At 38.4% G+C, this 69,481-nt stretch overlaps 7 protein-coding genes across 14 annotated transcripts; 4 read left to right on the forward strand and 3 right to left on the reverse strand.

The window, feature by feature from the left end:
- The first annotated feature begins 10,974 nt into the window (after positions 1–10,974).
- On the forward strand, positions 10,975–19,503 carry slc16a1a (solute carrier family 16 member 1a). The gene is made up of 5 exons (XM_039796292.1): positions 10,975–11,336; positions 14,302–14,555; positions 17,173–17,359; positions 17,586–18,359; positions 18,493–19,503. Exons 2-5 carry the CDS (start codon positions 14,355–14,357, stop codon positions 18,726–18,728), a joined length of 1,398 nt encoding a protein of 465 aa, XP_039652226.1. The 5' UTR covers positions 10,975–11,336; positions 14,302–14,354; the 3' UTR covers positions 18,729–19,503.
- Positions 19,504–21,898: 2,395 nt separating this feature from the next.
- Positions 21,899–30,936, forward strand: sycp1 (synaptonemal complex protein 1). Of its 4 annotated transcripts, none has more exons than XM_039799208.1 (35): positions 21,899–21,973; positions 22,851–22,980; positions 23,172–23,256; positions 23,381–23,439; positions 23,554–23,718; positions 23,848–23,915; positions 24,011–24,084; positions 24,191–24,249; positions 24,385–24,451; positions 24,657–24,730; positions 24,817–24,925; positions 25,828–25,922; positions 26,015–26,199; positions 26,294–26,361; positions 26,440–26,501; positions 26,635–26,751; positions 26,867–26,971; positions 27,134–27,237; positions 27,330–27,447; positions 27,575–27,645; positions 27,729–27,810; positions 27,963–28,025; positions 28,108–28,170; positions 28,258–28,320; positions 28,426–28,542; positions 28,631–28,741; positions 28,848–28,940; positions 29,045–29,119; positions 29,215–29,301; positions 29,395–29,541; positions 30,045–30,104; positions 30,247–30,318; positions 30,408–30,515; positions 30,628–30,693; positions 30,796–30,936. In XM_039799208.1, the coding sequence occupies exons 2-35, from the start codon at positions 22,852–22,854 to the stop codon at positions 30,934–30,936; spliced, it is 3,162 nt and encodes a 1,053-aa protein (XP_039655142.1). In that variant the 5' UTR covers positions 21,899–21,973; position 22,851. The 4 variants fall into 4 exon arrangements, with proteins under 4 accessions (XP_039655142.1, XP_039655144.1, XP_039655141.1 ...); XM_039799210.1 differs by lacking the exon at positions 21,899–21,973 and adding an exon at positions 22,142–22,161; XM_039799207.1 differs by lacking the exon at positions 21,899–21,973 and adding an exon at positions 22,170–22,310.
- On the reverse strand, positions 30,101–32,963 carry si:ch211-105j21.9 (sialomucin core protein 24-like). Of its 4 annotated transcripts, none has more exons than XM_039799213.1 (4): positions 32,858–32,963; positions 32,049–32,547; positions 31,801–31,953; positions 30,101–31,720 (listed from the first exon to the last, which is right to left on the reverse strand). In XM_039799213.1, exons 2-4 carry the CDS (start codon positions 32,539–32,541, stop codon positions 31,593–31,595), a joined length of 774 nt encoding a protein of 257 aa, XP_039655147.1. In that variant the 5' UTR covers positions 32,542–32,547; positions 32,858–32,963; the 3' UTR covers positions 30,101–31,592. The 4 variants fall into 4 exon arrangements, with proteins under 4 accessions (XP_039655147.1, XP_039655148.1, XP_039655145.1 ...); XM_039799214.1 differs by having other exon boundaries at positions 32,049–32,552; positions 32,858–32,959; XM_039799211.1 differs by having other exon boundaries at positions 32,743–32,859.
- Positions 32,964–35,929: 2,966 nt separating this feature from the next.
- On the reverse strand, positions 35,930–43,251 carry slc5a8l (solute carrier family 5 member 8, like). Its single transcript, XM_039797468.1, has 15 exons — positions 42,257–43,251; positions 41,763–41,828; positions 41,456–41,507; positions 41,124–41,191; positions 40,640–40,794; positions 40,195–40,335; positions 39,976–40,105; positions 39,782–39,870; positions 39,302–39,414; positions 38,413–38,480; positions 38,221–38,307; positions 37,920–38,107; positions 36,595–36,704; positions 36,409–36,494; positions 35,930–36,318 (listed from the first exon to the last, which is right to left on the reverse strand). The coding sequence occupies exons 1-15, from the start codon at positions 42,608–42,610 to the stop codon at positions 36,205–36,207; spliced, it is 1,821 nt and encodes a 606-aa protein (XP_039653402.1). The 5' UTR covers positions 42,611–43,251; the 3' UTR covers positions 35,930–36,204.
- Positions 43,252–45,772: 2,521 nt separating this feature from the next.
- tshba (thyroid stimulating hormone subunit beta a) lies at positions 45,773–47,568 on the forward strand. Its single transcript, XM_039797472.1, has 3 exons — positions 45,773–45,810; positions 45,918–46,116; positions 46,922–47,568. The coding sequence occupies exons 2-3, from the start codon at positions 45,955–45,957 to the stop codon at positions 47,198–47,200; spliced, it is 441 nt and encodes a 146-aa protein (XP_039653406.1). The 5' UTR covers positions 45,773–45,810; positions 45,918–45,954; the 3' UTR covers positions 47,201–47,568.
- Positions 47,569–51,358: 3,790 nt separating this feature from the next.
- Positions 51,359–56,950, forward strand: slc25a55a (solute carrier family 25 member 55a). 2 transcript variants are annotated; one of them, XM_039797469.1, is made up of 10 exons: positions 51,359–51,478; positions 52,217–52,323; positions 52,906–53,031; positions 53,302–53,357; positions 54,651–54,741; positions 54,846–54,964; positions 55,071–55,266; positions 55,371–55,525; positions 55,633–55,708; positions 55,803–56,950. In XM_039797469.1, the coding sequence occupies exons 2-10, from the start codon at positions 52,304–52,306 to the stop codon at positions 55,960–55,962; spliced, it is 999 nt and encodes a 332-aa protein (XP_039653403.1). In that variant the 5' UTR covers positions 51,359–51,478; positions 52,217–52,303; the 3' UTR covers positions 55,963–56,950. The 2 variants fall into 2 exon arrangements, with proteins under 2 accessions (XP_039653403.1, XP_039653404.1); XM_039797470.1 differs by lacking the exons at positions 51,359–51,478; positions 52,217–52,323 and having other exon boundaries at positions 52,946–53,031; positions 53,813–54,741.
- Positions 56,951–57,511: 561 nt separating this feature from the next.
- tspan2a (tetraspanin 2a) lies at positions 57,512–68,674 on the reverse strand. The gene is made up of 9 exons (XM_039797471.1): positions 68,452–68,674; positions 64,843–64,945; positions 59,929–60,026; positions 59,271–59,345; positions 59,076–59,171; positions 58,911–58,982; positions 58,643–58,726; positions 58,409–58,477; positions 57,512–58,329 (listed from the first exon to the last, which is right to left on the reverse strand). The coding sequence occupies exons 1-8, from the start codon at positions 68,518–68,520 to the stop codon at positions 58,412–58,414; spliced, it is 663 nt and encodes a 220-aa protein (XP_039653405.1). The 5' UTR covers positions 68,521–68,674; the 3' UTR covers positions 57,512–58,329; positions 58,409–58,411.
- Positions 68,675–69,481: the final 807 nt, after the last annotated feature.

Raw genomic sequence — 69,481 nt, forward strand, 5'->3', positions numbered from 1 at the left:
CGGGGAGTGCTGTTGGTTTTTATTTGCAGCACAGGGTCTCTCTCTGGGTCTCCTGCGTAACGATGTTGAAAACTATGCATACCTGCGCCACACTGTGATGCCCTGTGTCTAACCATGTGAGTGGAAAGTGCAGCTACTTTGCAATAAGCAATTCTAAGTCAATTTTCCTAACTTCCTCAAGCAGGAAATGAGCAGAGTCCAGATAAGATGCAAAAGTGCATTGTCGACTGTGTAGTATATCTGCGTTATGATGGCAATACAGTGAAAATCCTGTATATATATACCGGTAAGCAGGGAACCGACTGTAACTCGAATCACATTGCATAAATATTCTCCCGTGATCTCTATGGTAATGTGCCCGTCTCATCCGACCATTTCTGTCTCTGATTGGGTTTTGTTGTGCTTTCATTAGGCATTAGCCAGTATATATATACTTCAGTCTTCAAGCTGACAAAGATATATAGTCATGAATTCATGGATAAATGGATTTACTAAACACGGAAGAAATGCTTGTGATGTAGCCGTGGCATTGCAATGACACTAATGGATGCAGTTAAAAGCAACACCTAACTGGAGTGAATGAGTCATTGACCCAAGCAGTCACACAATGATGAGATTTGAATTATCATAAGATAGAAAGGGGTTTAAAACGGTACAGCGTTTGGATCGGCACTTCACCCCTAAATTAGCTGCTGAATAATGTAAAACGTTCTCAACTCTTTCTTTTTTTGCCACACTAGTGGCAGTACTCTAGGGATGATAAGGATTGCCATGAAATTCAGCTTAGGCATTCATGGTTCCCAGAGGATGAATCCCAATAAGTTTGATTCCCTTAGCTTTCATCTACTGTAACGCCACCAACAGGTTGACATATCTGTTTTTTTAGTGACAAGTGAGTAACAACTATTGGATGGATTGCCGTGATATTTGATTCACACATTTGGGTTCCCCTCAGCATGATTTCATGTACAATATATAATGTCCACAACTTGTGCAGGGGAATGGCAAGAACACAAATTAACACATGCAGATATACATGGTATAAACACAGTACAAAAGAAGAATGCTATTGGCCAGTTGATATGTATTTTAAAAGGTGATATATCTCAAAACCATAACCTATTTTAAGGAATGGCTTGTTAAAACTAGAAACATCTCCTTTAGCCGCTTGCGTTGGGATTTAATTAAGGGAATTAAGGGCCAGCTACACCCTCAAACCCATCTATAAGCAGGTGGGGCTGAAAGTTAAAGTTAAAATTACATTTAATGTAGAATTTTGTCATTGTATAGCCTTTTGAGGCCTCCAGTTTCAATATGGTGCAAAATAAACTTTGTCCACAAGATGTCTCTACTTACATATAATTAAGTGTAAGTCTCATAATTTGGCTTTACAATGATAATTTTAGTTTAGAAACTCTCTTTCTGCAAAGTAGTCCATTCAGTTTGAAACAATTTGCATGTGGATGTCCTATATAAGTCACCATCTTCATTATATTGACTTGAACTGCAGAGCGTTTGAACCGGGCTCAGTCTGTTGGTCACGCAGGAGGAAAACATAATGAAGGGGGATTCAAATGTTATGCTGAAGTTATGTGCTCATTCCAGCCTCCACTGGAGTCTGAGCCAAAGAGTCCCGTGGTGTAACAGTGCTCTTGTCTCTCAAATTTTATCACTCAATAGACCTGCCATCTGGCCAGTCTCAGAGGTGCACAGAGGCAGTGATCCAAAATAGAAGCAGCAATAGAAAAGGTCAGACACAGTGTAAAGGCATCTGTAAAATTACTCTCTCTTGGCATTGCACCGTAACACTGACAGATTTAGTACAGATCTTTGATGTCTTTTCAATACAGAGGAGGAATATGCTTTAGTCACAAATGAGGGTGTTCATTTTTATCGCTGGTAATAATATGTCTGCATCCTCTAGATAAATAACCTGTTCCATGTCCTTAATATGTAAAATAATTGAAAGGAATATAGTGAAATTGCCTCTTAAAAAAGATTTGATTTGGACCAGAGCCAGGATGGCAAGGCCACAGATAGCAGGAGATAAATCTGCTGATGCATGTTTTCCTGCATCACAAATCCTCATGATTACCCTAGTCTTCTGTGTTTTGTGTGAATGATTTGCTGGGGCTTGATCAGCAGCTCAGTCATTCAAAAATGGATCCATCCTAACCTCTCCCCATGAAGGCACGCTCGGGCTTGAAAACTCTGATCTATGGTACTGCAGCAGGAATTGACCCTCATCGGATAAACCACTCCAAATTGCCTCCCTGATATATGGCTGGCCCTTGTTACGGCTCTCCCCCCTGTCAATTTTCCCCATTCCCCTCAAGGTCAGCTCTCCGTGCTGTTGGACAAAGTAGCAGAATAGCTCTCCTCTTACTGCCTGCCTACCTCACATCCAGCTCTCCAGCGCTTGTGCCTTTACCCCTCTGCCCGTGTGCTCCAAACAGCTGAACATTTCAGATACCTTAATGACTACAGCCACCTTCCTGCAGCACCACTGGGGGGTTAGAGGAACATGTTGACAACACATGATGGCTTCAAATCAAGGGGACATAGGGTTTAGAAATACTATTAAAGCCGAAAGGCATTCCACTAGACTCTAGAATGCATATAATGCCACATATGTTTTGATTGTAACCACAAGTCACACAAACAAATCACAAAGTTTTAGTATTTCATGTGTCAGTGTAGTCTACAGGGCTGCAGCTATAGTGATTGCAGAACCAATATGACACCTTTGTGCATACCTGCATGTATTGAATTAAACAAGGGTGTGTTTTATTGCTTATGAGTTAGTTTGTAAGAGGGAGAATGTGTTATTTCTTATTCTGTTGTGTCAAAATGATTTTTGATAGAATGTGTTGTCGTTATTGTTCACAGATAAAAGCCCATCATTTCACTGCGGTTTAAAAAAGGAACAGGAAACAAAGCTCAAAATAGACTTTGTTGTCCTCTCCCACTTGTTCAGTCTACACCATGGGCCATCTATTGCAGGGATCCATGCCTCATTTCCTAAAATGTTCCATCAGACAATAGGACCCTTGTTATGACGGAACATGCCCCGCCATAGGTATTTTATCTGTTTAAACAGGAACTGCAGGAGTGTTTGATACGTGACACATCTCCACTAGGCTGTGTGTTACCCACAATGATAAACGTATTCTAACTTATCTTAACCTTTTTATAAAAATATATCCAAATAAATCGTTGTGCTTTGTGTGGGGTGTGTGTTTTAGATAAGATTCATCTGTAATGATCCCCATAGAAAAAGTGTGTTCTTAGAGCTACATGAAATCAGTTATTGATAAGACTGGAGCAAGAACAGAGAAGATAAAACAACAGATTAAACCAGCTTGTACAAAAGATAAATGTTCTTTGTTGCAGATTTAGATAGATAGATAGAAAAAGGAAATTCTTATTTATGTAAGAATTGCTTTTAATCTAAGGTACACTTTTTTGTGTTTTTGACCAATAGTAGCACTAAGGAGCAACGTTTTTATGAGTGGATTGAATTGTGCATGCATATGAGGACTGTACGAGGATGACGTTATAAACATTCCTGCCGCTGGTTTAATATTACGGAGGTAAACGGACAATTAAAAATAGGACAAAATAGTCTTTTGCCAATGTTTTCTGGGGAAGAAACTGTAAAACATTTCTTAGGCTTTAAGGATGCATACAGTGTGTTTTGGTGCGAAACACTGAATGTAACCATAACTTGTGCAAACTCCACAGGACACCTTAAATTTGGATTTTGTGTTTATAGCGTGCATCGTCAGATTGCGTATTAGAGTTTTTTTTCGATTGCTAAACGACAGTGGGCACAACTGGAGTCACATGTGCAAAACTCTAACTACAGTCTCCACAGCAGCAGTTCATGCGGACCAAACTCTAGTTCATTTTTCATTGCTTGAACACAGTTTTCAAAACTCTACACACTTATCCCATGACTTTAACCACAACGTGCACAACACTGTAGATTTACAGCACTTTGTTCAGATCCTACAGTTTTTTACAATCACTTTGGCACTAATTTCAGAACCTTGACGTCATTTTTCAAAACTCTAGACACAAAACTCACAACCAATGATCAAAATGCACATTTTTCAAAACTCTAACACTTTTTTCAGTTGCTTGGATACAATACACATAAACCAAAGATCATCTGTTCAATTATGACACAACTTAACATCAAAGTACTACTTTTTCAAAAAGCAATTCACACATTACATTTCAGATGATTGTCTCTTCATTTCATTACAATCATCTAACTATCAATTGATACAACTGCTCAAAATGATAATTAACTGTTGCATTACTCTTAATGACAAAAACTGTAACACACTGCTGTCAAAACTGTTAACCACACATTCAAAACAGAATAGATTTATGGTGCCTATCAAACACTGCTGATTGCAATTTAAGCTGAAAGCCTAAGCAGGTGTCTTGTTTTACAGTTTTTTACAATCACTTGCTACTAATTTCAGAACCTTGACGTCATTTTTCAAAACTCTAGACAGAAAACTCAAAACGGTCATCACTTGTAACACAGGCTGTCCAATGTTCAAAACACTGCATTGTGCATTCATATCTTTAAAGAAATCTTGCACTTACACAATCACTGGTTCAAAAAACTAATTTATTGTGAAATACCATTGAAACGTTACTTTAGATCACCCACACACAAGCTACCCATAGTTTCACTGGGTCATCGTTCTTACAATCATTAAATATTGTAGTACAAAATAGGTGATACATGTTTCATTATGGTACTAGATGTAAATAAATCCCTGTAAAAGTACTGCAGTAGTAAAGAGAATACTAAAGACAGTGGAATCATTGAACAAAATTTGAAATGTATTGATGAAAAACAATACAGTACAATCACAACATAGGTTTATTTGAATCAAAGCAAAAATAAATAGCTAGGAAATAAAAAAGAAAAGACAGTACTGTAAAACATCAAATGCAGTGTTCCTCAACTTGCTTGTACTTTACAAGATTACTGTAGTCTACATCTTCATCAACTCTGTCTTGGTGATTTGGCCACAGGTTCTCATCTACATCGCAATGGATGTTTTCATTAGCCAAACATCTTAGAAAAAACCTTCAGGCATGGCGAACAATGTGATACGAGTATATATCTATATATATATCTATACATACAGTACTTTATATATAAAGTATATATACTGTAAAGTATATATCTCAATCATCAGTAACGAGTTGTGCAGCAATGTGTTAGCATCTGAACAAAGTGCTGTAAATCTACAGTGTTGTGCACGTTGTGGTTAAAGTCATGGGATAAGTGTGTAGAGTTTTGAAAACTGTGTTCAAGCAATGAAAAATGAACTAGAGTTTGGTCCGCATAAACTGCTGCTGTGGAGACTGTAGTTAGAGTTTTGCACATGTGACTCCAGTTGTGCCCACTGTCGTTTAGCAATCGAAAAAAATGGTAAAAGTATTGAAAAAATTGTCATAGTGATAGTTTAAAAACTGTAATTTATGGAATTACTGGAAAAAACTAAAGGTACATAACAGTAACAAAGAATAGTGTGACTAATCCTGCCTCTCTCCAGCATCATGCGGAAAAAAATGTAATCACATTCTTTGTTACTGTTATGTACCTTTAGTTTTTTTTCCAGTAATTCCATAAATTACTAGAGACAAAATCCTATATTGAAGCAAACTGCTAATTTCCATTCCCTCTTGCAAAATCTATATCTTTTCCTTAAAGAAACTATTGAGTAGTGTGAAGTCACTCAAATTGTTCAAACTGTAAAGATGAGAAAGTTTGTAATTTCTGTAGTGGTGTTTGATGCTAGTGTTTTTACTCTGTGTGTTGTGAGTGACAGTGTGTGTTACCTCAGTGAGGATTGTGCGTAGTGTTTGGCTGCACTGAGCCTGTTTTGAGACGTGTGTGAAGAGTTGTGTTGCTTTGAATGAGTTTTGCAGGTGATGTGAACTGTTTAGCTCAGGTGACTATTGGTAATGCAGGCTGTAGTTTGAGTTTTGCACTTGTGACCACTGTCATTTAGCAATTGAAAAAAAACTGTAAGATGGAAATATCCTAATATACTTTACGTTCATAAAAACATAGCAGCACCTACTGTAAATGAGTGCATGTGCTTGGTTCTGCACAACTTCTAGTGGGAGGTTGAAGCCTTTATGGCAGGAAGTATTGTGTAACTGGATATCCGACAGCACAAAGGAGTGTTTGTAGTGCTCCATAAGAGAAAAAAAATGTATACACTGGAAGGGGAGGAGGATTCTAAACAAACCAAAGATCAAAACAAAGCTTGTGTGACCGAGGTATTTATCAAAAGCTGCTCTAGAGTTGTAGTTTCCGATCCTTTCACTGGCCACCTTCTGTGGCGCCCATTGCTGTGTATCACTGCAAACCAGCGTGATAACATTGAAATGTGCTCTGACAAGCAAGCATTCAAATACTTCCCCCTAAAAGCTTTGTAATATAATAAAATAAATCCTTGCCTGATGCCAAAGCCCTGGCACAGACCTGTATGCTGGTCATGTTAGGATGCAGTCACCCTGGTGTTTAGTCGCACAACACGGTACAAGTTATAAAGATTACATTTTGTAATGGCATTAATGCACTCAGGTGTATCTAGAAAATAACTGTGATGTAGCTGTTGTCATTATCCAGGATGCCCTTTCTCCTAAATGTTGACAAAGGTGGCTGCTATGATACATGATCAGGTTATCTGACTATTATAATTCTGAAATTGCCATGGACACAAAGGCTTTAATCTAAACATGAAATTTGAATTTGATATATACATATTTAGGAATCAGGTTTTTCAGAGTTATTGTCAGTATTATTTTTACTACTATTACATTGAGGAATGTTGACAACTAACCCCGAATCTCCTGAAGCTCATTCTGAATGAATTGGAGTCGGGTAGTCAGAAACACGACTCCAAATGAATTCTCACGTTGCTCCGTAACCGCTTTATTTAGGCAACTGTTTGCTAACAAGTTTACCATATCAACTTAAAATGGGTCAATGAAATGTTCACTGGTCTTTTTCACTGCATGGAGGGAAAATTAAATTAATGCAGGTTTAAATTTTACATAATGTTCATCTGTTGAGTTTGACCAAACGTAAACAGAAATTTGCCCCCTGGATTATCTATTTTTGTACCTGTATAGGTATCTACTTAAGGGGCAACCAGCCAGTATATTCAGAAATTTCCTTAAATCAGGAAATATCTAAATATTTAAACAATACCTGACAAAGCAGGTAGTTGCTACTTTTTGGTACTTGACAGCTTTCGATCAGTCAGTACTTAAAAAGTAGGGTTAGTTCGATACCCAGCCATAATTCTGTATATGGCTCAAGTTCTGGTCCCCAGAGATTAAATAGATTTCATTTGTAGAGTCAAAAAGGCAGATTGTATCCCAATGTAATGAGTGTATTGCAATTTGTAAGGATCTAAAAAGTGCATTACATCCTTTTAGTAAATTTACTAAATATTATATATATATAATTATTATTATTTAGTAAAATACTAATGTACCCTGAACTGCTATCATCAGAGGTGTCAAAAGCATTCACATTCATTACCCAAGTAGAAGTATAGATACTAGGGTTTGAAAAGACTTCTGTAGAAGTTGAAGTATCAACTCAAGTTTTTTACTCAAGTAAAAGTGTAAAAGTACTGGTTTCAAAACTACTTAAAGTATAAAAGTAAAAGTAATGTAAGGGGAAAAAATGTAATAACAATAACTTATAACAATAACTTATTTCAGGCTGAGTCTGTGTTGTTTTTCAGACAACAGCAGCTACAGTCTGGTATTACAGTCCTCTCCAGTGAAATACAGACACACTTTTACACCGTTTAGCTGTCAGCATTTTAACTGTGTTTACTCCAGCTGCTAGCTAACGGTAGGCTAACGTTACCTGCTGCCAAGTGTAGCGTTAACTAGCGTCCCGTGCGGCGATGCTCCTGTTTCCTCTAATGTCCGTTTTTGGAGCATCAGAGAGAAGCGCAGGCATTTAAGTGGCACCTAAATAAGGCACCGAAATCCGCGTTGTTATTCAGTCCGGTAGATAACGGTCATTAAGGCTCCGGTGCCGTATTAGCACCGGGTCTGTGCAGGTGCGATGGATTGCGTACAAACCAATAGGGTGTCGGAATGGTATATGTTTATACTTCTCATCCAACCACAATCAAATTCGCTCTATTCGGATGGCGCGATGGATAGGGTTTTTTTTAAATCTAAGGAGTAGAAAGTACAGATAATTGTGTGAAAATGTAAAGAGTAGAAGTAAAAAGTCTGCTGTAAAATAATTACTCCAGTAAAGTATAGATACCCAAAATGTCTACTTAAGTAAGGTAACTAAGTATTTGTACTTTGTTACTTGACACCTCTGGCTATCTTGAGCAAATGATGCATTGCTGTCGAAGCCGGAGCTGGACAGACCTTCAGTCACTTTCAGGCTCAGTGTCTCGGTGACTCTCTTGCCTGCCATTGTTCCACAATAGAATATGTTCGCCAAAAACGGCTTTTCTGTCCTGAGAGGGGCAGAGAGAAACACGTACACACAGTTTATGTGAATGTGTGTTTGAGCTGGAAGTGCAGTAAAGCCTTTTTATATACTGTGCAGGTGAAAGCTTGCATGTCACTGCAGCTTCTAACTGGAATGGATATATTCCTACTTGTATGTGTGAGCTAATTGGCTTTTGCGAAACTGTGCACTCACCCTGACCCTTAATGAAGACCCTGCTCTCTCTCGGTTCAGCAAGCCAGAATTTACATTACTTTCGTCTGCACCACCATGCCTGGGCATTGGGCAAAAGGTAATTGCTGACATTTGACCTGGGAGTGTCAGTTCTGTGCGCCCCGGTGCAATTACATTCAGTCCAGTCGAAGCTGGAGGTATTGTAATGTTTATTTGGTTCCTGGTTACACTGCTGGTGTTGTTATTGTAAAATGACCAACTTTATGGCCTCATGTTCTTATTATATGGAAGGTCAGATTTATTTTGTAATATCTGGATTAAAGAAGAGGTACATGCTGTACACTTGATGAGGTGGGTTATACAGTACAGCAAAGCATTGTGTTTGAGATCAAGGCAGCTCCCAGTAGTAAACAAAGAACACTGGTGTATGTTGACTGTGAATGTCCTAGTTTGATTGAGAATGTATAGCAGTTACTATAGTGTATTATACTGTATAGGAGCTGTGTTCTACATAGCTGCGCTAAGCGATTTTAATCCTTCTGACAATGCCGTAAGGTCATTTACAGCAGTGGCTCCTAACCACCGAGCTGCAGACTGGACCAGACCACATTTGCTCCCAGGCAGAGAGAAAATGTTAAGAGAAAAGCTTAGTGATAATACTTCAACTTTGTAGGCTTCTGTATGCATGTTATGAATGAATGAATGAATGAATGAATAAATAAACATTCGTCATTGCCTGTCATACCCACAACTGCAAGATACTCATAAAGTACGTCATCAGTACATTCAGTGGTGGAAGAAGTATTCAGATTGTTTACTTAAGTAAAAGTACTAATACCCCATGTAGAAACACTCACAAGTTAAGGCCCTGCATCATACGGAAAATGTACTTAAAGTATTAAAAGTAAAGGTACTTAATGCCAGAAAAATCCTCACATTTTAGAAACTGGAAACAAAGTGTTTGATCGGCTAATCATTTCAGCTGTACTTGTAGGTCTATATATAGTTGAGTAGTTTACTTTATAATGAAATATTATGTTTTATACACTACATCTGTTTTGTGTTAAAAAATCTTAATTTGTAAAGTAACTAAAACTGTCAGATTAATGTAGTGGAATAAAAAGTATATTTCCCTCTGAAATGTAGTGGAGTAAAAATACAAAGTGGCATGAAAAGAAAAGACTCAAGTAAAGTACAAGTACCTCAAATTTGTACTGAAGTACAGTACTTGAGTAAATGTACATGGTTATATTCCACCACTGAGTACATTAGGTCATTACCCACAATACCTCACTCAATCTGTGTCCGCTGCATTCCTCAACCAGGTAGCTAACATTAGCAAATTGCACTTAGTTGTTTGCTAATGTTAGCTACCTGGTTGAGGAAAGCACTCTTAGTCTAAGAGTCTACAGCATCCTAGTGGCTATGTGAGGCTCAGTGGTGCTTTGAACTCAATGCTTATAGAAAAAATAGCAATGTGAAAGCATGGCCTAAAAGTAAGGATGCAGTTTGAGATTTTACAAAGAGTGTTTAGAATTTATATACAATAAAATCAAAGTTTGTGGAAAATTGCAGATTGCGTGAATAAATGCCTGTAAGCGCGCGAGTGCAAATATGAATGTTTTTGTCCCAAATCCATTTCCATTCTTCACACTCTCGCACTTGTGAATAAATGCCAACCCATGAGAAAATATTTAATAGTAGGTGGTGCTCTACTGTTTCCTCGGTTTGAAAAGCAATAAAAGTCCTTATTTGAGTGGAATAAAAAATTAGGGGAAAAACATAAAACAACGTAACAAAGAGAAATAATGTTTCAAGGCTGTCAAGAATTTGAAGGTACTTCACAAGTACCCACTGTTTCAATAACCTCCTGTACTTGAGCCCCGTGTCCTTCCTTTCCCAAGCCCTGATACAAACTCAATAGCACCTCAGGGAGTTGAGGGAGAAAGGCTCAACCAGATCCGACCCCTGAAGTGTTCAGAAATCTTTCTTCCAGGTGAATGAACAATGTCAACGACAATGTCTGTTGTGTATGTGAAACCGGATTTCTTATAGCTGCAATATTCAATTGAATAGCAACGTTAAATCAGCTAATGCAGGAAATCAGCGTCTCAGAAAGCATCTTATCTCTTGGAGTGCAGACATTATTCGATATCCTCTCAGGTCACACGTACTATGGGGCCGTGCAGCAAATAACTCTGACCTTGTGTGTGAGTTCAGCACATGACAGAGGGGTGGAGAATGCATTGTTGGGACACGGCACTAAGCCTCCCACAGCCAATAAGAACTTGACTGACTTCAACATTTAGCACCATACTATCCAGATTGCCCAGCTGTTTTGATCTGGGCACTGGATGACCTGAACTTTTCAGCTTCACTTTACTCACTTTTGATGAAGTCTGAGGCTGAGGTGCCACTGGCAACTTTTGGACTGTCACAGTGGATATAGACCCACAGATAACGTCTGGAGTATCTGTGAAACATATGTAGTGATTTCTTTATTTTTTTACATATTGAGAGATGCTCAGTCCCATTCAATGATGTCTGCTGCGTGTTAAGGTGCCTCCGAGACTGCTGTTTATCTGCAGAGCTCATCTGTCCCTGTTCGAGAGCGCCTGCTAAGGTAAGACACATGACACACAGACACAATGCACATTAAGTAGGCTCTTGTCAGCTTGTTATTCATGAAATATATATTGCTTTGTCAGTTATAACAATACTTATAATGTGAGTTTGTGATTTCCCTGAGCAAATATTTAACAAGAAATTCTCATCTATAATTAATCCGACAAATTCACTACAGTAGATTTAATAAGTGGTATTAGATAGAGGCCCAGAGCATGGATGCAGGGAGAATGACTGAAAATTAGCTAGAAGCGCAACAATTTAGCCAAAGATCTAAAATTCATTCAACATTATTCCGTAATTTATTATTAATGTCCAACAACAGGGTTTCATCGCTGTGCATACCAAGCTCAGTGTCTCGACCGAGCTCTGACTAAGTGACCCATGTTAGTCAAAATAATTCCAATGAAGATTGTTTCCTTTTTCAAGCAATGACAGTTGTCTCTACTCAATGTCCGCTGATGAACCCACCCTACTTTAGCTGGTATTTGTGTCTTGTCAAATGGCACTTTGACTGCTTTATTTAGACCTCTACAATGTGACTAGGGTTAGCGTTGATGCCTCTGCCCATTTGTCTACTTATTTCATTCTCCTATTCCTGGTTTAAATGAATTGACTGCAGTTTCACTGAATTGTTTGATTATTTTCTCTCCATTTTAGAGCCAAGCGATCAATCCTTAGCTTGAAACTATCCGTTTTATTCATTATTTTGCCGGTTTTGCCATTTTATCTGGAGTCCTATCTGTCTTAACTCCTTCCCCCATTCATCATCTAAAGTCAACCACTGAATTTTTCATTCTTTAAAAACACAACGCTGTCTCTGCTGCCAGTTAAGAACATTTCAGCATACTGTCCTATTTGAGAGGCCGCCTGGATGTGTGGTGACTTTTTTCTGATCTTTCAACTGACCTTTCTTGTAATTGTGGTGCCTGTTTGTGTGATAGGATTGAATGTGATAGGATTGAAAGAACATCTATCCCTATTCAATTTATCAAAAGTGACAACAATTTCATAACTGTTATAATAAACCACCATAAGACAAAAATCACATTCATACTTTAATCTAGCCTATGTTACACAACAAAGATATAACGTATCACCACAAACTAAATATTTCCACAAACAAAAATAGAAGTTCCTCTGTTATTCAAGAAGTATAAACTGACAGAGGAATGTTTGGGCTTTACGCTAGGAGGAGATTGAGGCACGACAGCTAATAGGTGTATTAGCTGCTTGCTAAATATCACCAATTAGCTAATGCTGTCACCAGAATAGACAGTGGTGATATGTTACAACCTAATCATTTGAAATGAAAGCATTTAACATCATTAGGGATGTCAAATGTACAGATTGACTGTTGTTGTATCTCTTACTTTTTAACTAAGGACTCAGGCTAGTTGTTTCTTCCTGTCTCCAGTCATTATGCTATGGACCATTTTTAAATCCATAAAATCATTTTTAAATCAATATTTTGTGTCCAATTATTGATTTCTTTAGTAATTAGCTTGCTTCTTACATAAGCAGGATAATGTAGAGTGAGCGAATCATTATTACGAATTTAATCCCCACAACCCTGAATAATGACCCGCTCACTCTACATTATCCCTTACATGTTATCTATATGCAAATTCAATTTTTTACTCCCAAGTGGTTCCTATCTAATTATTCTAAGTGACCCTTAATGTCTGTATGGATAAATAAAACACACGTTCTTATTTCACCTCCATTACCTATTGCATCTGTAGAATAATGCAGGAGACACATTTACAGCTGCATAGCAGCAGCCAAAATCCCAGCTCAATAACAAAAGTTCTTTAACACATTAAATATTCACTACTCGCTGCAGACAACTGGCTTATCCAATAACTTTTCAGAGCACTGAACCAATTCATCAACCAAATCAAGTCCTCCTTGGCTGAAAAACACTATATCATCACCCACTCCTGAGCATAGCCCTGAGCTATTGAACAGTGTGAATGCAACCAGTGTTCATGGTCTGATCGATGTTTTCTCTGGATAGTCTCCCCTGTGTGAACAATACAGTAAGTTGTTTGACTCTGCAGATGGAGACTCTTATTCATCACCTCTAAAGTGAGACTGTGGGAGATCAACAGGTGGGAGCTCAGTGAATACTTGCAAAGCAAGGCCAAAAACGCCATCCTTAATCTTAAACTCTTTTATCGAGTTGGGGAAATATCTTTAGACATATCTGATCTCTTTCCAAATATGCATGCGGTATCAGCAAAGCTGAGGGACTCAGAGGTACTTATAAGTCAGTATATAGTGCATGTAGCCAACTGTTTTCAGTACATGTTGAGGGGGGGATTTTACAGTGAAACAAGTAAGATCAGTCAGGTAGTACTGAATATGATAGACTTTTTTTTTTTTTTAAATTGACAATAATTTGGAGGCCCCCCTGCAGTGACTCTGAGGATCCCCTAGGGGTCCCAGACCCCCTGTTGAAGATCTCTGATCTACAGTACAAGCTTGACCTCTGTGAGTTGACTCTGAAAGCAGTTACGAGATCTCAGAGAACTAAGTGACAACAATGTTCTAAAGGTTTAATAAGACGAATATACATACAATACATGAATATACATTTTTTTGTAACAGTCGCTCCAGTCATTTCAGTGACATAATAGTAGATGGATTAGAAAGGGGCACCAGAGGAAAGTAGGGTAGTTTCATGCGGATACATCTTTAGGGTGCAAAACAGTTTAACAATTTATGATACCAATTTATGATATCAGTTAAAACAGATGAGAGAGGCTTTGTTCAGCGTTTTCACGAATGGAATGGAACAGATTCATTCAGTTACATTGTTGCTGACGTTTTCCATTCACAGAGTGGATATGAAAATAGTCAGAGATGTTGATGTCAAATGTTTCAAAGCTGAGGACAAAACATCAAGTTTACGTAACTAAAGTTATGCTGTTTGCTTGTTTTTGTTTTCTTCTGAACAGGTCCTTGTATCTGTAAAACGTGCTGAAATTGAAGAGGAGTTTGGTGAGTGAAAATGGCGCCCGCCGTCGGTGGTCCTCAAGGCTACACACCACCTGAGGGTGGCTGGGGATGGATGGTGGTAGTTGGGGCCTTCATCTCGATTGGCTTCTCCTACGCGTTTCCCAAGTCCATCACTGTCTTCTTTAAAGAGATTGAGGTGATCTTCGATGTGACCAGCAGCCAGGTGTCCTGGATCTCTTCCATCATGTTACGCGTACATATACAGTGAAAGTGAGCTTAAAAAACAACCCAACAAACAACGTTAAATTTACACTTAGCACACGAAGTTGTACATAGATGGCATCGGTTTGCTTGCTAAAAGTTGCGTACAAAAGATTTGAAAGATTTTCCTGGCGTAAAAGCCAATCCATTGCTCTCAAATACAGATTTGATTTGTAGCCTTTCAGCCTCCGTCTGTCCACAACGAGGCCACAGATTGTCAGAGTTATAGTGCGGCTTGAATCAAAGATTTCATACTGACATAAAACAATACTGTAACTCCTCTATTTCAGTTTATAAAAGTGCGCAACATTGTCTGTCTCTGGAGCACATGAATATGTTTCCGTGTATACCTACTTATCGTTTTCCCCTTGTGTTTTGAGAGTGGGAGACCCCCCGGGGTTTGGTTGTGTTCCTGCACTGATGAGATGAATGAGGCGCTGGGTGATGTCACACAGGTCTGGCCAGTCAGGTGATGATAAGGCTCCATTCATGTGCGCGATATTCAACACGGAGAGAACAGAGTTCAAAGGAGCTCTCCTCCTCCCTCAAGACCGTCTGCTCTGAAATCGAAACACTGCAGTTCTCTTTACTCAAACGTGTGATGAACTGGAGAAATGATGACTCAGGCATCTTTTTCTAATCTCAGGGAAGTTTTGGGAAAGTTGCTTTACTGTGTCAGACTAATTTGATGTGGAAAGTATTACACTGCATGAAACTACGTTACATCAAATTTTCTATTCTGAGTGTAAAATATACTGTATTTACAAGATCTGCAGGCAATACAATAAAAGTCGACAAAGCATGTTATAGCTAGGCTAGCATTGCATCTATTACATTCCGTGCATAGTATTGAAGATAGAGCTGGGCAATATATTGATATTGTGATATGAGACTAGATATCGTCTTAGAGTTTGGATATCGTAATATGGCATAAGTGGTGTCTTTTCCTGGTTTTAAAGGCTGCATTACAGTAAAGTGATGTCATTTTCTGAACTTACCAGACTGCTGTAACTGTTCTATTATTTGCCTTTACCCACTTAGTCATTATATCCACATTACTGATGATTATTTATCAAAAATCTCATTGTGTAAATATTTTGTGAAAGCACCAATAGTCAACACTACAATATCGTTGCGGTATTGATATCGAGGTATTTGGTCAAAAATATCATGATATTTGATTTTCTCCATATCGCCCAGCCCTGATTGAAGATATCACTAAACTTATCTTTGTGTATTATATTGTTGCTACATGACCTCTTTACAAGCAAGTTGCCAGATGTCTGCTATTAACTTCCAACAGTATTACATGTCAAAGGCGACCGAGTTACAAAAGAGGTACGCCAAAGAAATCAATGCAACACATCCCTGCATTGGTTAAAGGTCACTGAGTTATACTGTGAGAACAGCTGATTGTTCTTCATTTGTCTTTCACTTTTTCATTTTACAGCATGTTGTTTCATATTTTTATCAGCATTTACACCTTTTTTATGAGTCACAGTGGACTCAATATGCATATTTAGGTTTAACATTATTAATTAATGCAGAAGTTGGGATGTAAATATACACAGAAGAAAGCAAGCTATGCATGGTAATTGAAAGTAAGCAAGGAAATGTTTGTCACCGCTGTGAGTAGATGACAGCTGAGTCTGTTACCGTATGTTAAACATTCTGGGCACATCAGCAGGAGAAGTTCATTAACAACCTACTGTTGCATACCTCTGTATTCCTTCCATTTTTGATTCATTACATTCATAATATTCTACATTGGTTTGTCGCCAACCTTTTTATCCTAAGCAACTCTCCCTGCAAGGTGGAAGGAAAGAACTCATTGTCAGTGTGGAGACTGCCTGCATTACAATTTAAAAACCCTTTGTCTTGCACCGTGCCGGCAAATGAGTCTGGACAACCTCTAAACAAAAACTGTCAGTTTCTATTTAGGTTCATTGGGTAGTGCAGGGATTTGGCAGGAAGGCAGAAGTGTCTTCCATGTGGGTCCTCATACTCATTTAGGCTGGTTGTTATAAGCCATAGATGGAGATGGTGTTTTGGGACCTGAACCATCGGTGCATTTTAGTCATTTGTTTACAAGTCATACTGATTATCTTGAATTGATGTTGAATCCAAGGTGCATGCATATTAATAAGTTGATTTACTGTTACCTCATTCTGTCACTCTTTCTTTGGAACTAATGTACCAGGTGCCAAAATTGCAAACATTGTACTTAAGAAAATACCAGTTGTCATTTTAACCCCATACACACACCAGTCCCTTCAACCCACCCCCCCAACATTCAACCACTTGTCTGAACTGAGGTACTTCCAATAATCATTTCAAATGTTTTTAGAGCCCATTTAAGAATAATCCACCAACAAAGTATTCCTCTGTCAATTTTTATGAATCTCTGAACCAAATAAATGCTTATTTCATTACAGCTTTCATTGTTTTCCTGACACATCTCCTTATTAACAGCATGAGAACACATCTACTGCAGTGCAGCACTGACAAAAAAGATTGCAGAAGTTGTTGAGTTTGCTGAGCTACAACTGTGGTACTGGAGCCCTCTGGTGGTTACATTTAGACCTGCGCATTGATGATTTGATTTTCAGCTTCTGACGTCTGTGTTTGTGCATTGTTTTTTCTGCTCTTCAGGTCCCATCAGCAGCATCCTGGTTAATAAATATGGGAGTCGTCCTGTTATGATGGCGGGGGGATGCCTGTCTGGATTGGGCCTCATTGCTTCCTCTTTCTGCAATTCTGTTCAGGCACTGTACTTTTGTATTGGTGTGGTGGGAGGTACCTACTTTTAACTTTCTATATTTTAAACTTTGGTCATGAGTCACTTTCTTTTTATTTATTTCATTTACTGTGCACTGTTGCCACCTAGTGTTCTTCAAAAATAAAACACCAAGAAATACTTTGAATCTCCAAACACTGCTTAATGCTCAGGTCTGTCTTTTTCAACTCCTATATTTAGATGTCAAATACACTTAAAAACATTTTTTTTAATTGATTCTTTTAGGTTTGGGATTGGCCTTCAACCTCAACCCTGCCCTCACTATGATTGGAAAGTACTTCTACAAAAGGCGGCCTATTGCTAATGGAATTGCCATGGCTGGCAGCCCTGTTGTTCTCTGCACCATGGCTCCTATAAACACCTGGCTTTTTGAGAAGTTTGGCTGGAGAGGAAGTTTCTTGATCCTGGGTGGCCTGCTCTTTAATTGCTGTGTTGCCGGTTCCCTCATGCGACCTATAGGACCAAAACCAAAACCTGCAGAGAAGGCTACAGGGAGGAGGACTGTCACACAGACCATCAACAGCTTCATTGACCTCTCTTTGTTCAAACACCGTGGCTTTGTACTATATATCGTGGGCAATATTATCATGTTTTTTGGTCTCTTTGCGCCACTTGTGTTCCTCAGTAATTTTGCAAAGAGTAAAGACATCCCTAAAGAGAAGGCAGCTTTCTTACTGTCTGTGCTGGCTATTGTGGACATGGTTGCCCGGCCCTCAATGGGCATTGTGGCTAACACTAAGTGGGTCCGGCCCAGAATACAGTACTTCTTTGCTGCGTCTGTGCTGTACAACGGTGTTTGCCATGTTCTAGCACCAATATCAGTAGACTACAAAGGCTTTGTGATTTATGCCATCTTCTTTGGGTTTGCTTTTGGCTGGCTGAGCGCAGTGCTGTTTGAGACCTTGATGGACCTGGTGGGAGCCCAGCGCTTCTCCAGTGCTGTTGGGCTGGTCACTATCGTGGAGTGTGGTCCTGTACTGTTAGGACCCCCTTTGCTTGGTGAGTACACTGCCATCAATACTGTATGTTCCCCGTCACCAATATTACAGTATTTTATTTCTGTGTCGTTTAACACAGCTTAATGTAAACAGTGAGTAAAAACTAAGCAATGTTATTCTTTTTCTCTTGACAGGGAAGTTCAAAGACATCTATCATGATTACAAGTACACGTACCAGGGCTGCGGGATCCTCCTCATTATCTCCAGTTTCATCCTGTTTGCAGGGATGGGACTCAACTATCGACTGCTGGCCAAAGAGAAAAAAGAGGAGGAGAGGATGTCCAGGGTGGGAGGTAGAGAACAAAAGTTCAACAGGGACAATGCTGCTAAGGAGGTGGCAGAGGCTGGAAACACAGAAGACACTGTCTGATATTCTGTACCATGTCATGTTACATTTTTGGTCAATTTAATCTTGTTTGTGAGTGAAACAAGGCAGCAGATAAACATTATTTTGAGTCATTTTCTGTTTCATAATGAATAGTTTTTTAAGACCATTACAGAAAGCATCACCTGCAATTTAATGCAACATATTTACACACCTAAAGGCCTTTAAACTCTAATGAACAAGCCACATAAAATACCTCTAATAGTCTTTTAGGGACTGTTATACCGGATGTGTTTGGTAGACTATTCAAGTTTGCTTAGCCTTATGTCACTTATATTGTTGGGAGATGATGGTATTTCTTTAATCTCAGATGGTATCACTATATTTTTGCAGAATTTTACCTTCTAAAATGGACCATCAGATAATTAGTTATTTTTCAGTCGGGAAGTGCTCTATATTTTAAAAGGGATGGCAAACATTCTCTGTTGAAGTGCATAATTATAGTATTCACCACATCATGCTTGCCATGCCATCATTCAAATACATTTATAAAGACTTTTTTTCCTGTTTACAAGGCCTGCTGTCTGTGCAGTTTTGAAAGGTTTGAAAACATCCTTAGTGCGACTCTCACTTTATATATTCCACAAATATATTCTTACTAATTCTCTATTTCTATTTTAAACATGTTTTGCTTGGTCCAACTCTGAGGGCATTTAACATTGTTGCATAACTTTATGTATTCACATGATAGTAAAATGTGCTACTGACTGCAAGTTACTGACACGTCAGAAAATCAAATAAACTGTCATTTGACAAGAATACAAAAGTCGTCTGTGTTCTATGTTTCTCATAAATCTGAGATCAGAAAAATGTTAGTTCTTTAGAGATGCACTGACTCTATTTTTCTTAATTTTCTGTTGTCATTTACCTTTAAGTATACACTATAGGTGGATAAGTACATTATTAGATTTACTGTACAGTAATTTGTGACACTTATAAGTGTATATTTATATTAATAATAATAATAATAATGTATTTTATTTATAGGCGCCTTTCTAAACATTCAAGGTCAACTTACAAAATCAGCAATAAAACACTCAATCCATTAAACAAGCAATCAGAGAAACAGGCAATAAAATATCATGATAACACTATTAATAAAAGAACAAGAAAAAGGGTGGGGTCATTACAGTCAAAGCAAAAATGAAAAAAAAGAAAAACAATTAAAGAGAGTAAGCCTGTCTGAAAAGATGAGTTTTTAGGTAAGATATTATAAAACACATGCCTCCACAGCATTATGCAATTTTATCAAATCATGCTCTTGCTATTGTATTTAGCAAAACAAAAAAATAAAGTGGGCTTAATAGAATATTGGCTAATCTCTGACATTTTTCACTGGTTGAACTGCAAAATTGATAATGTATTAATAGTTTCAAAGATACAAATCAGTAGGCTACAACAATTATACTGCACTTCTTATAACCCGTTATAAGTGAGTCAAAGTTTCACTTGGTGGCAAAAGTGTACTTATGAATTAGGAAGTAGCTTTCAGCACAAATCAAGTCTTTCTAATGCTGCATAAATTAATTTAAGAAAATGTAGAATACAGATGAGTGTATCCCTTGCCTAAAAAGAACTAAGTTCCAATAATGACAAAGTCGGAAAAAACGCCTTCCTATTCCATTGTTAAACGTGACAATTTTGGTTGTTAATGTAGTAGCCCCTTTTGGACCTGGATCTGACTGATCGGATGACAAATGTACAGCTATAAGTAGGCCTACAGGTAAAAACGTTCTCAAGACGCATTGAGGACGCATTGAGAGCCAATCAATCAGACCACACGGAGGTGGTCTAGGCCATATGTCCACATTCTTAAAGTGCTAACGACAGGCATGTGTCCTCGGCCAAATGAGCAACTACACTCATTCAATGTATTTCTCATGTCACAGAAACCACTGAGAGTGAGTTATGTGTCTTGGATGCTATTTTCATACTGTGTTGTGTCGCTGTTTTTTTCCAGTGCTGCCTGCTCTTATATCCTGGCTGTCTGCTCTGTGCAGTAGGCTACTGCAGTTGCCTGGAAAAGGCAGCCACCAGTATACAATATAACCTTATTTTTAGTTTCATAAAATTTCCCGAATTTACTATGCTACTTGTAGGAAAATATACTAAAAAGACGTGATCGTTTGATTTCTGGAAGAAGGAGAGGCTGGGGTCGAATTGAAAGTTAAGCAAGAGGTTTAATGAACAACACGATGAAAACAACAATCAAAACACAATCAGACATAAAACATGAAACACTGCCAGCAGCAGACTGCAAAACATGCTTCCCCTGTCGGGTCACAGTTAGCAGCCATGCGACATGACAAAACAATACACTGTAAACAGCGGACTGCAGAACCTTGTTCCCTTGTCGGGTCCCAGGTCCGCAGTCCTGAGATCACATCTGTTTCCGAATTATATTCCTGTCTATCAGGTTAAGGACACACCTCTGATGTCAGGTTCACTCCAGGTCACAGACAAAGGTCGTTTATCATGGTAGTGCCAATTCTACAGAGATACACATTTTCTTTGTTCTAATCAGTCTGGCTTAGCAGGGAGTGGCTCCCAAAGTTGTTTAAACAATAAGTCTCCTAGAGCATCTACTTTCATGCTAAATAACAGACATAACCTAATTAATTCTTTAGAAACTAGGTTGGAGTGAGGCAGTCAAATGCTGATTAGTGTGGTGTGATGCAAGCGGTATTGATTCAGTGTTCATTTAACTAAAAGTATATTTTTATCAGACATCATCAATGGTTTAACTTTTTATAACCTAACATACTACAGGCGTTCATGCTCTTACGGCGCAACTCATTTTGTTATTTAGTTTCGCATTGCCAGACCTATATCCACTAGTTGGCTAAGCAGGTGAGCCGGAGTGGTCAAAGGTGGCTGTAACGTTTTTTTTTTCTATAACTAAACAACAAAAAGTCCCCTGTTATTTTCTTATTTAAGCTTTTACTATGCAACAAAATCAGGTAATTTGGGACCAACCAATGGGATTAATTTCCCGTTGCATATAGCTATTCTAATTCATGATTATGATCCTCTGAGCCTCACATATTTATTTTGGGCTTGGTCTGGCAGAGGCATACATGTCTTAAAACGTGTAAGATTAAAAAAAATAGAATAAACAAACAGAATATGCTTTTTACTCCCACAACCATCTGTGGGCAGTTGGGGCTTGAAAAATTACCATGTAGCCAACTAATATGTGTCAGAAATTCAACGTTTACAGGCCATCCCACGTAAATAATATCTTGATTTGTTACGATAAACATGTAAGGCTACATAGGCCTTTCAATTTAAAAACTATGAATATATAACTTGAAGTTCCTAGAGTTTGCTGTGACCGCCGGGCGGCAAGTACCGCTTTTAAAAACGCTTGCTTTTTCGGGAAACGCTCTAGGCGTTTGTCGGGCGATGCCTCGCGATGGTGTGAAACCATATTTTGCGTCACATAAACATAACAGGATAATTCTTGCACGCGCCCCCATACGGTCTTCAAAATAAAACCGTTTACCGTTAACTAGCTAAAGTTAACGTTTAGATGTTCTAACTTCAATTTAGCATTCCCAACGATAGGTAGGTAACTACCCGGCCGTTGTTTGCCAAAATAATATCCAGACAACGTTAAATGGTTTGCCTGGCAACTATTTTGTTATTGGTTCGTATGAATTAACTAGCTAGCTAGCTACTAAAGATTAGTAAAATGGTTAGGTTAGTTTAGCTACGTTAGTTAGTTACGTTAGCTACCTAGCTACATAAGCTACCGTCAAGTGACGCCGGTTAACTTCATAGCTAGCTAGCTAAACTGAATTTCTAGTAACAAGCTAGCTAATTAACATTAGCTTAGCTAGTTGACGTAACGGGTTAAGGTAACAGGTAACGTATTAGCTAGCTATGGCAAATTGAATAATGTGAAGGTTGTTTGACATTAACGTTATCTCCTACGCTAGCTAGCTACATTAGCTAGTCCGACAAAAGTCTAAATTGCCCGTTAACGTTAACTTAGCTAGCTACCCGTTGAAGCGTAATAAACTGTACTTTAGCTACGTTATCGTTAGCTAGATAACATTAATATAGCTAATTTTACGTTAAACAGTGTGTATGTGGTCATTTCAGGATGGAGAGAGATCGGGGTTTTAACTTCAAACTGCTGGTACCTCCCAGGGTCAATAACGGACAAGTATCGGCTGTTCGACCTCAGGAAATCGTTGAGAACTGTGGTGATTTCATGAGTACAGTGCTGCAGGTAATGTATTTAACGTTAGCCAATAGTTAACCACCAGTAAATCTTAATGAATAAAATCAAGGCTGATGCTAGCTCAGCACTGACACAGTCTGTCAGCACAATAATACGCCAACCATTAATGAAAGGAAGCAGCAGAGGTAGTAATCATTAATTCACATGATGACTAAGCATAACTGCTGTTTTCCCCCTAGGGTTACAGTAAAGGCTTTGAAAAAGAGCAGAGCATGCCTTTCCCCAATACAAGTATGGTTGCACCAACTAAACCAACCAGACAAGGTATTTATTATCTTTAGTATAACAACACAGGCTAAAATTTCAGCACAAAAAGTTGGCAAGTATCATAAACCTTAATATATATAATAATACATTTATAAATAAATACATTTTCTCTCCTATAAAGACTTACCAAGATACCAAGATACCAAGATGAAAGTCGTGCCACCAATGGAAAAAGGCGAGGTATTATTTTCATTGTACAAAACTTTGATGCATGAATAGGATACATTTGGCCTTTGTAATGTGTTTATTCAAAAGTATGTCAACCTACTTCCCATCATTGTGAATATTCCTCAGAATAATTGCAAACCTGGACAGCTTTATTCCAAGCTGTTTGAAGAAGTTGAGAAAATTAAGTGCTGGAAGGTCAAAGTTGACTGTGAGACTGTGCAAAAGGATAGGAGACTCCAAGAAAACAAAAGGACAATTGAAACTCAGCGCAAAGCCATTCAAGAATTGCAGGTGTGGGCCTCAGTGACATGTTTTATTTATGTCTTTCTATCTCACTATTATTCTTGATAATAGATGAACAGCGTACTCCAACACCCTTTAATGTCTATAGTGGTATGTATTGTCTGTGTGTCTTTACAGTTTGGAAATGAAAGTCTCAGTGTGAAGCTGGAAGAACAGATCAGTGAAAATGAGGATTTGAGGAACAAGTATGGGTTGTTTGGAAATAAGACACACTAGACATGCTCTGTAAACGCCAAATCAACATGACAATCTAATTTTAAATGTATAAAATGTTTTACAGAAACAACGCAACAAGGAACTTGTGTAATATACTCAAAGATACTTTTCAGCGGTCAGCTGAGAAAATGCATTTATGTAAGTAAAAAGTGCTTCACATTTTTCTGCCTCAGTATGTGTCTTAAACTGTTGAAGATAAGGACACGTTGCTGCATATTTTGTAACAAGTCTTTACTTTTTCTAGTTGAATCTGAAAGAGAAGAAACACATCACCTCTTTATGGAAAATAGTGGGAGTATTCAGGTAAAACACCTCCAAATCAGTATCATAATGAAATGCTTTTTTCTTTTAATTAATTATACTTTGTTGGAAAGAAGTCAATAAAACCGTAGGACATTAAGTGCGATGGTCAGTTTACATGTAACATTTTTCCTGTAGAAACTGATTGCAGCATTTGAAAGCCTTCGTGTTCGCGCAGAAGCTGATCAGCAAGAGATGCAGAAAGGTTTTTTGTTTTGTTTTTTTACTATTACTGTAGCCTTTTCACTACATTAACTCCAAATCATAACATATTTAATTATCCAAATCATAAGATATTTAATTATCCTTATTATAAGACTTAAATTGACAAAGGATGAATTATTAGTATGTTAACAAGCAAGAGAACACGTCCACTAGCAAGAAAAATTAAACATTACATTTTTTTCCAGTCAAAGAGGACGTGCTGCAATTTGAAGATCTAAAAGGAAAATATGATCAAGAATATAAAATGAAAGAGAAAGAGGTTAGTAAAAATGTAGTTCTGTTTAGATCAGTTCATTTGGGAACTTTTGAAACAAACCTCTTAAGGATTGACGCTCACATTCACAGGTTGCAGAGCTTCAAACTAAAATTAAGGATAAGGAAAATGAATTACAAAAACTCCTGCTTGACCTCAGTGAAACCCAGAAGCACTGCAAACAACTTCAAGAGGCAACAAGTAAGATCATGATTAGATTTTAAGATAAGGTGCTCATAGCTGTATATTTTTAGATTCAGAATTTTGTGAAAGATAAGTTTTGATAAACTTTGTATTGTACATTCCCAGAATATAATTCACAACAGAGAGAATGCAAATGTTCGTTAAAGAGAATGCAAATGTTCATTGTTTATTAGGTTAAGTCAAAAAAAAAAGTTACCGTAATAATCAAATTCTCATCTGGTAAGCTATATGATTGAATGAAGGTAACAGTGTGAGCCTATAGCTGGCTACACATGATAAGCGATTTGCTCTCTGCGCACCGCTAGGTAGGGCGCAGAGCAAAGCGCAGAGAGCAAAGCGCAGCGCAGGTAAACGTCATCAAGGGTGGCAAGGAGGCTATTTCCCGTTGCGAGCTAACGATGTTATCTCATTGGTTGTGCTTTCGAAAGGTCAGCGGCAACTATTTCAAAGTTGAAATAATTTGAATTTTGAGCGCAGGGCAAAGCGGCAAATCCGAGCGGTGTGCGACGCCAGGGGTAGCGCAGCACATAGTTGGGTGGCACCGCTCTCCCCATAGGAAATCAATGGAACGGCCGGCGCAAAGCGTTTTTGCCGCCTATCATGTGTAGGCAGCTTTAGACTAGGTTCTGTAGGTTTTGGCTTATATGTTACAGCAGCTCTGACTGCGACTTTAACAAACAGTTGAATACCTGAACTTGTATTACTAATGTTATCATGGCTCTCATTTCTTGTGTGTGAAGTTTCTCAGTATTTTGCTCTAACTGCTTATGAAAATGAGACTAAAAGTGGAAAATTAGGCCTTACATATGTGTTACTATAGTATTAGTACACTTGAAGGTACACTTAAGAAGGATACCAAAGATGATTTGGTGATGATTAAATATTTACTTACTTTATAGAGGAACAATATGAACTTCTCAAAAGCTCAAAAAGTGAACAAGAATCCCTTCTCCAAAAACTGCACACTGCAGAGCAGCACTGTAAAGAAACTGAGGTGAGTGTGTTGAGATTCTTGTCATTTTCAGTGAATCTGGGCTCTGTGTCGTGCATTGTCTGCTTTGATTAAAAATGTTTTCTATCCCTCAGAAAAATTGTGAAGCTGCTGCTGCATTACTGGAACAAAGAAAAGAAGAATATGCAGAGATGATTCAAAACAAAGACTTAAGTTTGCAGGAGCTCAGGAGAGTTACAAATCAACAAGCAGATAAGTTGGAGCAAATTCAGACAACCTCTCAAGAGCTACAGAATTCCCTAGCCTCAGAGATACAGAGGTATAATTATCTCCTTAAAATTTAAAGCATTTTCCATTTACAAAATATTGTTTTTTCTCATGCTGTTTTTTTCCTGTTATAATCCATTTTCAAGGACCAAGGAACTTGAGGATAAACTCATGGCAAGCAACAAGGAACTTGAAATGAGAAACACACTTTTAGGTAAGCCTCACTGAGTGAAGTAAGTCGATATTTTTATTTGATGTTCTTCCAAACTGAAAAAAAAGATGTCCTTAACAGGAGAGAGCTTCGAGCAGAGTGTAAAAAAAGATGAGCAGATCAAAATCCTTGAAGATGAACTGGTAGGGTGTATTTTAATCTTTTTAATTTTCTAGAAGTGTATTTCTTTTTTGTTTCTCCACCATTCATTTTAGTCTGAACACTACAGAAGAGTACTTTAAAGACACTCAGAGTAGGCTATTATATTGTTCTTAGGACAAGATATCTAAATCTGTTGAGTCCATGGAGGGTAAGATTGACGTCACTGAAGCCAAGGTGGAGGAACTCACAGCTGAGCTTTCAAGGAAAACGGAAGAGGTCCAGCTGTTTAAGGTGATACAAAATATAGATACTTCATCTCAGAAGGAAACATCATGTTTTTCCATAGTCTAATACAGATACCTAGAAATGTAAGCCCCTTATAAAAAAAAAATAATTGTTGATACAGAATGAAGCAGAGATTGCCTTTGCCGAAAATGATCTACTAAAGAAGGCTTGTGAAGCTGCTGATAAGGCACAAGACGATTTAAAGGAGAAGTCTGCAGTGACAGAGGTTTTTACGTGGTTTTCTTTTTCTTGCTGCACTCATCATCTCTTATCCACTGTGGTGATCTTTTTTGGGAAATTTTTTTATAATGAAAAAATATTCAGTGATATGGTGTATTATACACAATACATAGCTTCATAATATTATGTTTTTTTTATATTCCCTCAGATCAAAGTGATGGAGTTAGAGGGACAATTGTTTACTGAAATAAACAAAAATAAAGAACACACCTCTCAGATGGAGCAACTGAGGAAAGACATCATGCAGCATAAGTGGGTCCCTCTGAGCTATTCCATAAAATTCACATATAAAATATTACATAAAACTGTTGTAATCTTAATGTCCAATTCATGTCATTTTTAAGATTAAAGTACAAAGAGTTATTAGCCGACTTTAATGAGCTGCACTCTGAGAAGACAGGCATTCAACAGCAGTTTGAGATTGGATCTTGTAATGTGAAAGCCATGGAGGCAACCAGAAAGGTCTGAATAAGCCAATTAAATGTGATAGACGCTTTTCATGTGTACATGAGCTGTTTGCATTAGGTGTCAGATTTATTACTGACTATAATATGAATGACAAATTCTGAAAGCTGTTTTGATTGATCAGGTGAGTGAGGAGAAGGCTGAGAATCTCACAAGAGAAATTCAAAGACTGGAGAAAGAAAACCAATGTTTACGGTGAGTTTGCACTTTGAAACCTCAAGTGGTTTGACATTGTGTCAGTGTGTCGAGATTAAGATTTTTATGTTTTCGTTAAATAGAGAGGAAGTCAACTCCATTAAAACCAGAAGCCAAGGGAAAGATCAGGAAACTGAGACTCTGCAGAAGAAAATGCAAGAAAATGTAAGTATGCCAACTAAAACACATTAATGTAAGTCGCTTTGGATAAAAGCGTCAGCTAAATGACATGTAATGTAATGTAAAACACAAGGCTTCGTGAAGATGTCTGTTCTAAAAGTATTACAATATTATTTCTTTGTGATTTTTGTGTATAGTGCGACCATCTGCAGGAGGAAATTGCAGAAAAAGAAAAGCATATCAAAGCTATGGAAACAAAGGTGATTGAAATACAGAAAATGTAAAATGTCATTATTATTGATCGTTTTCTGGAAATAAGAAATTGTTTTGTTTTGTTTTTAGCTGTGCAGTCTTCGGAAAAAATGTGAAATTAAACTTAAAGCCCAGGAGGAATACCAGAAAGAGGTTTGTGATGATTATTAACTGTAGAGTTACAGTTCATGGAATAGAATTGTTTTTTATTGAGCTAACAGTTAAATTGTATATTTTCAGAACAAAATGCTTAAGAAACAAATAGCAAAGGAGAATGCGAAATCCAGTCAACTTGAAACTGTGGTATGGGGATGTTTTTTTTCATCTTCCATTTCTTAATGTTGACACAAAACATGTAAAGTAATAAATATACATGTGTGTGATGTAGGTGGTTGTTTTTGTCTTTAGATCAACAGTCTTCATGAGGAGTCCCAGAACCTTAAAAGACTGAACGAAGAAGACCAGCAAAAATTGCTTAAGGAGCTTGAGTCCAAATCAACCTTTACAGCAGAGCTTGAAAATGAGGTTACTTATATCATTTTATGTTATTTACCACATTTTGTTGCTCCTCATAATTAAAAATTGAGAATAAAAAAAACACTTTGTTTTACAGGTACAAAAGCTCAGATTAACAACAGCAGAGGCCATCAAGAATAAGGACGACACAGAACTCAAGTGTCAACACAAGATAGCCGACATGGTTGCACTGATGGAAAAACATAAGGTAAAGTCATTATAAAGTACTTTTTGCTGTCTGAAATGGTCTTTTACAGCTGACTGTCAATCCAAACATATGTTGCATTGGAAGGAACTTGACTTTTTATTAACAGAGCCAGTATGACCGAATGGTTGAAGAAAAGATTGCAGAGCTTGATGAGAACAAGAAGAAAGAGATGGAGGCTGTTGCCCATAGGAAATCACTGGTATGATGCTGAACAATCATAAATTAACGATTATTAACATATAAAACAGAATTAGATATTAAAGAATGAATAAATGATATACAAAACTAAATTCTTTAAATCAGGAGTTGGATCTCATGAAGCACAAGGCAGATATTGATCATCTGAAGCAACAGCTGAAGACAGAAATAACAGAGAAGGTATGTTGTTTGAATCAGTTCCATTTTTAAACAGGTTGTACTTTACCTTTTGAGAGACGGTTCATTCTTTGAGAAACGCTTTTCATTGCCATTAGGAGAACATGCAGAAGAAGCTGACAGACTTAAAGAAAGAAATGTCATCAATAAAAACCACTCAGCTGTCAGAAGCAAGGAACAAGCAGGTACAACATCTGTACATCAGTAAATAGGCTACCACTAATTATGTGGTTTGTCATCACATGCACTTAACCAAGAATACATCTTTAAATTTCTAGTCACCTGCCTCAAACTGTAAACAAGGGAGAGGTGACGAGACTCCAAAAGAGAGCTCTTCGAAGAGACACGTGTTTGACTTCTCCAAGGCCAGGAAAACTCCGTGCTACAGCAAAGATCATGGAAGTCCTGCCGTTATGAAGAAAGCTGTAAGTTTAATCTACAAAACATTTTTTTAAAGGTTGCAAAAAAAGGTCTTATTTCTGGCACATTCTTTATTGTTTTTCTTATCATCAAATCTTATTTTGCATTCTTATGTATTATTACTGGAATTCTAATGCATTTTCATGGTCAAGACAGGCTGTGTAAAAATACTGTAGACATTGTGATTTTAACTCGCCCCGTTCAGCCATCTTTCTAACAGGAAACGTATTACCATTCAACAGTATTTACCCTTTTCATACAGACGTACTGTTCATTATTCACCTTAATTGTGAGGGGGGAGAAAAGAATGAAAGTTTTTTGGGTGCATGTGCATGCAAAGGCTGTGTATTTGTATGTTCATACACATGTATGAGAGTCCTTTTCAGTATGCACTGTATGTCAGCAGTGAATTATTGGAGTGTAAATGAGTCACTATAGGCTATTACTGAATAATGTTCCCATTGCCAAGAGATACATTAAACTATGATAACATTTTATGTCTTCTTAGCTTAAGGAATCTGACACTGAATCCATCAGAAAATCGTGTGGAACAACACCAAAGAACAAGGTGGACAACAGTTTAATGTATTTATGAAGTAAATGTTGACTGGCTATGATGTATGACATAAAAGCTAAGTCTGTGTGATTATGTCTTCTATTGTAGCAATCATAATCATAACACTCAGACTGACATTGACTTTGCATCATAGGAAATTCACAATGAAGACCTGAAAACCCTAAGAAATATTACAAACAGGGTTGGCGGAACAACCAAGATCAAAGTAATATACAGTATTATTCTGACATTTTCCAAAATGAATAAAAATAGTAATGACTTTTGCTGACATTTACTTTTTGTATTCCTTTACAGTCCTACAGAATAAGGACGCCTCCATCTGCTGAAAAGGCAGCACGCTGGGGGGACAGCCCCATAGACCTTGACCCCAAGTCTGACAGCTCTGATCAAAACGATCTCTTGGTGAGTTGTATTTTATTATTTTATTATTATTTGTCAGAAGAATACAGTATCATTGGCTCTGTGAATATATTGTAGAAGAGCTGATTTGGTGTCCTGTTTCTCTTCTTGGCAGACCTTTGCAAGTGCACCTGTACCCAATCTACCCGCTCCACACGGCAAACTCAACATCTTTAGAAAGGTACATGCTATTTGAAAATGTATTTATGTATACATGAACAAACACGAAATAATCCCTGGTAAGTTTTTAAATTTTTTTAAAAATGAATCAACAACTTTTCAGATCCAGAGCCCTGCCATTCATAAATCCCCAGGGAATTCTTTGAAGTTAGCTGCAATGAAAAGGATGAGAGATGCTGGTTGGACGGCTGTTACTGGCTGTGACAAAAAAAAGAAGACGACCAATGAGAAAATCTTTGCATGAATAGGGTTGTTACAGGTCAGATAAATAGTAACTTTAACAGTATTAGACGTTCATATTACAACTTTGTTAACATGCATATATAGGGATCAAATAGACAGTAGTAATAATATTAACAGGCCAATGTATTTCTTAATATGCATAGCGTTGTTTAGGATCAGTTAAACAGTATTGTTCACAACAGAAATATTTAATTATTCTGGCTTTTTTTAGTTCAGTTTGTTGTTTAGAGGTAAACGTTAAGTGACTGCAGAGTCACCCTCTACGCTTTTAAGTACTTTGAAAAAATTCTGTTTGTTATAGCGCTGTTGTTTTGAATAATTTATCTTTACTGGTGTTCAAATGACATCTCATTTGTTTATATTGTTGGTGTGGGAAATGGTGTAGTTGGTAATGTATTAATAGCTTAATATATTTAGTAAATTTATGTATCCTAGTATTGACAGTGATAGAATTAAAAGTAATGTTCACATCGATCAGCATTGTCCTTTTTTGAATGTTCTGCCCATCCTAATGTTCCCTTCCTCTCTGCCGTTAGCCTCTCATGAAGAGGGTGAAATACAGTCTTAAAATTGTTGAAATTGGTGGATGAAGAAAATTGGTTTTGTTCATCCTGTCAAGCACCAAAGGTGACCTCTCAAACTGTAGGAACTCTCTTCTTAATGGAGGAACTGGAGACGGAATTGCGATTGGTCTGCTGGGGCTGTTGGTACGTTGTCGTATATTGGATGGCCATCATAAAGTCCTCCAGAAATTACGAGCGTGTCATCCTCTGCCACAAATGCATCTGCCGAAAATAAAATAGGTACATTTAACTGCTAATGATAATAGCATGTATTGATTGTACGATGAAGGGGGACATCTTACCCGTGTCATCAGTGTTGTTCAGAGGTTGATGCAAGTATTGGATTTTATGTTTGCATCTGTGAAACATGAACACAACCAATGCCAGAGCAAACACTCCAAGTACAACGCTGAAGAGAACAGTCAGATTAAAATCTGAAATGTTAAGTCCCAAACCTAGTAACACAGGAAAACAAGTAATTCACGATGAGTTAAATATCAACTTGTAATGAGCAATTCAAACATTAATAAAGCTGACGCCTGCTGCTTACCTTGTGTGGTTCCGTACATTGAATCTGATGTCGTGTTGACAGTGTGAGATGGATTTGCAGTTGTATTTACTGTGGTATCAGGTGTACTTATGGAACCTATTGTGGTCTGTGTTGTCGGCTTTGACAGCGCAGTAAGTGTTGCAGTGCCAGGTGATGTGGTCGTCAGTGATGTATTATTTGTTAGAGGAGTCGCGACGGTTGTTGACTGAGATGTCTGAAGAGGACTTGTGCTCTCAGTTGTAGCTTCTGTTTTGGTGACCGTTTCATTGTCCCGGGTGGTGCTGGGAAATGGAGTCGTGTTCTCAGTTGAGTTTGAGATAACAGTCACACGAAGAGTAGAGTTGGATGAAGCTACCGTCGTAGTTGTGTGTGTCAGGTTTAAGCCCGCGGTTGTTACGGTAGATGTGATAGTCACATTATTTTCTGTTCGTGCCACAGCAAAAAGGACCAGAAGGTAACAAACCAGCGTTGCAAAGATAGTATCCATGGCCATTAAGTCCTGTACTGGAAAACAAGACACGGGCTGAAAAACACCTAAAATAAACACTGTAAAATCTGTAGTAACACTCAGTTTAAAAGCTAAAGTCTGTGCAATGAGTAGGTCATACGCATTACATAAACAGATCTGCAGGAAATGACTTCAGGCACATTAAGCATGACTGTGTACGCTCTAAGAAACCACATAATGACCTACCAACTCTGATCTGTTGTAGTTACGTAGATGGAAACATTTCAAATCTCTCTCTCTCTCTCTCATGTGAAAGCTTGACAAAGTCCAAACCTTGATTAAGATGACGGATCAGGCTCACCTTGTTTTGTTCTTATTAGTGAAAACAGGAACTCGGTTCACTTCACTAGCAGCGAGTCTGCCTCCATGTAACGGCTGGCTCCACTTCCTATAAACCTGGAACAGCTAGTGTTGATTTGCTGGCATACTGGCAGGTGAAAGTGGGCCGGCCACTTCTTTGTAAACTTCCTCTATTGTATGTTGTCAAAGGGGACAAAGGACACTGTTATTACCTAGACCAGTTTAACCAGTTAAGTTTATTTTTTACTCTCTCTCTCTGTCTCTCCCTTGCTCAGTTCAAATAGATTTTGCAGCGCTTAGTAGAAGAGAATCTGCGTTGCGTTAACTACTTGGCTTCACTGTCCTGTATTTTCTTTCACATACATTCAAAGGTCTTACACTCACTGAAGTTCTCTGTGCTCAATTTGTATGCTTGTGTACGTGTGTGTTTTCAGTCAAAAGGGTTGGACTTTGTACAAAATGTTTATTAACAAGTAGAATTTGTGACTAATTAATACAGGTAGTTCATAAGGAGTGCACAATTTCCATATAAAAAATAACCAGGCACTAAACAAATAATTAGAAACATATGGCCATTGTTCCTTCAATACAGTAATGCCATAATCAGGGGTGTGATTCTTCCGGATAAATCCGGAAATCCAGCTTTTCCGACCTGAAAATGAGACTCTCGTAAATCATGCAAATCCGCAAAAAAAAAGTATGGTCAGGGGATAAGACCTGAACAAATCAGGTTACGTTACCTTGTGTAAGCATGTAATGCCGCCTGGCCAATAGTAGTGATTGAAGGGCGGGTCTTGGCGTAGGAATCGTAATTTCAAAGCCAGGAAAAAGAGCTCTACGCAGCGAACACAGATTTGCTGGGCGAGCCGTCGGTGGAAGCTAACAGAAGCTAGCTGGTGTAAACTGACAGCTGACCAGGTGTCTCAAAGCTACCAAGTGATTGGCGGAGACAGGGAGTACATGTACTTGAAAGAGTCCGGCAGTCGTGGCAGACGAAGGTCCAGTTGGGAGTTTGGATGGAGAGTCCACGGAAGTCCACTGTGGTCTGAAGGGATAATCCTCGCTAGATCACTAGTTTGCGTTAACAGTTAGTCGGGAGGTTGACAGCTAACGTTAGCCAGCTGAAGCTAACAGTTGATTGACTGTCAGTAACGTAGCTACGCTACACAGGCTGGCAGCAGCACAGAGTCCAGAATTGATAAGTCACAGCAGGGGATAGAAAGGTGTTGAATGACCAACACCTAATCTAAAACTTAGGGTACTTAATTTACTAGAAAACACAACAAAATATCAATTTCGCAGATTGTGAAGCGGCGATATTCACGTCAGCGTCCTCACGTTCCAACATACATTTTTTTGAAGTGGTAAATAGCTACATGTTCGAGTATCCTCAATGTATATGGACTTTTAACACTTGTGTTGTCCTCGGGTCAAATTTGACACTTTTTTATATAAAAAAATATGGCTTTCAACCAAATTGCAGAACATTATCATGGATGCATGGATATGTTTTATGGGTTCCATACAACGTCATACGCAGGTAGAATTAATGATAACTTGCATTGAATTTTGGTTTGTTATATTCAATTTTATAGCATTTGAAAAAAAAAATTAAATTAAATTAAGTTAAAACAGTATCCTGACTAAACTTTAACATACACCAGTCTGTGATCCACTCAACATCCTCTGATCTTCACTGTTAGTCAAAATAATTAATAATTTCTGCTTTTTTACCTAAAAAAATAGGTATAATGTCATATAAATTCAGTTTATTGACCATGAATAAAGAAAGCTTTGAAAGAAATTTTTTTTTGCAAAAAGCGACAAACGGGCCAGAAAAAAGCGCTAAAAAATGAATTTTCAATTTTGACCCGGAAGGACAAGGCAATACAACACAAGGGTTAAACGTGACAATGACTAAGACAAATAGTTTAAAAAAAACTACAGTAAAACATGTGATCATGTGAAATTGTGTATATACGTATACAATACCTTGGCCACAATATCTGTAGCTTGCTTTTCAACTAAAACAGTTAATTTTATTATGTGGTGCTAATGACATTTTTCCTCAGGTATTTGGAGAAACCAACAAAAATCTGTATATTCTCAAATAGTAAGGTCTTAGCCACTATTAGTTGTTTGATGAAGACCTGGACAAAGTAGTTAAGTTTAGTTTTCACAATGATTCATTGTAGGATTATGATATTATTGAAATATGTAAATCCACATTGACTCTTAATTTAACATATGGTTGGAAGAAGTAAAAATGTATCCAAAACGTTTCAGTTTTAAAAAATTATGACTTTTATTATTGTGTAATGTCAGAAGGACATCAACTGTTTTGCCAGTGAAATTAACTTTAATGAGTACATATTGAAATATTACACTCTTGTAATGCATCTCAAAATGCATCAGATTGATGCTTTTAAATATGGAATATTTAAAATTTTCTTCCGGGGGAGCATGCACCCGGGCCCCTCCAGAGGGGTAATATCCTTCTCACCTTTTTCACCCCTGACCCATTTTCATGCCTGGACAGTACTATTACACATCTCATAAAGAACGCATGCTGAGTATGCAGGTTGACAGTCTAACAGATTCATTCAGTAAGCCTTCTAAATGACCACACAGTTAAATGAAAGCATCTCAAAGATAAACAAACCGTATACAGCCTTCCTAAAAGGATAGGTTTGGGGGGGGGGTGCTGTATATTTTCCTGCTTTTTTGTCCTATGCCAATCACACCTATGCGTCATACATATTGTAAAATATTAAACTGTATTCCAGTGTGCCCTGTGTCAGTATGAAATAAAGGACAATGTCCAGGTAGAGAATATAGAGCTAGCAGCCGCTATCAGGAAGAACAATTGTACAAAGGGCAATAAAAGCAATGTTATCACATCGCTGCTAAACAGGAAATGGGAGCAGCTCAGTCAGAGTGGGGGGAAGATGTGGTGACCTTGTGTTAGTTTAAAAGCCTTCCATATTGCTCTGATGAATACAATAAGCTGAAAGGTCCTGGTTTAAAAGATTGTCATGCCACTAAATGTTCTGACGGTATTCTGGTTTTTGTCTTTTTTTTGTTGTTCAAGCACCTCAGTAGGGTAGCATCATAAATATGCAAGCTTTGTAATTTGAGTTATATCCACTTCAGTTTTAGTTATGACAGGCTTTATCACTAGTTAAGCTCTTTCTTAATGTAAAGTGTGAAGTATTTTGTATTTTAATTTAAGCAACATGTTTGAAACACATAATTCATATCAACATAAATAGGCACATACCGGTAATAGTTAAAATTATTTGTTTAAAAAAAAAAAAAAGTATCGCAAAATGTATCGTTATAGCATCATTACAGTTTGGTGGCTTTTTCAACGTCTTTACTCGTCACGTCAAAGTCTGTGAATGTTGGGTTGTCAGCTTCCATATGAAAGTCTGTTGCAGCCTTTTCTGGGACTTCTGATGCCTGTAGTGGGTTGAGAACAAACTATCAGTAACATATGACATGTATTATTACTTTGTTATCAATTATTTAACAAAAGGATCAGTCTCCTACCTCTGATTTATTACTGCAGCCGAAGCAGAACAGATCACTCCTCTTCACAAACAGATCAGGGTTCATTTTTTCTTGCTTGCATCCACCTTAAAAAAATAGATACATATTCCCATAACTGTTTAGACCATACAAGCATTGATGTGTCTCAGCAGTGGTACAAGTAGAGGTTAGGAAATAATGTCTCACCTGTGATCATGCTCACCAGCAGGCCAGACACCATTGTGGTCAGTGTCCCCAAGAGAGATAAATAGACGTAGGACAGAGAGTACCAGGAGTCTGCCAGAGGTGGCCTCAAACTGATACACAAAGACAAGGTTTTAGTCATCATCCTCCTGTTATTCTCCACCTGTTACACCCACATGATCGCCACTTCTCTCTGATACGAAAAACTTTTTTTTTAAAAGAACATTTTTCTTCGGTTTCACCAAGAATACAAGAGAGACACGACATTACAAACAGTACATAGCCAAGACGGACAAAACAGACCATACATTTCATGAAAAGTGACGTTACAAAGGTTGCATTTACAAAAGTAAATAAATAGATAAATATAGCCTACTAAAAATGCTTGATATACTGTATAAAGTCGACACGCATTGGTGTATTTTTAATGTCTTGCCCTATTTATTAAAGCCTTATTTATCACTTTTTGTAACCAACATTGAGTGCCTTGACTTGATTTTTTTATGACTTTTTTGGTCATAATTCTTCTTCCTTTTTGTGAATTGTATTCCCTTCCATGAGCACCGGAAGTTAAAGGGATACCAAAAGCTCTCCTGCCACTTCTTTCTTTTATATTGGATAAAGTATTGTTGCAACTAACGATTATCTTTATTATCGATTAATCTGCCAATTATTTTCTCAACTAATCATTTTGGTTTGTCCAACCAATGATCCAAAACCCAAATATATTCAGATTACTGATATAAAGCAGAGAAAATTACCAAATCATCCCATTTTAGAAACTGGAACTGTTTTTTTTTTCTTTCGTTTTTTTTTTAAATAGCCTTAACAATTTATCGATAATCAAAATAGTTGCAGATTTATTTTCTGTCAATCGATTAATCAACGAATTGTTGCAGATATACATATACATCTAAAGTGTCTTTGGATCTTCTTGCTATATATTTGGATTTTCACTCTATCACTGTGCAATTTTATTGTATTTCAGAATTTGTTTTGAAATGCATTTAAAGCCTATACAAAAATCTATTTCTGAAATGTAGTCCAGAAAAGCAGTGGGTGCAGCATATTTGATCAAGTGTAATTACATTTATGGATATAGCATTGTAGCATTCATATGGGAGCATTCCCTCTGTGAGCAGTCTTACCTTGATGACAGCAAAATCAATTATTATAAATCTATTCTTTTCTAGCCCTGAATCAGTTTTGTACTTTGTTCTCATTTGCTACATTAAAATGCTAATATTCCTATTTACTGTGACCATATCATGTGCTTGAGTGACAGTAGATGGACCCTTGTTTCATGTATTATTATTATTATGACTCACTCAGGCTGTGAGGTCAGAGGACTGGTCCACGGAGCTGTCGTCGTGTAGTTTTGGCCCATAGTGTTGTTGCAGCCCGCAGTGCTAACTTGAAGAGGATTAGTCTTTTCATCTGTTGCTGGGTAAATCTGGCCTCCAATCCCCACCCACAGAGTCAACACAAGACCAATGATCATTCCCGAAAGTCCTCCCTGCAAAATAAATATGGCTGCAATTAAGTACTTTGTGGATGTGTCACGTCTACCTGTGTTGTCAGAGGGTGCAGCTGTGCATGTGAATGTTCCAGTAAAAAGAAAATACTCACTATGGAATTTGTTGTGCGGAATAGCATGCCTAAAAGGTAAAGACCAAGAAGAGGTCCACTGATCATGCCAAATATGGACAGAGCTGCCTGAAAACAGAGAACTGTCAGGAGTCTTGTCGTTCTTTACATTCAGCTCTTGGTGGTACAGTAGAGCAACAAATGGCTGCGGTAGTGTTAGTGCATGGTGTTTACCTGCAAAATGCTTCCCATCAATGAAGCAACTCCAGCCATTCCAATACACAGGGCACCAAAGAATACACCTGGGAGATGTTCAAATCAACAATATTGAAATAAAAGAAAGGATCTTATCACAGCTTTCAAAGTGCAGATCCAAGCGTTCAATGTTGTAAGTTTTCATACATATTTAAATGTCCTCATCAAAATTAAGTATGAATTTGGTTTTAAAAATGTATATAAATCTCTCTCTTGCCTTTGATAGGCAGTTTTTGTGGTGTTTATATCAAAGTCAGCATCATCAGACCAGTAGCACACTGTGTAACACTGTCACTACTGTTGGCTACAGTAGCTAGGAAGATCATCGTCCCACAACGGGCAAGTAGTATAGCAAAACTTCAATGAACAGAATCATTTTTATGTGGTTAATCCATCCATCCATTCTTTTTCTGCCCCATATCGTCCTCACTGTTTTTTCCTCATTCTTTTACTGTGAAACAAGGCATTAAGTTGCGTTATAGGCCGTGTCATTACAAAGGGAGAGCTCTATATAACCCCTATGACTGCGCTGTTATGAGCAAGAACATTGTGATCTTGTTTAATTACACAACAGAGCCTCTCCCTTGATCTACTCTCCCAAAAGAAGTTCCTAAAACCTACATGTTGCTGCCTGTGCTGGGTTTTCACAGCAACCGTAGAAATGCTGTTAATAACTGTAGCGTTAACCTCTGTTTGAAGTCTGCTTGTAACAGAAACTCTTCACAAATAATGATTAATATTGCCGTTGAACAAACAAGATTTTCTTTGTATACAGCAATCAGGCCATCTATTAGTTGTTAACACGTCACACTTTAAACTACCTCCTAAGAATAACAAGATAAGATAAGGTTTTTTTTACACAACTTACTTAGGCCCATGTTCATCCAGGTGACCTGTTTCTCTGTGAGGTTTTTGCACACGGGAAAAATAAAGTCTTCCACAGTGACAGCAACAAGGGCATTAATGCTGGACGACACCGTGCTGAAAAATATTCAAACAGTAATCTTTTAGTCACTGGACAGAACAGCAAGACTGATGCATATGAATGGGAGATTAGATGAGAGATACGATAAGTCTCAGGTAGCATGCAGATAGTTATTGCTTGCGTCATGTTTGAATAAAATGACTAGAAATGTAAAAGCAAAACAAAGTGTTCAATCATCAGTGGAACAATGAAATGGACTACTTTTTTCAAGAAGCAACATAAACCAGGTACAGTATTGCCAGCTCATGCTTTACTTACCAATGTACCTTATCTACAATATCATTTTCGTATCAACGCAGCATTTTTAACTCAGATTTAATTTAATATTACATGTTATTAAATATTACATGTAGCAGGCCTCACCTAAGGGTACCACTGTATGCAGCAGCCACAAACAAGCCAGGGATTCCAGGGTAGTCTGCCAGAATATCCATCACAAGGTAGGGCAGCAGCTGGTGTGCAAATACACAGCCATTTTAACTGTTAATAATAATGCTTTGTTACACAACAAACAGCTGGATAATGAGTAAAGAGACAGTTGCAGCTGCTGCAGTAACCTGGTCCTGGGCGCTTATATCACCATTTGTAAATGGGTCACAGTTCTTGTAAATGGAGTACATGGTGAGGCCAGTAAACACGGCCAGACTCACGGTTACCCACAAGCCAACCATGTTCACATACAAAGACCTGAGAGACAAAAGAAGACTTGTCAGTGCACGAAACCATGGCTCACAGCTAATAATATACTGTTTGCACTGCACCGCAGGAACGCTCACATCTTGGCATGTCGCAAGGTTTTGCAGGAGATGTAGCGTTGCACCTGGGACTGGTTGATTGAGTAGATGGACACCCACATGATGCTGCCACCGACTATGATAGTCCAGAAAGTGTGACGCTTCAGAGGATCTGGGTCAAAACTGGGATGAAAGTCAACAACATGGGAAAGTGTTGAAATGTTTGGGGACATCAACATTACAAACGTCTGGTAATGTGAGATGACACTTTTGAGGCAATGAGCAGACATAATCAATATTCTTGATAGTTGTGTGCGGTGAACCTTCCTTCCTTGTATACAAGAGCAATTAGGAGTCACAGAAAACAATTATAGGAAAGTTAATCAAATTTGTTTTTCTGTGGTTGCAAACTAATTGCTCTAAATCGGGGAAGCCCCACCCATCTGGTATCATTTAGATTAACCAACAACACTGCTTATGTACTTACTCAAATGCATCTAGTCGGCCTCCTTTGCCGGCGTCTTCCCAAATCTTCGTCAGGCCTCCCTGCACTACAGCTCCTCTAGCTATAACAGCCACAAAACCTGCCAGCATGGTCACCATCTGCATCACGTCTGTCCAGATTACTGCTTTCAGGCCGCCCTGAAACAAAATCCAATCCACTTACTCTTTCCAAATTTAGTGCTAGTTGAAGCTCACTGTGATGTTTAAAATGGGTACAATTATATATTATCATGCAGAGAATATATTTCACATGCAGATCAGACAGTTGTATTAACCACAAACAAAAAAAAAAAAAAGGTGCACGATGATACCGGAGTGCAATACCACACTGAACCAGACAGCTTGTAACAGTTTGAAATACATAACATACTTGTACTTGAGGATTTCAGTTTGTATACATTATTTAGTTGTATACTATAATATATCCAATACAATACATAATACTTTTTGAAATTCTCAATACCAACCAAAGTGCAGTAGAGGATGCACACTGCTCCTGTAGCCACCAGCACTCCCCATAGATCAAGCCCTGTGACTGATTAATCACAAAAAAAGCTCTATTATGCTTTCAAAATAAACCTATTGAGACATAACGTACATAATGTGCCAGTATTAGTAACTTTAAAGCAAAGTCTCTATGACCTCTCTGAAATGGTGCATTTATCTATATTTTGTAACTCGACACTAGCGATGAATTTTCCCTTAATTTAAAACAAAAACATCAGTATATATAAACTCTGTTATCAGGACAAATCAAATCTGCAATTACGCAGGTACCTCTGGAAAGATTATAGCTTACTTTGATTTAGTGCAAGAGCTGGAGCATAGATGACCAAACCAGTGTACAGGGCCTGGGAGAAAATGCCACCATTAGTTGATTAGATGAACACAATAAGCATGTGATTAGCATATTAATCTTGGAGTTGCTATCAAGAATCAGTTTTACATAAAGTCAAAAAGAAAAAGGACAGGTGCTTTTTTACCATGGCAATTATGGATGTTTGTTCCATTCTTCATGATTTTCTACTTTTGTTTTTAATTATCTAAATACAAAAAAAGCCAATGAATATTCCTTTTTATTTCTAATAAAAGCATGTTTTAGTTACCGTCTGAACGATGTACATAGATGTTCCAATTATCCGAATAGGCTTGCTGAAGCGCATCTCCAGGTACTAGACATGAAAGAAAACCCCGTCAGACTTCATTAAACAGTTGGTATAGTTCACACACACACACACACACACACACACACACTGGTTTAGTTTACACATCCACATTGACAAAATAAGGTTGGATTCTTTGTTTTTATTAGTCTATTTTTTAACTCTCACTTTCTTTTGGAGGAAGTACTTTGATAGCAGTTGTATTCTGTACAGCCGTTGACATCCATTTACCCCTGATCCTTTTAAACCAGACATGTTCCTGACTAGTGGACAAATCATTAGCCACATTAACTTTTAAAAGTCTTACTTCTGTTACCTACCAAAAACATGCTTGCCTTATTGATCTTACATTTGATATACATTTTAAGTTATTGCTGCCCTTGTCAGCCAGCCTTTTACACTATTATAATAATTTACAGTCTGTGACATTGCCGTACCTCATAGGCGCTGGTGATCTCCAGTCGGTAGAAAAGCGGGACAAAGACCTCAGCAGTGATGGCAGACATGATGGCATAGGAGAAGCCAAAGAGCCAGAAAGCAGCTCCAAACCTGTAGGCCTCAGTTGGTGTGCCGATGACTGTGATGCCAGACATAAAGCTGGCCGTGAGCGACATTGCAACCGGCACAGCTGTCATTTGCCGTCCACCCAGCAGGAACTCAGCGCTGCTGGTCTCCTTGCGGCCTCGGATGGCCTGGAAAAGGCCCACGCCAGCTGACACCAAAATTGTTCCAGCAAACACCACATAATCCCACACAGAGAAAGTGGCTACTGGGCCACCTGTACCAACCATGGTTAGTTCTGCAGAAGGAGCTTCCTTTTACCAACACTTCTCTCTGAACTGTCGTTAAGAATGCTGAGATTCAGAAGGATTTCTATATTATGCAATCTTGCTAATGTTTAATGGTCTTCCCTCTAGTTTATCCTGAAATTGTGCTGAAGTCCAGTTGTACATGAACCAAAAACCAAAACTCACACTAAAGACAGCCACAAAAATACTTTTCAGTGCATTTCAGACTCTGTCAACTGTGAGACGTATTTAAATCAGCTGCACTCATATTAAAAGTTTCCCTTCAAACCTTCAACGGCATAGAAAAATCCAAAGAGTGGGTTTTAGTCCTTTGCTGTTTCCGACTTTGGTAATCGAACGATCAACTAGAACGAGATACTACAGCTGCACATCTTCAGCATTTGGCAGGAGTCTGGTCTACTCTGATGTTTTCAGTCAGGCTGTAAAGATTAGTTCACTTTAGTTAATAATCCATCAAGGACACTCAATACAGAAGTCTGCCATAATTTCAGTGATTCTAAAAGTAAATACATTTATTTTACTTCTTTTTTTTTTTAAAGACGATGATCCTGTGATTTGTTCTGATGACAAAAAAAGAGTTGTTCTGTTTTCAAGATGTTTCCAATCCTTATGAAGTGAAGTGACATAGTAACGCATCTGTGGGGAGTCTTTATACATCTCCAGGTTACTCAGTAGTTATGGCTTATCTGAGGAATTTCAGGAAGCAGGTTAGAACATTTTGACCTTTTAAAAAAAAGGGACAACTAGTAAAAAAAATATTGCAGATAAGAAAGAAAAAGTAGGTGTAAGCTGTTGGCAGGGACCTTGATGTCAGTACAGGATAGGATATTAGTGTGGTTACACTTTACTTGAAGATATCTACATAAGAGTGAGTTAGGGTTAGGGTTCATGTGTCATGACTGTGTCATGACAGTGTCATGTCACTCTTATGAAGACATACCTTCAAGGAAAGTGTTACCTTAAGTGTGATTGTGGTATTAGTGATCTAATGAATGGAGATTGTATGGTTGATTTGATTCAAGTCAGTTCCAGTCAAATCTTAATGTTTGTAAAGGTGAGCTGGGAGAGCTGCTGGGGAGCTGCTCAAATAGACAAAGACTTAATTTCCACTCCCTCACTGTTTTGTAATGTTCATTGTGAACATGATTCTTATTCACTGATAGATTTACTCCTAAATGACAACACATGACCAGCCACAGTTATAAAGATGAGGCCTTAAATTCACAGAGAAATACTGGGATTGAAATGAAAAAGAAGAAAACCAGGCTGTCCGATGTATTTATGACATTTATGACACAGTACAGAAATCCCAAGAACAATGTGTTTGTAGGAATCCTATTAAACTATAAATAAAGCAGAGATAAAAAAAAAACAAATACGACATTGACATAAAAACAACCACACGCTTCACAAATATGACTTAATATATGAAGAAGTGCTCTGAAGTGTTTTGTAGGAGCAACAAGCACTTTTTCTTCAGTTAAACGTACGATATGTCATTTTCTGCCGCTAGGGGTCTCCATAGCGGTCTCTCGATCATTGGCGTTGTCTTAATTAAACAACCACCATTACCGATGAAAATGCATCTGTTCAAGGACAAGTTAAAGCTTCAGTGCGTAACTTTTTGATATTATTGAACGTCCGTTACATTCAAGCCATTGCCAAATGAGTTGCTACAAAGCTAATTAAGACTATCAGCTCCACACAACTCTCTCTGTATTTCTCAGCATGGCTATGTTCACAAGATTGTCGTCCGGTGACTTTCCACGCGCAGAAACCTCGAGTGAAGATAATTACCTCTTTTGAAGAGTCCATCATGTTTTTTTTAATCCTCCGTGTCCTCCTTAGCTACTAGCAACTAGAGGTGGGGTAGGGTGTGTGCGATCACGGAATATTTGTATCATGTGGACGTGCAGACAGTGTTGTTGTCATTACTTAGAATTCCTCACGGCGGTGACAGAAACTACGTACTATAGCTTTAATGTATTAAAGTTTTACATTTTGTTGTGAAAGAAATACAATACAATTGTATCATTCTAATGACATAGATTGGGTTCGGGTTGCTCTAGTCACTGGTTGGGGCAAACGTTAACTGTGGCTGTTGTTCGCTCTCATTCCAAGTCTCTTAGTGGCGGGGAGCAAGGCGGATGGATTGGGGTGCGCTATTAGCCAATTACCCATACAACTGACGTTAGGTGGCGAATTTAATCGTGGGATAGCCCAGCGCTGTTTAACGTGGTCAAAACAATCATACTAAAAATAACTTAATTAGCACATTGAAATTTGTTGTAATCTAAATGTTACTGTACAATTTGCACCAAACATTAGCATGAGCCACTTATCGATAATGAATATCATATTAAAAAAAATGAGGTCTCTAATGTATTACTGTGTTGCATGTAATTAATGAAACAATGATGCTTTGTGTCAGATAAAGTGCTGTAACACTGCTGGTGAGTATAATTCTGTGACATTGTATGATGTACAATTACTCTCTAATGTATCATGCTGTTCCGGAGCATTTCCTGTGAATTAGAGCAACTAGAGGGGTTAAAGGTTATAGGACATCACTGAAAGGCGACCAAACGACACGCTCCATGTCAATGATTAAAATTACAGATTTCTCTGGGTTTGAACATTGGTGGAAATATTTGGGGTAATGTAAGTACACAACTAATTAAAATATATAACATCAACATAGTCGTTTTTAGACATTTTAATGCAAAAATATTGGATATTATATCTTTAATGTTTATCCAAATGAGACATAGATCAGGTTTGTTTTGGAAAAAGAAGTTAAACTCGGTTTCAAATGAATTAGAGTGGCTCTTTACAAAATATGCATTCTTCCAAGCCGAAAGGAGGCTTTTAATGACATCTAGTGGACACTGTTTCAGAACCCTTTGGACAAAATCGGATACAGAGTTGCACAAAGGCTTTCAGCTGGTGCAGAATCCATTTCCTCAATTTCCTTGGTTATTGGATGAACTCTGTTCATGAAGGAAATCATTAATTCATGTCATCCACATAATGGACTAAAAGTTTAGTTCTTCCTGTTGGTCACAGATAGAAGATAACTGCTACCTTGGAAACAGGTGGATTATAAAATGCTCCCATAAATAGCAGGGATGTTTAGACTCACAGCATCATCAGGCCTGCAGGTGCCCGCACTTCTCGAGCAGGTGACTCACACATGCACAGAGGAACAAATAATATTAAGATACTAAACATTAAATACTCTCTGTTATCTGGTTGTCAATTTTACTCTTTATCTTTCCTTCCCATGCAGGTCCAAAATTGATTGGGCAAAAATAAGATTGCTTGACATGGAGACCGCAGTGTTCACCTGCTGTCTCCTTTTTCTTTGGTTCAGCCCAGCTGTTCCCATGTGTTTACCCACTGACTTCACCCTGTATGTGGAGAGGCCAGAGTGTAATTTCTGTGTGGCGATCAACACAACCATCTGTATGGGATTTTGCTACTCAAGGGTATGTATGTATGTCCTACATTGTCATTCATTTCTTCAGGTGAAAAAAATTATGTGAAAGTTTTTTTTTACAATGGCCAATGAAAATTCTCAATTCCGATTGGCTCAGCTTTTAGTAACCTTTCTTTCGCCAGTCAAAACATATTTCCATAACCAAAGTGTTTAACCCTCTAAATTGGAACTCAAATCGTTTGTAAGGAAATAGAAAATAGAATGGACAGAAAGAAATGAAAGAAAATGCACAAACACAATAAAATAACATTTATAAAATACAACAAAGACCGATTCAGACAGACTCACTCTTAATAATGAACTTGTTATTAAATTTTACAATGTATTAAATTGGCAAAATCATGAAGGATGGAGTAAAACATAATAGGTGATCTTTTAGAAAAACTGTATTTCTGAGTAAAATATGTTCCTTTTAAAATCATTTACAACTAAAGGAGTCTTTGCGTTTTAAATATATTTTGACATCCTTAACAGAAAGTTTAAAATGTGGTTATAATGTTGAACATGACTTAAGCATGACCAACATTTTTTGGCAAGGTTAAAATTGTAAAAGAGATGTTTTACTTTATTGTTTCACAAAAAAAAAATACAGCAAACCTTTTCAAAGTCCATGTGTCTACGTACAACTTTTCGGCTATAATCCCTGACATGAGTAAAACGTGAAGCATGTTTATTGAAAAGTTAACAGTTGTGGGTGAAGTAAAGTCACACAGGCACATTTTCTCCCATTTTCAGTTAAAATCAAGCACCTTAAAAAAGTTTTGTGTTCTCATGTGTTTGTGTACGGTGAGCAGGACAGCAACATGAGGTATAGACTCGGCCCACGCTTCCTTATCCAGAGAGGCTGTACCTATGACAATGTGGAATACCGCACAGCCATACTGCCCGGCTGTCCTATCGCCGCTAACCCCGTCTTTACCTACCCAGTAGCTCTCAGCTGCCACTGCGGTGCCTGCAGGACTGACAGCGATGAGTGTACACACAGGGCCAGCATGGACGGAGCTAGGTGTACCAAACCAGTGACACGTATCTACCCGTACCCTGGCCAGAGCAACTACATGATCCCTTTCTGATTCATCTGTTGTTATCAGCTTGTCTCTTTCTTTTTCTGTTAAAATGACCAAGCTGAAACTGCATGATTCATGAATGTTTTAAGAAGAGACAAACGTAATCATTTAGCATGTGATGGATACGGTGACACATCTACACTGTCTGTACTGGTATTGTACCAGCCTGTTTTATTGTGCTTTTGTTGCCCAACGTGTCTGTGCTGCAGCTGGCTTCTCCAGTTACAATGGTGGGGGGTTGATCCTAGTGCGTTCTTTTGTCTGTGTCATTATTCATCCTCCTGTACTCGTGTGTGTGACTCCCAGACTTATTATGTTTACTCTGAAAGGGATACTCTGAATGCAACTCAATTAAAGCTGAAGTCTCTAAATAGCTATCTGATAAGCTGTGCTTGACTTAATCACATCCTGTGCTGACCCATACTGTCGTTTTCTGTGTACATAACAAACACAAGGCCATGACGAACAACGTCACATCACTCAGGATACTATCTTTGTCTCAGCAGTCATCCTGGAAGGCACATGACTGTAGACTTATTAAATGGATTATCAGTGAGCATGTTGAACCACAAAGATCAGGCACAATGTCCGCAGAGGAGTCACCAAACACCAAAATGACCATGTGACTTTCTGTTGAGTAATTTTGTCTCAACCCAAGTAGAGCTTGTATGTAGAGTTTCCCACTCTCAAAGGGAATTTGGGAAGACAGCTGGAGCTTATTAATAGCACAGCAGTTCAGAGTGGGAGAATGTATGATTAAAGTCCATCATGTGAATCTCTGTGACGTGGCTCTGTCATCACCTTATTTTATATTCTGCCACTTCTGTATATTGCAGCATTTTTCTGTCAGTTACAATTTCTCTATTTAGGTGTCTCAGTGTAAATGAGAAAACTATTTTGTTCGGATCAGGCGGTTAGTGTATGTAACTGAGCCTTATTGGTCTTATTTGTTGGTTCTGCAGCTCTGACAGCTTCTCACATTTTCAAGCATTTAGCAAAATATAAAATAGAATAGAAAGCTGATGGCTAAAGGCCAGCAAAACATCAGATTTAAAAAGATAACACAAAGGATAATTTTCCCTTCACAGAAAGAGACAGTCTCACTTTCAACAGGAGTGGTGATTACCATCTGCATTACTTCAAGTTATGCCTTTGTGTCACTGATGCCTGAGGGAGGTGTGTTTTTGGAGCAGAAGTGGAACACACTAGTTGAGCTCCAGCTGACGGTTTGAGTGGAAAGTATGGGTGGGAAACCAGTTGGAAAAATGTGAGGCCACCATGACCTCAAGGAAGTGTGTACAACTTCTGACAAGCTGACACTGTTTAACCTTGCAAACAGTCTGCTGACAAAATGGCCATTCTGGGATCTGTAGTCCATTGTTTGTCTTTGTCTATCAGTGTTGATACTGCTCCTTATCCTTTGACCCATACAGTAGGCTATGTCTTAAATGTGGTAAATTTTTTTTTAAGTGCAAAGGTGTGTCATGTTTTTCATCTAATGAATTTCCTGAGTACAATAATCTAGCATGACTTTACTCATAAACCCACATAACTGCAGGGTTAATTGTGCTGAATACTTTATATGGACAGTTGACCTGATATAACTCTAAAATCATCAGACTGGTATGGCACAATGGTTTGAATTCCACTGCTGAAATTCCCTGTGTAGTGGTGTATTGAAAACCCCTAATACCCTAATGGAAAAAGCAGTGGATGAAAATGGAATTTGCTTCCATCAGCACTCTAAGAGAACCAGCAATGTGGCGCAAATACCGATCACTCTTTCATTCAGACAAACCATACAGTTTTGTTTGTGTTGTGTTTATTCAACTAGAAAAAATGTGAGATTTTTTTGACCACGCTCTAGGAAAGTCATTGTCGAGCTTTGGGTTTGTTGGTCTGTCCACCGCTTTAGTCTAGACCGAAATATGTCACAACAACTACTGTCATTCATGGTCCTTTCATGATCCCCCAACGTTTCCTTTAGTTCCTTTGTAGTACGTTTTAGTAACATGTCTGGACAACTATCAGATGGATTGTTGACATGAACTTTGTTACAGATATTCACGGTGCCCAAGTGATGTGTCTTAATGACTTTGGTAACTACCCTCTGACTTTTCCTGTCGCACCTCCAAAGTTTGTGTAGACATTCATGTTTCCCAGACCACTTTACCTTTCCTATAGTGCCACCATAGGCTTTACATGTGTGGTTTTGAGTGAAATGTCTCCACAACTAATTTTATGGATTGCTATGAAATGTGGTACACACATTCATGGTTGCTTCAGGATGGATTGTAAATTGGTGATACCTTAATGTTTCCACTAGCGCCACCTTCAGGTCAAAATTTCAACTTGTCCAATACTTAAGTTGATGATTAAATCCCTGCAAAACTAATGACATTCCCTGCAGCTGTTAGCTCATGTTCACTGCCATTTTGCAAATTATAGGATGCTAACATGCTAAACTAAGATGTGTGCCAACCACTCTGCCTAAGTGTTGCCTAACAGAGCTAGGATGGCTTAATAACTGGCTGGACCTTGTAACTGTGTCTAGTACTGGTACAAATTTACATTATGACTAGTTAACTACTGATAGCTTTTATAATTTAGTTTGTTTGACTTTTCTTTAATTTCCAGATTTCACATGCACAAGAGAAGATCGAGCAATACTGTTAAGGACATTCATTGTAACACATACAGTAGTTCCAGCATGTTTTGATAATGAAAAAGACAAAACAAACCGGTGCAGAGCATACACACCCGTATTGTAAATGTTCTTCATTATCAATCTTGTAAGTTTTTCTAGTGAACTGAATAGTTTTATGTCATGCAGCTTAGCTTTAATTGAGATCCTAATCTCCGAAATTGTCCAAAACCATTTACAAAACACAGACTGTCTGCCCGAGCCCTGGAGACTTCATCTGACTTATTGCTCCTCTTTTGGCATCAATGTTAATATGCTCCTTGATTATCTGATTCTATTAGGCTCCATGTAAATAAAAAAATATATACTGATTAAAATAACCCAAGTATAAATGTAAATAATTTAATAAAACAAGAATAGTACATACAATAGAATAGTTATGCAAGTATGAGAATGCTGCCTATGGGAAAGTAGGTCAACATACTTGACTTACAGAATCTGTAGCACCTACACAACTTCTCAGCTCGAGTCATACAAGTTAAGAATTGTCATGCCTTGGAATGTGTCTCCACCTTTAAAACCAACATGATTAGGCCTATCCCGTTTCAAATCTAACAAGAGCCATCTTGCCTTTGGCATCCACCTTGTAATTGTATGCACCCAAGACTATTGTGAGCACCTGCAATTGAAACTAGACCAGATGGTCTGATAAAACCCTGGGATGTCCCTCTAAGCAATTCAATAGGCTACCTTTTGTTCCTGGTTTATTTTAACGTTTATTTACCTGCTTCTTATCTAGCCTGCCATCCCCAGAACCAAATCGCAAAATGCAAATTAAATGGTATCTGCATGAGAAAATAAAACATGAGTTCGCAAATTCTTCAGGCTCACATGCAACTTCTTATACACAAAGTACAAAGTAGCATAACGTAAGTACTCATGTAAAGTAGGCTTCTTCAAAGTTGTACTTTAATACAGTAGCGGGTTCAGTAGCTTTCCACCCCCATAGTATAGATTAGGGTGTTGTCATCCCACTGATGTAGCAAGCAAGTTTACCAGAATGTTCTTAATGCCATGATGATTTTAACTCATAATGGGATAATTTTAACCCTAAAATCATTTAAGGAAACGGTGCCCGACTTATGATTATTTTCCAAAAACGTATTTAAATGTTTGTATCCATTTAGGATACTTTTAAGGATGTTTTAAAAGTGTTCACCGAACGCTAATTTCTTTTCCTATGACGGCGAAGTCATGACCGAGATATATATGTCTTTCTCTATCACTCTGGTTAAGTGTGGGATTGGATAGGGTAAGCGATTGTTAGGGAAAGCTAATGAGAAGCAGAGTAGGGCGGGACATGCCTTCACCGTCCTAGGGAAAATCCACCATCTTTATAGCTTTATGATTGGTGGATCAGCGGATTGATGGGTCTACCTTCCGATGAAACAAGAGAAAGGTCAAAAGTAGCCAATCAGCTACGGATATGCACATTACCTAAGCGGTGTGAGTCCGCCCTCTGCTTAAAACTCAATGGAAATTTCCACTCTCTCTTCTCATAGCTATATCAGCCCGGCAGAGCACACGGAAACGTAGATTACGACTCGAAACACTCCTACAGAATAACTACTAGGCTACTGGTAAGCAATTTATTTTTTTATATTTAGTATGCATTTTTAAAGTCATTAAGTTGTTCGTGATAGCCAGCTTTTTCGCTTTTAGAGACTGTAACGTTATTGTTCATAATCGTTGTTTTAACCAACCAGTTAGCTAGCTAGCTAGCCACGTTAGACCGTTAACGAATTTGAAAGCACCCGCTCTAAACCCGTTGAAAGAAAAAAGCTGTAATTGTTTTGCGCTTTATTGCTAACCTTACGTTACATATCAAACTACGTTTCTGCAGTATACTTGACATAATACAGAATATGTATGGAAAGAGTCATATTTGCACTTTAAGGGAATGTCAATGGAAGCTTTTTTCCCCATTGATTTGCATTGGCCGTCTACAACTCAGTTCAAACGAAGCTTATCATAATTCGCGGCACTGCCTGCATGTTAACGTTACTTAGAAATTCAGATGCAATGTTATGTTAGTTAGATCAGTATCAAGATGAATGGAAGCGTTTAATGCCCATGTATGGTGTTCCGGTATTTGACTGTGACACGCCCACGGGGTGTACTCATACTGTCTATGGGTGTACTCTACTACTCGTGTTACGATTACAAGTAGCGGAGCTGCCACGTCACGGTCCCGTGACTCTTAGGTACCTAGTTAAGCCAAAGCCTCTGCTGTGGGTGAGATAAACTCTGTACACAGTCTGAGTTCTCAGGAACCTACTTATTTATCTGAAGTAACTCCTCCCGTTGTCTCTGTCTAGGACTCTATTCATTGATCTGACTGAAGAACACTTTTGATCTACATCACTACATTTTACACCTCTCTGTGAACTTATTTCAAAGTCATCATGTCTCAGCAGCAGATCAGGTAAGTCTCATGCATTTTCTTTTTCTCCATGTGGTATAATTTGATGTATTACATTTCTGTAATGTGCCACAAATGAGTGAATTGACAGAGAATTTCATTCATTTTTTTTTTCTCAAGCAAATGCCAAACATTACCTACTTTCAGCTTCTCATTTTGGCATTTTATGTTGTTGTTAACTGAATACATTTGGGGTATTGATTGTTGGACTAAGCCAGACATTTAAAGACATTACCATGGACCTTAGCAAATTGTAACGGACAACACAAATGAATAATTGAGACAATTGTTTGTTTCTTAATGATTTAAAACATTATTTTCATTATTGAGTAATCTGAAGATTTTTTTGTTTTGAATAATCACCTATGTTTAAAATGAAAAATGTCCAACCGACAGTGTACAACCTAATGATATTGCATTTATGATGCTACTAAATAAAGAAAAGTATCAAATCTTCAAAATTCAGAAACTGACCATTTCATTTTTATCCTAGTCTTAAATGCCTTATTTTATGTTCAACATTTTAGTTTTATAGATGAATTTCCACAAAGTGTTGACATTCTTTTTGTTGTTGTCTCCTTTCAGTCTTCCAGCCAAGCTCATTAATGGAGGTATTGCTGGCATTGTTGGGGTTACTTGTGTCTTCCCCATTGACTTGGCAAAGACCAGGTTGCAGAATCAGAGACAAGGTCAGCAGGTCTACAAGAGCATGTAAGTATTTTTGGTTACTGTTTTACACGACAACACTCTTTGCCTAATCTCTTGGCATTGGAACTACTACGTCCACGTATAATCCAGTACTAGTCTTGGTAATCCCACAATGACACATGCAGGGCGTCGTGATGAATGTACAGGTTTAGAGGAAAATCCTGATTTGATGGACCCTGATGACTATTCATATGTCTCATTCCTCTCTAATGAGGTAGTCCAAATGCCTTTTGAAGGGTGTGTCATTTTTTTTGTGTTTTTTTTGTTCTGTAGGATGGACTGCCTTATCAAGACAGTTCGATCAGAGGGGTACTTTGGCATGTACAGAGGTAAGATTTATGCACATGTGAATATAAAGAACCAGTAGGCTTGAACATGTAGGGGAGGATTAAATGTAGGAGAGAGTAAGATCTTTCTATGCAGACGTTGAAAATTGATTACATTATTACAACAGCTGACAGTTCAGATGCAGTGTATTTTGGATGCATGGGTTGTTTGACTTAAATATAATTATGAATTAGAATAATTGAATACGTTGTGAAAGTGGCCAAAGCTGCTCTCATGCAAAGTGGTTTTTCAGCTTTAAGCTGGTGTTTTTTATTGATAACATTCATGCAGTAAGTAACAGAACACACTGTTTAATCATTAGTTCATTCAATGTCGAAAAAGATAAAGTAAAATCTTGTGGACATAGTTAAATATGAGGAAAAGGAGACATTTTAGTCTGGGTCTCTGCCTGTGTGAGGAATGCTGTTTGTTTGCATCTGTGTTTTTCATATTACAGACTTGGGTCCCCCTGGGATATTGAAGGCTAGCCGATAAGGCGCAGCCACGCTGGAGGCAAATCATATAATGGTTCTTACAATATTGCTCTATTTAAAACTATAGGCACAAGTGTTTGTTTTGCCATCTATTTGTTCTGTATTTTGACTTCTTGTTAATAACTACTTGGCTGTCTCTTCCCTGTCCTTTCAACTCGTACATCCTCATTTTTTCCGACTGTATAAAGTGTGTCCTTGCAGACTTTGGTTGCTCTTGAAAATGAATTTGTGGCGAACTAAAGTTTTTATTTTAGCTAGTCTCACAGATCAGTTTTTAAGTTTTTCTAAAGTCTGCACACACAGTACATGCACAAGGATTCTGTCTGTCCTTTCACTAACATCTATGGATTTCTCTTGTCTGTTGTCATTAACCTACCTACTGAGTTGTAGTCTTTCAATAGAAACACAGATTTCCTTTCTTTAAATGTTCTCTATGTAAAGTGGGCCCTTTTTTTTTTTTTTAATCATAAACTGACTCGCTGTACTTCATAGATGTGGTGTGTGTGCATCTTTCTGTGGATATTCATCACCCTCCTCATTTCTTGTCTTTTTGTCTTGCTTGTTCCTCATTTATCTTTTTCTGAAACTCATTTTCTATGTAATTTCCTTTTGACATAACCCCCTTCACCATTATGACTGAAGTTACTCCAAATTGAGAATTTGTCCTGTCTTTTGGAACGTAGCTATACGCTGGGCTTCTTAAAATGATAATCTTGTAATGGTAGTGGCAGGGAATGTTTTTGTCTGTTCTCAATGAAGACTGGGTTGGGACTTCTGTGCTAACTGTTTGTTTTCCATTAGGTGCTGCTGTAAATTTGACCCTAGTCACCCCTGAGAAGGCAATCAAGCTGGCTGCTAATGACTTCTTCAGACATCACCTCTCCAAGGACGGGTAAGCAAAATCATCAAAACCTCATCTTAAGGAAGTCAAGTATCCCATCATTGTGTTGCTTTTTTATATTTGTGTTGCTTTATATTTCTCCCATCTGTTAACAGAAAGGGCCAGACGGTGTTCAAAGAGATGCTGGCAGGTTGTGGTGCAGGCATGTGCCAGGTTGTTATCACCACCCCCATGGAAATGCTCAAGATACAGCTACAGGACGCAGGCAGACTTGGTGAGAATACAACGTTGACATTGAATATTATCGGTGTGTGCATTTCATTCAAATCGCTGCCATCGTGTATGTGTGTATATTAACATGTTTCGTCTTTTGTCCAAAGCGGCCCAGCAGCAAAAACCCGTCATGATGTCTCCCACCAAGCTTGTGGCCACGAACACCATGCTCAGCCGCTCCTACAACTCTGGAACGGTGGCCTCAGCACCACGAGCTGTGTCTGCCACACAGATAGCAAAGGACCTCCTCCGTACACAGGGCATCCAAGGGCTCTACAGAGGGCTGGGGGCGACACTGATTAGGTAAAACTCTTACCCCCCCCTGAGGAGTAGCCATGTTAACTTGTTTGACCAGTTACTGTGTATCTGGGTTTGGGCCCTAAAACATTTTGTTTTATTTCTTTCAGGGATGTTCCCTTTTCTATTGTCTACTTCCCGTTGTTTGCCAACCTGAACCGCCTTGGCAAACCCAGTCCTGAGGAGTCATCGCCCTTCTATTGGGCTTTCCTCTCTGGCTGTGTGGCAGGTTCTACTGCCGCTGTGGCGGTTAACCCCTGTGATGGTGAGTTTTTAAGAAGCCATTATCAGCTGTGATCTGCCCTGTTTATTAGTCGCAGCACTGTAATGTTTCTGGAATGTAATCGAATATGTTCTTTTTTTTTTCCCCAGTGGTGAAGACTAGACTGCAGTCACTGAACAAAGGGTCCAGTGAGGAAGCTTACAATGGAGTTGTGGATTGTGTAAGGTAAGACAGTTGAGTCATTCATTGTTACATAACTACCTTCTCTTTTTTTTGTGTGCGTGTGTATACATAAACCCATCCCTCTGGTTCTCCACAGTAAAATAATGCAGAAGGAGGGGCCCTCTGCCTTCCTGAAAGGTGCTGGCTGTCGAGCTCTGGTCATTGCTCCTCTGTTCGGCATTGCACAGGTTATGTACTTCGCTGGCATTGGCGAATACATCCTGGACAACTCACCTCTGAACCTCCTTTTGGCATGAGAGCATATCAACTTGCTGGCAGGCTATGCATAGGACCATCTGAGCGTAAATGGTGGAACAACTGGCAGCTACATACCATCAGTTTACAGCAAAAGAAAATCGCACAAGTCTTGTCTGAATAAGTCAAAGGCTTATGAAGACTTCTGTGTGGTCTGACAGCTGTGTTGCACTCTAACACTTTTGTGACTTATTCAGTAGGCTATAGCCAATGTTTGCACTTAAAGCGTTTAGCCTTACTGGGCTGGGGGACTCAGAGTTGCAGTGTTATTCTTTTTGTCCTTGACGGTCCTCTTCTGTTTCCCTCTGTGAGGGAGGGGAGCTCACTCCATCAAAGAACCAGACCTATTTTTATGTTTTCTTCCTTGCTATCACTTTCCATATTTTTTTTGTTTTTTATGCATATGCTAGTTTTATTTTGAATTGCTGAATGCAGCAGCTTTGCAGTACTTTGTATGTTTTGTCTTTTTCCATTTTCTGTCTCATGTTACAATTCCTTCCAAGTTAGAACAAAGGTTTAAAATGGGGGACACATGGGGCCCAATATAACAATTCATTGCAAAGGGATCATTTTACATTATCAGTTTGAATAACCTTGAATACCACTGATCATGAACCATCCTACTGACATGGGACCATATGGTCTGCCAAACCATAACCGTGTCCTGTTATATATTTAATGTTAGTCCTATAGTTGTTAGTAGTCTGTGAACTGCAGTGTTTGTATCTTAATACCTGCAAAAAAAACTTGAGATGCATTCATGCACACTATGTATGTTTGTCCACATAACGTTACATATGCATACCAGAACCTCAAAAGACTTTCTTTGGTTTATGCCTTGACAGAGCAGACTGACATTTCTCTCTGAGCAAACACTCTTAGCCAAAAAAAGCATTATTACTGTGACTGAGCGAGAGAAAGATGACTGTTACCATATGTTGTGTTTGTAAAGGGTTTTTGTACATACCATTAAACTTTGCAATGCACTCATTCTGTGTTCATGGATTGAGTTGACTGATTGGCTTAACAAGGGCCATGCAAATGTAGGGTAACCATTATCTGTTATATTAAGGGAATAGGCAAAATAACTACTTGAGCTTTGGTTGGCCCAGTGGAGACACTGAAAGCAGTGCGTCGCAAAGCTAAAGTCTCCCCCGTTTTCACAACTGTCGCGTGTTTATATATTGTAAATTTGAAGATTTATGCAAAAAAAATAAAATTACCGTTTAACAAATGTACGCAGGCCTCTTGCAGAGGTGATTTTATTTTATTTTTTTTATTTTTTTTTGTCAAGCCAATGTGATATTGTTTTAAGGGTCCTAGGCCCCTTCTGACAGTATGGTCTGTTACTGTGCATTTACCACTAGCATTACTGGTTTAGCGTTGTACTGCTATTCTGAACGGCTGCCATTTCCTGTCACAGCGCTCTGGTGAGTTTCGGGAAACTCACTGACCACAAAATTTACACTTGAGACACAACTGCTCTGCTTCTACCACAGCCACCTTTAGAAGAAGCAGACACTTCAAAGGCGGGAAATAATCAAACCTCAATAAAAGCACCCAATATTTTTATTACGGTTAACAGTATGGCAAAAACTATATTATTCCTATAATTCACATCTTATTGGCACACCAACAAAATTTACATCCAAAAGAATTCACACAAAATGCAAACTATCTCACGGTTACAGTTAACACATGCTCCAGAAGAGCTCAAGATGTCGTGTTCTTGACCTTGTACATGAATTTGGAGATTTACAGAGTGGCAGTTTATCATCAGACCTTCCCTAACCCTTTGGTGTGACATCATCATTACACTTTCTCTATTGTGCTTTAAAGTAGAAATACTTGGCAGGGAGCTATGTACATATCCAAATCACAAGATAAACAGGTCATAGGTAAATAGTGCGATAGCTAGAGGCTTATTTGTGTGACTAAATAGGCACATAATGGAAATGTAAAGGTAGGCTATTCCTCAAAATATTTAAGCACACAAAGTAGTATTGGTTACATAAAACGGGTAAAAAGGGCACGATAATGTTAAGATTAGATGCATAAAATAGCTGTCCATATTTACAGCAGCCATAACATTCCTGTGTCAAAGAAGGCTTCATGCACTGTGTTGTAGCTACAGTGCAGCACTGTGTAACCAAAATATGTTAAAACTGAGGAATGTCACAGAGTTGTGCCAAAATGCAGAGCATGTGTTATGGAAAAGAACAGAGAAATACATTTTCAGTGCTGGTGGAGTTGAGGAGAAGGTGTGAAGATAACGATCCAGCGTATTGTGTGGAATTTGACCCGCAGACAACTGGGATGTATTGTACTCTCTCTTTGTGATATTCAGTGAACTCCCCCACCAGATCACTCTATGAGATATGACATTGAATGAAGGGATCAGAGAGTGTGTAGTGTGTGTGTGTGTGTGTGTGTGTGTGGTCAACTCACCATCTATATAACCTCCCTGTTGTTCCTGATGGCACAACACAGAACCATACTGAAGATCATTCCTATGATCTGAGAGCAGACACATTTATGTTGTTAAAACATGTTGAAACATGTATGGAGCTTCATGTAAAATAGCCCAACCCAGTATAACCTGCGAATTATTGAAATGGCTGTGAATTGGAATTACGATTTGGGGTTAATGAAGTTTAAATTCAAGGTTTTGTTAATCCTCACCATTACTCCTGCGATCCCAATCCCAATGTATCCAATAATATGCAGCTTTTCATTGAAGAAGTTTGTTATTGCAGTGAGACAGTCCTAAAAACAGCAATGAAGCATTGTTATTACATTACATTACATATTGTAATTACAGGTGCTGCACATGATCCCTACTGATCCAGTGCCATACTTATACTAAATTGCAGCAAATCCTGTAATCTTAAATCAGTGCTATACTGCCACCACGTGGTTATAAAGCGTTATAGCAGGCATGAGGGTTTACCTGGGTGTTCGCGTCGGCCGCATCACAAAGTGTGTTAGACGTGTCTGATGCGGAACCTCCACAACAGTTCAGCTGTGAATGTGAAAAGTAAAAAAAAGAATACAACTGTGATGCTGGTGGCGTTAACTGTGACAACCATTATGAAAGAGGACAAGTTTTACTCACAGTTTTGTGGTAAATTAATGCGATTGCGGTGCCATTCGGATTGGAGATGTCAGCGCTGTAGGAGCTGCTGTAAAACTTTTGGACTTCCTCAACAATCTGTGCATTGAGAAAAAATGACAAAAAAAAAAAATCAGTTATGGGATTTTTGTTTTTGTTACATCATGATTTAAAACTTGAATTGCTCAAATGTTGTACCTGTTCCTTGTTCATGAATCCGAACACACCAGCGGCAACCTCTGCTCCAAAGATTATCAGAAGGCAAGCGAAGAACTGCAGAAGAGAAGAGAGGCTGATTACTGCATTCTATTGAGGGCTTTCTTTCATACAAGCAGAGTTGGTAGCACTTCATTTTATGGGTCAATCATTTCCTAATATTTTCCCAGGAAGTTTCCTGGAAACTGGTACTACTTTACATATAGGAAGAAAAAAAAAGAAATTTCCTTGAAAGAAAAAAAGCTCCATTCAACCCAAAGTAAATATTCATCCATTATTAATAAATGATTATAAACTTTAATCTCAATATTTGTATTATAAAAATTGTGCAAGAATTTTGTGCTTGTATTAGCTTTTAACTTTTTTTAATTGCTAAAAGAATCTCAGTTACCCTCCAAATGAATTGGAATGAATTGATACTAATTAGTTCACCAATCAAACTCTATTTCCCCTATAAGTAGTACTAAATTGCACATAGATCTTTCCAGGTAACTTAGAAATTAAAGACCTATAAAAAATAAAGCGTCACCATCAAAAAATCCAGAGGGATTGTTTAACATTCAGTATATCTTTATGGCTTTAACACTGCAGTGCATGAATGATAACACGAGAGGCGGCACTTTTGAGCTCTTGAACTCACCGATGCAAGAAGACACTGAGACTCACGTACAGCCCCAAAACAACCAAAAAACCCGACGATCATCATCAGCCCTCCTGCACCGAGAAGGATGTACACAGCTGAGGAGAGAAAAAGCAGATAGATTGGTACTCTAACATGTTTTTCTCTGTAGAAATAAATCAGGAAAGGAACAATCCACCAATCCTATAATGTTCACGATAGAGCAATTTATAGCCTAAATAGACTCGAGGACTAGAATCTAATCAGTGTGATCTGTTACAAGACTGCAGTTCACAGCTTCAACTCAGGATGGCGGCATGATCCATGCCTTTAATGTCTTTGTTGAAGCAGAATTTATAAAAGGATTGGTGTTGTGTTTGTGGACCATCAGAAAAGTGTAGGTGGAAGCTCTTCGAGTAGCCTAAAAGCTCTGCATAGCCGCCTACAATTCAGCATGATTATCCGCCCACTCCTTCAGTCCGACCACTTGTGAATTTTAAAAATGATAAAAAGTAGGAAACGCAAAAAAATTATTCTCTGACACAAAACGGTACATTTTAGTTTTTGGCTCTCTGCTAAAAATAGTACTTCTTTGTCATTTTGTCGTCCTCCTCGTGGTGTATCATTAGATGAGTGCATTTAATCTGTCAGATTAGAGTTGGTGTTTAAACTGTGTCCAGGTGTCGTGGTGTGGTATGTGAAGTTATAAAGCTCCAGAGAGATATTGGTGTCAAGATGGTTCAGCGCTTGTTGAGACAGTCCAAAAACTAAATTCTCTGAAAATAAATACCATCTGTCCATCCCTCTCAGTGTGCTGAACAAAACAAGATGCTGGACTCTGTCCTGCTCTAGGCAAGATGCAAATAGCTGAATATCCTACTCATCTACCTCTCCGGGGCGCAGGCAGACTCTGTGCAGTATCACGATTTGAATTTGAATGAAATCTGATGGAGCTATAGAGTCTATTGAGAACCAAGACTTTGGGTTTAATCTTTTGTTACACTGGTGTTATTTCCAATTACTCAGACTTGCATTCATGGTGCCGCAGGGCAAAGCAGTACAACAGATGCCGTGTGCTTGGTAAAAAGGCGAATCTAATTTTCGGGCGTTTGATTGCTGCAGAATTAGACTACATCCCCCAACCACCCCAGCTCCCTATGAGCCTGGATGTCGTCACCTCCCCAGTCTGCTCCCCTGCTCCCAGCCCTCACTACTGAGCCCTTCACACTGTAACTATACACCGGAACCGTCCCAGAGGTCCACGCTAAGGGTCTAAAGGGTGACACAGACAGCAACCGCTGCAGCAATTTAATTAATCCACATGGGGGTGGGTTTGCAAGCTGTTGTTTTCCTGCTGTTGAACAAAAATGGGAGGTAATGATGAGGTGAATAGCTGAAGGGGGCTGGAAACAAGGGATACACTGCTTCAAAGCGGAGGGTTAGCAATGGAAAATATAATGAGCCAAGACAGCTTCTACTGTATATACAAAGTCTCAGAAGTGATCATGGCGGACTTGGCCGGTGATGTGTTTAGCACTTCCTCTTAGCAAAACTGTTGATATCTAACAGGACACTTTGTCCTTGTTAATGCTGGCAGCTGGTGGCGATAAATATGTTATTTCTGTCCGTATCTTCTGTCTGTATCTGAATGCACATAATGGCTGTTTAAATGCTGGCGCACAGAGCAACTAAGGTGACCGAATGGAAAGTGATTCACCCATAGGGAATGCTTCCACTTTAACTTGTTATGGTATCGCTCTGTTCCGTCTCTTTGCTGGAGGTGAATGTAGGCAGCAGCGCTCCACCATTCTGCTCATGATGATATTTATTTCGTTGCTAAGGCTCCTTCTGTAAGACCATCGATCCTCTGCACGGTCTTTCAGATATATACACATCTCTGTTTAAAGGTTTGGAATCGTCTGCCACAAAAGCTCGACTGGGTACAGTCAGGTGGCGGAGAGGACTACTCTATATTAGTCTTACATGCTTTTAGGCTGTAGAAAGTCCTCTTCACGAAAAGATTTGTATAAAGGGTTTGTTTCAGGGCTGCACGATATGAGGAAAATATGCGATCATGTTGTTGAATGTCGCGATAACGATATTAATTGCAATAAATAAACAGATATTAAAGTGTGTACTCAGTTCTGCATTTCTGTTGCTTTCAATATTCTTCTAGAATACAACAAATTGCTTGTTGAACTTCAAACAAATGAAAGGAAATCATTTCCAACATTCTTTTATTGAACAAATTGAACGTTGAATTGAAAATCAAAACGAATGACAGCTACATTTTAAAGTGCAGCTTTCTACTGATATTTTCTTTCAACTTCTTTCGCCATATGTCGCAGTCTTTCGCGATGTGTTTATTGCGCCAGCTAATATCGCTGTAACGATAAAAAAAACATTTTTTTTGTGCAGCCCTAGTGTGTTTTGTACATGGAGAACATAAACATGTACAATGGTTTAACAAGACTGACTATTAATATGGCAGAAAGAGACACCTCTGAGCAACAGTTAAATTATAAATAGGAATAGGAGATATCAGCAGCCATTGGTCGAAGAAATTGTAAGCTTAGCATCAAAATGTGTGCAGATTTAAATAGGAACAGGTTCCCGTGTCAGTGTTAAGGCACAGTAATGCAGTATACAACAAGCTGGAATTACCAGGTGTGTCTCTTTAGCAAAGCTACTCTTCTTACAACTTTACAATAGAAATAGAAGGTCAGTCGAGGGTAAGCACTGTTGTAATGGGATCAGAGAATATCAGCTGAACATCACGCTTTTCTGGACCGGAAAACAAATTCCAAATCGAAAAAAAATGGTTCCAACAGTGTTCTCCCCTGTAATGCAACACTGTGGGGGCATCAACTAAATAGAAGTTTTAATTATTTTTGTGGGCCAAAACTATTTCAAATGTAAATCATACATTTGGTGTCTGAATTATACTGTTTTTTGTTTTGTTTTTTTTACTGTTGAAGGAAAGAAGAAAAACATCAATATAACATACTGTAATATAAGGTGATTCTAAACTTTTGAACGTTAGTGTAGATGCATTGACAACTTTGCATTAAGTAATCTGCTGCAGTCGGTTGTAGCAACACAACAAAGTAAAATATTCCATTACCGTTAAAACGTATGTACTCACACTAAAGTGCCTGTTGCAGATTGTCCCCTTTCAGTGTTTTATTATACATTATATCATACTGGATTATTATTACTAATGCGTTAATGAGTAAGCTAAATTTTAATGTTGCAGCTGGTCAACATGGACATTTTATACCTTACTATAAATGTATAAAAAGATGCAGCATATGTTGTAAGATGATCATATCTTTTGTATGTAAAATCCTAACAGTATCAACAATTTGCCGCTGGAATGTGTTGTAAATTACAAGTAAGAAGTACAGTAAGGTGCTTGAGTAAATGTACACATTGAAAAAACAAGTTGGGCGAACTCTGCGATATTTGCATGTCAAATGAAACCAAAGATTACCTACAGTAGTTTGCATAAACAGATGAAAAACTGTGAGAACAAAAGCAGGTTTTAGCTCAGTAATATAATAAACAATAATATCTTGTATGACGGTTTGTATTGTGTGTTTTATTTAGGCTATATTATTTGCCTTTGATCCCTCTGTGCCTTTCCCCCCTCACATTTCCACAAGCTACTGTATGAAACATTGTTTTATTTCTTACAAACATACACTGCATGGTACAGCGTTGTGACTGCCGCTAAAGGAGTCTTCAGGATAGACTCCTTGTCACCTGTCACCTGCCCCACCCAACCTGCTCCCTGTGTCCTGAGGGGGGCAGCCATGAAGTCCCATGAAGGCACAGGAGAATGTGAAAACACATAGTCGATGAAGTAGAAGTCACCATCGGCTTCTAGTCATCAAAAAAAAAAGAAAAAAAAAAAAAAAAAAAAAAAAAAAAAAAAAAAAAAAAAAAAAAAAAAAAAAAAAAAAAAAAAAAAAAAAAAAAAAAAAAAAAAAAAAAAAAAAAAAAAATTCTCGCAAAGATAAATATCAATAACAATCAACGAAAAAACCCGAGTGCTACAATCTCATATTAGATAGATATTTCTATCTAATATTATTATTATTTATATTTCAGCACAGAGACAGAGCTGTTCATTAATCAGTTAGACTCTGGTCCATTTGTCGCTGTTTAAGCATCTCTGATCGATTCATTTCTATTATTCCGGTGAAAGGGAAATCTAATCAGTGTTTGTAAACATGAGCAATTCTCTCCATAACCCATAAACTGGAGCACTACCACTAATGGTGCATGTCAATAACGGTTTGACGTGTCCTCTTTCACTTCCCCTCGGCACCATATGTCAAGCGTCAGAGCGAGATGGCACATCCGAGGATTGAAAAAAAACATGCCTAATAATAATTAAAACCACTCAGGAAAGAGTTATCATCGTGCAGAGGAAGTGATGAAACATCACAATGCATTGAGGGTAAAATATGCTTGCTAAGTGTTCATTACTGCTCAGTAATGGGTTACCTGCACCCCCTGAAAGGCCCTTCAGTTAAACCCCCCTCCCCCCCATTTGTTAAATGATTATTACAGCGCATGTGTCTTAAATTTCCAGGAAAATTATATCTTTAAGCGTCTTTCACAGTCAATCAAGATGTCAAACTCTACTTTCTGGCTCTGAGAGGAAATTTCAATTCTTCAATGGAAATATTCAAATTTGAGCTGCTTCATGGCTGATAAAACCCAATTGACTTTTCCTTCCTTAATATTATTACTTGTATAAAAAATATCTGCAGCCCATATCCGCATCATTGCATTGTTGAGTGGTGGATATACACAGAACTGGGACCACTAAGTTATTAAAAATATCTTTACTGAATCAAGATAATCCAACAGTTTATCACAATAAGATAAATATTGATTGGCATGAGGTGTGATTGTAGGACGTACCTATGAAGAAGGTGTCGGGGGCGCTATCACCCGTCAGGAGCTCCACTGTTTCTGGGTCAAACCTGAGCCAAAGTCCCACAGCCAGCACCAACAGGCCCGACAGCTGAGGAACGATACAATATATAATTAATATTCATGTCATAATTTCACACTTTTACAGGATATTAATGCATAATGTTTGCACCTTCTTGAAATAAGGTTCCCAATTGCCCCCTCAATTTTCAGGATTTAGGTGATGTCTTTGGTGATAAGTTCTCAGTGTTGTCCAGAAATCACTTCACAGTTAAACACTGAGGCCCATCATGTTTTTTTCTTTGGCTCTTCGGTTGATTAATATTCTGCAGGTGGCACCCTCGACTTTGTCTCTTTAGCAGAGTGGCTACTGATGCTCACTTTCTTCTTCCGTTTATTCCAAACAAACTGCTGCCAGAGATGTTAATGCACCTCTTTAGCGACTAAAAGTTTTTTAGACCTGTTTAGACTCAACAGTTCATAGGCTGCAGGTGTAGCCAATAGAGCAATTTGTTTCTGTGACATTTTTGCAATAATGTTGTTTTTACTGATCATTATGTTGAAATACAGCCTAGGTATAAAGACAAGATATCAGGTGTGATGTGCCTGATAAGTTTGCACAACATTGAGAGGACATCATTGCTCCCTTCACCAGAAATAAATCAATCGATTGAAACCAGGTGTCACCCTGAGAAAGTTAATCCTTCTGACCTTCTACACACACCCAAATAGCATTATTTGGTTTAAACTGACAATGTTATATTTCCACATGGAAGGTTTTAATACTAAATGTGTATCGGTGTATTGGTATATATTGCTGTCACAAGTTTTATGTCTAACATTTAATTATTTGTTCTAATAATTAACAGGTTGAAAACTAAATTGCAACTCATATTTCTCCAACTGATCTTAAAGGTGAACAAATCCTCTCAACCTTAAAACTTTTAGTGAACTCTATAAAAAAAAAAAAATCAAATTCTGGGAGGAAAACATCAAATGAAGAAACAGATGCAAGAGTACAAATGATTGGAAAAGGAAGACAGCAGCTCATGCTGTCATACGGACCATCAAAAATTCAAATCTTAACGGCACCATCACAGTATCAATGGTCCATCTCCCATGGTGCATTTCAGCCACAGGCTGTGCCAGCCTCACAGTGCCTGGGTGATGTAACTCACACTGGCATTGGCTGCTTGTTTGGCTCGGCACCCCAAAATGACAGCGTACTGTATGCCCCTTTTGGCTCCGACCACAACAGCTCTGCTCTCAGTCCCCAAACTCCTAAACAAAGAGGTCGCTGTCTGTTCGGGTGACACAAGTGATTGTCTTACAGAGCACAGATGAGTCAATGCAGCCGTTTAGATCCATATATACTGTATCAATTAGCAGTTAACATGAGCATCCATCCATGACAACTGCAAGAGTCTGTAACAGCATCTAATTAGTCGATTGATCGATACAAATAATCTGCAACCTCTGTGATAATCAGTTAATTGAGTCATTTTTTTAAAACAAAAATGCCAAAACATTCCCTCCTTCCAGCTTGTCAAATGCGAAGATGTGCTAAATGCAAAGTGGACTGCATTTATGAAGTGCTTTTCTAGTCTACCGACCACTCAAAGTGCTTTACAACACATGCCAACATTCGCCCATTCACACACACACATTCACACACTGATGGCAGAAGCTGCCAAGCAAGGTGCCAACCTGCTCACCAGGAGCGGTTAGGGGCTCAGTGTCTTGCCCAAGGACACATCAACACGCTCTCTGGAGGAGCCGGGGATCGAACCAGATACCCAGTAATATTTAATTGCTTGGTTTTTTTTTTTAGCCTTTTGCCATTTTTGCTCCAACCCTTGGAGTTTTCTCCCTCAGTCTGTCAGGTCTGCTGAATCTCTGGACTGTTTTAAGCAAGGGGGTAAGCCAGCCTCCGCAAAGCGTAGCTCCTATGGCGCCATTTTGATGCTAATAAGCCATCACCCGCCGTTAGCATTCCATTGACTGCCATTCATTTTGGCGTCACTTTGACAGCGAATAACTTTACATCTGAAGCGTTTAAAGACTTTATTTGTCCATTGTTTATTTCTAAACAAACACGACAATGTATAAAAGGCTCCATTACCTTGTACCTCACGTTTTGGCCCCGTAGCAGACGTTTTTATAAAAATAGGCTAACGGTTGTGTCATAACCACGCGACTTACTGTCGCACAGTAGAGAAATTACCGTACAGTACAGGAGAAGCTCGCAGGCAGTTTCGACTCACATTAGCTGTTTTAACCTACGCTCTCCATCTCTGCAAGATTGGGAATGATTGAGATTTCTCTTGGCACAGCTACCAGAAGACTTACAACTTTCAGACAGGTTGCTCACGTCACATTTGCGTAGTCAAGCTCAGTTGGAGGCTGCGCAGCAATGCTCAGCCATCACCGGAAAAGTGCTTCTAATATCCTTCACTGGTCTCCGTTGCAAGTCTACGGCGTTGCTTTGTCCATTAGTTTTACTGTCTATGGTTTTAAGCCTCTTTTAAAAACCCACCTTTATACACTAGCCTTCGTGTAAAGGGCTTACACCCCCTTTATTTTAAATTCATGTTGTATTTTGTAATTCATTATTTATTTCTTCATATGTATTGCGCAAGTGCGTGTGTGTGTGTGTGTGTGTGTGTGTGTGTGTGTGTGTGTGTGTGTAGTAACTGTGTGTTTTTAAAAGTGCTATATAACTAAAGTATTACTTACTTACTTACTTACAAGCTAAACTGTTGCTGGATTAATACAAGGGAGTCATTTTAACAAAGTACATGTATGCAGATCCTGCAATCTGAAGTGGGAGCATCAACAAATGAATTTGGAACTGATGTTTTCTCTAGTGGTTTTCAACCTGGAAGTCATATAGAACCATACATATAACAGACCCAAACAAAACCCTCCATGATGTTCCCAAAACAGATTAACTATGTCTGTTAAAAACTCCCAGACCTGCTGCAAAAAAAGTCACAGTACAATGCCAAATCATGAGAGAAGATCTGAACAGTGGGTGTGTTGGAAAAGTGGCATCAGAGCTGCAGCATGACCACAGTACATTACATACATAAATCATATGAGTGTTATTAAAAGGGTTAGTGGCTACTGACTCTCATTTGATTTATTAATTAATTATTCGATAGAGGGCACTTTAAGAGCTGTAATGAGGTAGTTTTAATGGATTTAATCGGAAAGAAGTCGATTAATAACATATATTGATTGGTTTGAGGATTTAGGAAACAGTACAGAGTCAGAAAGGAGTTTACACCGAGCAGGTGGATAGAAGCGATCTGCACGGTCAACTCCCCCAGTTCTCCAGTGTGAAACGAAGGCAGGTTAATTCAAATATAAATAAACAGACTGTTAGCCTGCAGCGTGTTTAACATGTAAACACTACAATGAAACTAACAGGTTGTCCACATGAAAACCGAGCTAGATAACCGTTTAACATAAATAATTGCACATCAGTTCATCTAATGAGAAAAAAAATAAATAAATTGAGGATCAGGCTTTTTAAACGGTGATTTTAATATAGCAACGTCGTTTCCATACGAGCCGTTGGTGAAGCGGACTTACCCAAAAGATGAAGTTGAACACGAAAAGCAGATATTTCACACATTTCATCCCTCCCTGCACTTTGCTCATGATGTCACCTGATTTGTCGATATTTCCGATCTCTGAACGCTGTTATTCTGCAAATATTCGCGTCTCCCAGTTGGACATCAACCATGTAATGATGATGAGCTGGACGGCTACACATCCAAGCACGAGGACATGCGCACAAAGCTGCACAGGCTGATCGCTCGCACGCTGGCTTGCGCCGCCCATCCGCGGCTCTGTGTGTAGCCTAGTGGTACCCAAGGTGGGGTTCAGGGACCATCGGGGACCCCTGAGACTCCAACAACATAAAGAACAGGTTCATTTCAGTGTGTAATATCACTGATTTGAGTTTAGTTTATAATAAGGCCATGGTTTGTCAAATGGTATGCCAAAGATAAAATCCACCAAGAAATTCCTTGTTAAATCTGATTTTGTCCAATAAATGTGTGTGTGGATGGGAGTAAATACCAAATTATACAACAATCTATGTGGGTGGGAGATGTGAAGCTGGTGCAGTCTCTATTTTTGAGTCCCCACAGGGACCCCCAAGGGTCTCTGAGAACCACTTTAGGACTTTGGATAGAAGCGATCTGCACGGTCAACTCCCCCAGTTCTCCAGTGTGAAACAAAGGCAGGTTAATTACAATATAAATAAACAGACTGTTAGCCGAGACCAAGGGTCTCTGAGAAACACTTTAGGACTTTACTACATTTTACTACATTTTTTACTCTTTAAAAATCTTGACAGCAGCCTGTGGGAGGCTAATGACATTTTCACTTCTCATACCTCCATGACCTTTATACTAGAAGTTGGACAATAGTTTATCAAGGCTTTTAATCGTGCAAATCTACACATGGCCACTGAAATCAGTGTTTATTATGGAAACGTAGTAAAGTATGCACACCTAAAAACACAGCAAAGCGTGGTTTTTTGAGTGAAATGTTCAACAACTATTGGATTGATTGAGTTTGGTTCAGACATTCATGTTCCCCTCAGGATAAATTG

The sequence above is a fragment of the Perca fluviatilis genome, chromosome 4, assembly GCF_010015445.1.
Source record: "Perca fluviatilis chromosome 4, GENO_Pfluv_1.0, whole genome shotgun sequence".
Lineage (NCBI taxonomy): Eukaryota > Metazoa > Chordata > Actinopteri > Perciformes > Percidae > Perca > Perca fluviatilis.

Excerpts from the sequence above, each read along its gene's own strand:
- slc5a8l (XM_039797468.1), bottom strand. The coding sequence starts at position 42,610 with ATGGTTGGTACAGGTGGCCCAGTAGCCACTTTCTCTGTGTGGGATTAT. Across the intron at positions 41,829-42,256 it reads AGATCACCAGCGCCTATGAG|TACCTGGAGATGCGCTTCAG; the intron begins GTACGGCAATGT and ends TTTCATGTCTAG. Across the intron at positions 40,795-41,123 it reads GCATCCTCTACTGCACTTTG|GGCGGCCTGAAAGCAGTAAT; the intron begins GTTGGTATTGAG and ends ATTTTGTTTCAG.
- si:ch211-105j21.9 (XM_039799211.1), bottom strand. The coding sequence starts at position 32,805 with ATGAGAGAGAGAGAGAGAGATTTGAAATGTTTCCATCTACGTAACTAC. Across the intron at positions 32,548-32,742 it reads ACTACAACAGATCAGAGTTG|GACTTAATGGCCATGGATAC; the intron begins GTAGGTCATTAT and ends TTTCCAGTACAG. Across the intron at positions 31,954-32,048 it reads AATGTACGGAACCACACAAG|GTTTGGGACTTAACATTTCA; the intron begins GTAAGCAGCAGG and ends CTGTGTTACTAG.
- tshba (XM_039797472.1), top strand. The coding sequence starts at position 45,955 with ATGGAGACCGCAGTGTTCACCTGCTGTCTCCTTTTTCTTTGGTTCAGC. Across the intron at positions 46,117-46,921 it reads TGGGATTTTGCTACTCAAGG|GACAGCAACATGAGGTATAG; the intron begins GTATGTATGTAT and ends TACGGTGAGCAG.
- sycp1 (XM_039799208.1), top strand. The coding sequence starts at position 22,852 with ATGGAGAGAGATCGGGGTTTTAACTTCAAACTGCTGGTACCTCCCAGG. Across the intron at positions 28,941-29,044 it reads TTGCCCATAGGAAATCACTG|GAGTTGGATCTCATGAAGCA; the intron begins GTATGATGCTGA and ends TCTTTAAATCAG. Across the intron at positions 30,694-30,795 it reads AACTCAACATCTTTAGAAAG|ATCCAGAGCCCTGCCATTCA; the intron begins GTACATGCTATT and ends ACAACTTTTCAG.
- tspan2a (XM_039797471.1), bottom strand. The coding sequence starts at position 68,520 with ATGAGCAAAGTGCAGGGAGGGATGAAATGTGTGAAATATCTGCTTTTC. Across the intron at positions 64,946-68,451 it reads TGTTCAACTTCATCTTTTGG|CTGTCGGGCCTGTTGGTGCT; the intron begins GTAAGTCCGCTT and ends ATCGTTCCTCAG. Across the intron at positions 58,727-58,910 it reads CGGCCGACGCGAACACCCAG|GACTGTCTCACTGCAATAAC; the intron begins GTAAACCCTCAT and ends TGCTGTTTTTAG.
- slc16a1a (XM_039796292.1), top strand. The coding sequence starts at position 14,355 with ATGGCGCCCGCCGTCGGTGGTCCTCAAGGCTACACACCACCTGAGGGT. Across the intron at positions 17,360-17,585 it reads TTGTATTGGTGTGGTGGGAG|GTTTGGGATTGGCCTTCAAC; the intron begins GTACCTACTTTT and ends TGATTCTTTTAG. Across the intron at positions 18,360-18,492 it reads GTTAGGACCCCCTTTGCTTG|GGAAGTTCAAAGACATCTAT; the intron begins GTGAGTACACTG and ends TTCTCTTGACAG.
- slc25a55a (XM_039797469.1), top strand. The coding sequence starts at position 52,304 with ATGTCTCAGCAGCAGATCAG. Across the intron at positions 54,742-54,845 it reads CATCACCTCTCCAAGGACGG|AAAGGGCCAGACGGTGTTCA; the intron begins GTAAGCAAAATC and ends ATCTGTTAACAG. Across the intron at positions 55,709-55,802 it reads GGAGTTGTGGATTGTGTAAG|TAAAATAATGCAGAAGGAGG; the intron begins GTAAGACAGTTG and ends GGTTCTCCACAG.